At 38.2% G+C, this 72,089-nt stretch overlaps 2 protein-coding genes and 2 pseudogenes across 2 annotated transcripts; 3 read left to right on the top strand and 1 right to left on the bottom strand.

The window, feature by feature from the left end:
- The first annotated feature begins 20,220 nt into the window (after positions 1 to 20,220).
- Positions 20,221 to 21,366, top strand: LOC121443659 (melanoma-associated antigen B4-like). Its single transcript, XM_041645474.1, has 2 exons — positions 20,221 to 20,476; positions 20,570 to 21,366. Exons 1-2 carry the CDS (start codon positions 20,221 to 20,223, stop codon positions 21,364 to 21,366), a joined length of 1,053 nt encoding a protein of 350 aa, XP_041501408.1.
- Positions 21,367 to 43,687: 22,321 nt separating this feature from the next.
- Positions 43,688 to 44,686, bottom strand: LOC121443658 (melanoma-associated antigen B4-like). Its single transcript, XM_041645473.1, has one exon. It carries the CDS (start codon positions 44,684 to 44,686, stop codon positions 43,688 to 43,690), a length of 999 nt encoding a protein of 332 aa, XP_041501407.1.
- A 5,776-nt stretch (positions 44,687 to 50,462) lies between these two features.
- Positions 50,463 to 55,214, top strand: LOC121443657 (annotated as a pseudogene).
- A 7,821-nt stretch (positions 55,215 to 63,035) lies between these two features.
- On the top strand, positions 63,036 to 68,253 carry LOC121443655 (annotated as a pseudogene).
- The last annotated feature ends 3,836 nt before the right edge of the window (positions 68,254 to 72,089 follow it).

The following is a 72,089-nucleotide window of genomic DNA, read 5'->3' as shown; positions in this document are numbered from 1 at the left end:
AGTCCAAGGCCTTCCCCCTTTTATCCAGGTCTAGGAAGGTGAGCATCCAAACAGACTAGGCTCCCAAAAAGCCAGTACATGCAATAAAATCAAAACCCAGTGTTATTCTTAAATATATATATATATATATATATATATATATATATATATATATATATGGGGTGTTCCCAGCAGCAGCAGGAAGCCACGCGGCGGAACCTCCAATGCAGTGGGCACATGTGAGCAGACCCATGGAGCCATAAAAGCAGCTGTTAGCCCCAAAGAGACGGTTGCCAGTCCCCGGGGCGGGCTGGCAGAGTCGCCATGAGAAAAGCGGCTACAGCTTCCCACCAGCGGGAGGGCACGTGCCACGCTGGCGGTGGTGGCGGTAACAGACATATAAACACAGGAAATAGCCATACAAGAATTTATTAAAAAGGAGAGAGAGAAAGAAAGAAAGAAAGAAAGAAAGGGGGGGAGAGAGAGAGAGAGAGAGAGAGAGAGAGAGAGAAGAAAGAGAGGGAAAGAAGGAGGGAGAGAGAGGAGAAGAAAGGCAAAGCCCCGTGTGTACACCGGGAGAGGAAGCAGAAAGAGAGCGATGATGGGCGGAGGTCAGAAGTTAAAAGGAGTGGGCGTGGCTAGGGCAGGGACCGAAAAAATAACATTCCCACATCTTGCTTTTAATAAAAAGCAAATTATACACTCCAGTTTGAAGGAATTGGGGCTGCAAATTCTCGAGACTGCTTCCGGCTGATTGTGGGCATCATCTTTTGGGGGGGCGCGAGAGAAGGCTGGGTGCTGGGAACATCCTGGCATAGCTGGTCTCTTTGTTTCTGACCCATGTCTGTGGCATGGAAATGTCTGGTATCTCTTACCCTATTTAAGGTATTGGCAGAAAGAACAAAGTTAAATTAAGGGAAAAAAATTAGGACCAGGGGATTGAGGGGGTATCTGACCTGTTTAAGATGGATTCTTTAATTCGGCTCCCTGGAACTCACGAGAGCTCCTTGGGTTTGCGAAAACAGAAGTTTTAGACATATAATGACTGTAGCATAAGAGATAAATTTGGTTTGAAATTTGTTTGGTGAGGTCACCTTGCAAAACCTCTCAGCTGTCAAACTGTCAGAGATCTTTGAGAAGGATTAGATTTTACTTGAGTTACTGACTAAAAAAATGACAGAGAACTTACTTGGTTGGCACCCAGGGCTACTCTTTTTTGGGTCCTCCATGGACGTGGAAGGTTGCACGTGACCTTTGCTGTTTAGTGCAGGGCCTGCCAGGATGCAGAAGACCCTGTGGGCTAAGAAATCTGTAGGAAGACAGGCCTACCTTGACCTGAGCAGCTAGGCTGTCGATTCCAGCGATTCCGTCCATGTCTAGAGAGGTCTTTACTTTAGACGAAAGGCAGGTTTGCCCAATGGTCAGTGCTCTGCAGTAGAAGCTAAATGCAGAAGGACGTTGTTTTGCGCGTGTCTGTCTTCTGTCTTCTTTGGGGGGGGGGGAGCAGAGAGCTGCTGCTAGGAGCCAACCTGTCTCTTTTTTGTTGTTGTGAAAAGTTTTTAATAATTAAAAACTTTAATAATTTTTAATAATTAAAATACTTAAATATCACATTCCCCAGATCTCTGAGCAGTTGAGGGCTGTTTATCAGGTATAACTATAGTATAGAATTTGTTTGGAAAGTTGAGTCTGAGCTTGACCACATTGGCTCTCAACAGGTAAGATTTACATTTGTAAAAAGGCAGAGAGAGGGAAAGAACTGCTCGTAATATAGGTTAGTGGCAGAACTGACAATGATAGAGAACAGCTTAAGAGACTTAAAGTTACATAGCAGTTTAAAATATATGCATTATTATGTATAGAAAGTGTGAACAGGAATTGGGCAATGTGAACAACTCTGATGGGCCCTATCAGAGACATGCCATTGCTCAAAACACATGTAACAGAGTTAACAGGTAGATTTTAGTGAAAACCGGGTGAGAAGGCAAGGTAAAACTGGGAGTAAAACCGGGAGAGTGTGGTCACGTGACCTGGCCCTCAGCCAAGGTGGTGGAAAAAGTCACCTGACCCATCTGTCCCTCAGCCAAGATGGCAACCACCACATGTAGTCTGCTCTGTTGGAGAGCCTGCCATGCCACAACAAAAGCCACAGAGGGAAGGGGCAAAAGGCTAGAACCGAAAAACGGCTGTGTATAGTTTTAATAGGGCCATTTATTTGGACAGAGACGGATAAGTGTAAGGCATTAAAGCATGAGGCCGGAGTGATAGGTCTGGATGGCTTGGCTCCCATGGTCAAGGCCGTGCAAACACCTGCAAAAACTGTGGCACCTCAAGCCTACAACGAGAACGGCTCCCCGTTAAGGCAAGATGCAGATGGCATGAACCCCCGGGCCCTGTGAAAAGGCGTCCGATTCCATGGGCGGGGGGACTATAACCTAGCTGAATCGACTTGCGGGCAGGAGGGATCCAGCCTAGGTTAGGCCGCATCGTAGCGGCGTGCTGCACCGTAGCAGCAGTTATGACGAAAAGAAGGAAGAAAAAGAATGAAAAAAGAGAAAGAAGGAGGACTGGAGGCCCCTGGCCTCCAGGCGTGGGTGGGCTGAGGGAGCTGGCTTAAGGACATGCCATCCCAGGCACGGGCTTAGTACAGGAGACAAGCCGGATTGAATGCCAGCAAAGGGAACAACCAAGGCCCTGAAAGCCTGCAGTTGGAGGTCCCCCCATCCCTAAAAGCTGTGAAGGGTTGCCGGGAGCTCAACAGTCAATCCCTTGGGTTAAAAGAGATGGTTAAGCTGGCCAAGATGGGGACACTCATGATTAGTTGATTTGTTGTTTGGAGGAGCTGCATCCAGGCAGATGGAACACGTGGTCCTTATAGAGAAGGTACTCAGGTCCTGATTCTGCCCCAGGAGGGAGCTAAGAGTCCCGGCCAGTGCCTAAAGCCAGAACTCCGGCCCCAGGTAGAAGTCCAGGGCACACGAATCATCCGAGTCATGAGGCACCATTTGTTATTCTTAAAAAAATATATATGGGGGGGGGGGTTCCCAGCTGCAGCGGGAAACCACGTGGCGGAATCCCCAATGCAGCAGGCGCATGTGAGCAGACCAATGGAGTCATAAAAGCAGCTGCCAGCCCCAAAGAGAAGGTTGCCGGTCCCCGGGGTGGGCTGGAAGAGTCGCCATGAGAAAAGCGGCTACAGCTTCCCACCAGCACTGGCAATGGCGGTGGTAACAGACATATAAACACAGGAAATAGCCATATAAGAATTTATTAAAAAGGAGAGAAAGAAAGAAAGAAAGAAAGAAAGAAAGAAAGAAAGAAAGAAAGAAAGAAAGAAAGAAAGAAAGAAAGAAAGAAAGAAAGGGAGAGAGAGAGAGAGAGAGAGAGAGAGAGAGAGAGAGAGAGAGAGAGGAGGAGAGAGGCAAAGCCCCGTGTGTACACCGGGAGAGGAAGCAGAAAGAGAGTGATGGTGGGTGGAGGTCAGAAGTTAAAAGGAGTGGGCGTGGCAATGCATTGGCTTCTCAGTCAGCTCCCATTGTTAGTCATGTTCAGAGAGTCCAGTCTGATCACATTCTCATTCAGTCCCAGGTCAGCTGGCCTTGGTAAGCTCCCATTAGATCAGTCACATTGTCTCCATGGGTGGATGCACCCCTCGCTGTCCTGACTTCCTTGCTCATATTCTCCCTCCTTCTGCTATTCATCTGGACCTTGGGAGCTCAGTTCAATTCTCCAATGTGGGTCTCTGTCTCTATCTCCATCCATCGCTGGTTGAAGGTTCTATGGTGAAGTTTTTTTTCTTAACCATTACCAGTAACAATTTGCAACCAATCCCCTTAAACAATGACAAACATCCATAATCCATCAAATGATCAAAAGTCATCCACCCTGCCTCTTGGGAATGCGGGTGTCATGTTTCTTAACCTCATTTTTGTTGTCTGCAATGATGACATCGTTAGGAGGCCCTGAGAAAATTAAGAAAATGGTAAAGTCACTTGGGCCACTTGTTTTTATTGGTGTCTGGTTGCCTTGCTCTGAAAACACAAAACTTTTAAAGGTAACATACATATCTACATTAACACAAATACGGAATGTCTGGTGTTCATGTCAGTTAAAGAAGATTTTTTCTATGTTTAAGCAAGGCAGAGGCATCTATCACCAGTATAAGTCCATTTACACTGCATCACCAAATTTTAATATAAATCTATATCCATCCATATGAAAGGATGGCAGTAAGTTGTGAGTACTCTGTAACCAACAAGATTTACCATATCTCATCTTATCTCTGAGCTGTTCCCATGCAGAGTGATCAGCTTACATGTCACTTGTCTTTTAGTTTTTCTTGGCTTCCTCCCCCATGTCTATAGTCAAGATACTCAGGAGATCTTCACTGGTCAAATCTGATCTCTATTAACCTGGAAAAAAAAATCCATAGTCATTTGTTTCCTGTTGAAGCAAAAGCATAATCTCTTTCCCAATATCATACATTTTTTACTTTGATTTTAAATTTAAGGCATTATTAAAGTATATATGTTGGTTTATTTCAGAATTCTCATCCATGATTCAATGTCTTGCAGGCAGCTGTTGTCTGTTTGATAGCATTCAAAAGATTTAAAATTTACAGAGCACCATATAGGATCCAGATTCCCTGTGTTATAATATTTCCCATTCTTATGTGACTTACTATTTTTATTACTTTACTTTTCTCTTTAAAGACTTTATTATTTTTGAAACTGTTTATTTTTTATTACTGTCTATACCATTTTTCATTCTTAAGCCTATGCATATTGTTAAACACACTGTAACCTAGTTAGAGATTTTTTGCCTGTCTGTTTAAGCAAAACCTTAAATGGTCATGCAGCTTAGCTCATGGTGAGCTGACAGTTCAAGCCCAAAGGCAATGGCCAGGAGACACAGCCCCTGTCCTTTGGCCTGCATGACAGACTGTGAAACTATGAAGCTGCATTTGGCTCTGCATTTGTGTGTCTGGAACATTTCGAAAGATTTTTCAGTTTTTATGTGAAATACGTGCTCCAATATTGAATGCCATTTGTGTTCAGAATTTTTCTTTGGGACTGTCAACTTAAGTTGCCTAAGTTTATTTCTAATTCACAATCTCAATATCCTTCTGAACTTCTTGATGATGGCCATGCAGTAGTTCTTTAGGCTTTTTAAATTTTTTTAAATTTACATTTATTTTTGACACTTTCACACAATATGCAATGTGTTGCGATAATATTCACCTTTCATTATCCCATTTTAAATTCCTTCCATACATGCTGTTATGTTACTATTTCCCAGTGAGATCTCCTACTACTTTTATGTCAACTTTTTTATTGGCCTCTCAGTTTTCCTGGTGTTCCTTTCATGAATATAGGTAGGATGTTATTTATTGGTGTATTTGTATGGCACAGTAGTTACACCACTGAAGAAAATTACACCTCTTCCCATAGCAACCATTAATGGTCAAAAGTTCCTCAGATAGGGGATGGTACTCCATAAGCCTCTTCACCCTCATGACAGAATGTTGAAAAGCCCAGTTTAATGCAGCTCTTCATAATTGTTTCTCTGTTGATGTGTGCAATGGCCTTGTCATGTCCAGAAAATAGTGTTGCAACATACTGATCTTTGTTCTTTAATTGGCTTAGATTTAATCTATTGTTATTTTTTATTTCTTATATATTCCCCATTTCTGTTTATTGTTTGTCCATGGACTACATCCATTTTTATTTTATTAATTTGTCACTTAATATTTTTTCATTTATTCTATATAATTTCTGTCCCCTTCTTTGCTCTGATGCTTGGTGATACCGGTATTGTGTTCCATTATTTTTCATTTTATTTCTTTATGTGGTTTGTTTTGGCATTGTTGTGATTACTGTGGTTTGCTTTTTCTGGGTGGTACTGGAGTTCAAGTACACAAGAGAGGACTGTTCAATATAAAGCCACTTCTATATAAAAATGGAGGAGAAGCATTCATCTCCAAGCATACAAAAGCTTTAATATCAAAACAAAGCACACAAAGAATGAATGTAACAACATAAATTCTCCTAAAGTACATATGTCTTCAGTAAATGAATCAAAAGATACCCAAATAGATAAATTTCCAGGCAAAAAAAAAATCCCCAACACATGCTATCAAATATGGCTGGCTAGTGAATGTAGAGTAAATATAAATATATTCATATTAATGAAAGGATAAAAGTGTGAAAGAAAAATTCATGAAATAGTGATTATGATACTGGAAGCTATAGAAATCTTGAAAATTAAAACCTGCATGCTCCAAGTTTTAAAAATCTAAAAATCTCACCACAATTCTAAATGAAAAGAAAAGAAAGGCCATCATAGATTTAGTTTTGAATTAATGAAAAGAAACTACATATAAGATGGAAGAGGGGGGGGGTGGCAGTTCTGCCTCTCCGTGCATTACCTGAAAATGCCTTGTTTCTTGTTTTGTTCAGAGCTGGAGACATGGCTCAGTGGTTTAAGAGCACTTGCTGCTCTTCGAAAGGACCCAGGTTCTGCACTCAGAACCCACATAGCAGCTACAAACCATCTGTAACTCAAGTTCCAGAAGATCTAACACCCTCTTCTGGCCTCTGAGGGCCAGAAGACATACATATGCCTGCATAGACTTCCGAGTAGACAAAACACTGATACACGTAAAATAAAAATAAATCTTAAAAGAAGAAGAAGAAAAAAAGATCTTTGAGACACCATGGGGATATTAACCTCATTTCAGTTAATAGTCTCCCAACCAAACTTGGGCAAAAAACTAACTAAAATCAGAGGGCCACACATAAAGGGAAGACGTGAAAGGTTGTGTGTGTGGTGAGAAGAACTACCTTTAAGAAGAAGCAGACAGGAAGGGAAGAGGATAAGAAAATGAAATGGTATTGAAAGCAACTAACATTCATTATTATAAATGTATGAAACTGTCAAACATTAAAAAATTTAAAAAATACATTAAGATAAGGTACACACCCTTTATGCTAAAAGCTTAACAGGCATAGTTAGTGAAATAATAGCAGAAATTTTCTCAAATCTTGGGAAACATCAAAGTAGTAGAACTATTTAGAATGCCAAAGAGACATAAACATAATGGAACTTTATGTTACATTACAGTTAAACTGCCAAGAGTACAAAAAAATACAATGATGATAGTTGTCAGAAAGATGTGACAATTCAATTATGAATTGAAACCATTATGATAACTTTTGATTTCTAGGCAGAAACAATAAATTCTTAGAACTCTTGGAATGATATATTTCAGATATAGAAAAAAAAATAACTCCCGGCATACGTTACTATTTCCAGCAAATTTAACATTTAGAATTAAAAGAGAAAGGCCTTCTAGCTGGGCTGTGGTGGCAAATGCCTTTAATCCCAGCACTCAGGAGGCAGAGACTAGCGGATCTCTATGAGTTTGAAACCACCATGTTCTACAGAGCTATTTCCAGAACAAGCTCAAAAGCTACTCAGAGCAACACTGTCTCAAAAACAAACAAACAAAGGCAATTCACGGCACTAACTCATATCATAGAAAATCCTTAAAACAATCCTATATGCAGAAAAGAAAGAGAAATAAAATTGTGAATTTTTAGGACAGGGAGGGGCAGTGGGGGAAGTGGGAGGGAAATGGGAGGAGGGGAGGAGGTGGAAATATTAATAAACAAATTAAAAAAATAAAGATTACTTTGCAAGTGCTGTTTTCAAAATAATTTTAGTGACAAAACTGTGTAAAGACTAATGTCTGCTATAGTTTGAATATCTGTTTCCCCAAAACCTGACCTAGAGATTTAGTTCCTAAATTTATCAGTCCTAATGTGATAGGGGTAGACAATGTTGTGGGTTATTCACCAGAGAAGACTGCTCAGACATAGGTTTAAACAAATAAAGTCTTTATTAGCCAGCTGGCAACTACACTGCATGTTTGAAATCCCAGTGTGGCACTGAGACTTTCTCAGAGGGAACTTTAAAGCACAAAAACCATGTTCTGGGTTCACATTTCAGTTAAAAAGAACAGTTAACCAGAAGTAGAAATACAGAACCTAAAAAGCAAGGTTAGTACATATTGAACCTTTCTCAGAACTCTTTGGGCTTTGATGGATGAGGCTTTCATTTTAGGTTTGGCAGATGATGCTGTCTATATGCTGAATTTTACATTCTGAACTCATCTCACTGTCTCTACTTCACAGCAACTTATAATTCCTCTCATTTATTGTTCCACTGGTCTTTTTCTCTTTTAACTCCATCTCTGTCTGCTTCTCCCAATTCTCTTAATTCTCTCCCCTCCTCTTTCCATCCATCACTCTTTCCTTCTCCTCTCCTCTCCTCTCCTCTCCTCTCCTCTCCTCTCCTCTCCTCTCCTCTCCTCTCCTCTCCTCTCCTCTCCTCTCCTCTCCTCTCCTCTCCTCTCCTCTCCTCTCCTCTCCTCTCCTCTCCTCTCCTCTCCTCTCCTCTCCTCTCCTCTCCTCTCCTCTCCTCTCCTCTCCTCTCCTGATCTTTTCTCTTTCTCATCCTTCTTTTCTTCCTCCTCCTGCTTCACTTCCTACTTCCTACTTTCCTCTCTCTCTCTCTCTCTCTCTCTCTCTCTCTCTCTCTCTCTCTCTCTCTCTCTCTCTCTCTCTCTCTATGGGATAATACAACATGAATGACTCCACCTTAAATAAATCTTGCCATCATATATATATTTTTTTTCTCCAGGGGAGTCCTCCATACCAGGAACTCAACAAAATTTATCATTAGACTCTAAGCCTCCAGGCATAAAATTCATCTTGCCTTTTAATTCTTTTTATGTACAACAGAGACAGTTTTCTTATAAACCTGGACTACCATGGAACCCATGAATCTATTACTCTGCTGTTTTTTGGAAAAGAGGGATGCATTTTTAGAAATAATGCACTTCTCATGTGTGTCTTTCACTTTTTTTTTTTTTTGAAATCTAGGTGGAGGCTGTATGTTTCTTGCTTTCATATGTTGTCAGCACTCTGCAATGGATCCATTATAAAACTGAATTGCAGGGCCTCTCAGCAATTATAGGTTGTTGTACAAGCTGTGAAAGTATCCACACATCTAAAACATAAGATCTCAGGCAAGTTTGACAGAAATCTCAGTCACAGAAGTCTGGCAAGTGTCCAGTTAAGGCTATGAGGCATGTTTGATGAAGCCTAGGACTTTAGATAGATAGAAGGCAAGTGGTGAGCATTTCCAAAAACAACATTTTTTTTTCTGTTCAGTCTCTGGCATGGAAAGCTTTCCTAGACATAAGAATTTTCCCCAGTCTTTTCTCTATCTGCATTTGGGCAAGATAGAAGAAAAAGAAATTGAAAAGAGAAAATCAACAACAAACCTTTGGGCTATGTGGTGCCTGAGTCCAAAAAGAAGATGTGAGAATAGAAAATACTGGAATGGTTGCATCAAACCAACAGGTCAAAATGAATTCAAAATGAAGACCACAGGAAACAGTTTTCAGAGTACATATATAACAAGAGGTGATATTTTGGCTGAGGGTTATAAATTTAAGGTCAAGCAATGCATCATGACAGAGATATATGCTTGAATAAAGACAAACCCACAATGAAGGTCCCCAAATTTGGTCCAAGATTTAATAGAGGTAAGAAGTCTCTAGACGCTGGCTGCTTTCCTCTGACATTTCACCCTTGATAGCTGACTCTAGGTTTATACCGACTAAGACTAATTAGATTCCTGCTTCAGGATTATGTTAGTTAATTTCAAAATATTTAGAGATTTTCTTGTCATGCTATAGTTTGGCAATGTCTATTTTAGTTTCATTGTGCAATTGCAACTTAATTTATAAGATTTTATTTAAATTTGCTTATTATTAGATTTTAATTTCTGTTGCTTTGATAAAACACTCTAACAAAAAGATACTTAGGTTCATTTCAGGTTCCCTATCCTCAGCTGCCCAAGGAACTAACTGGGGACATCGCCTTGGGCTCCTGGGAGCCACTCTAGTTTCAAGTCTCTTGCCAACCCTAAGGTGGCTCCCTTAACTAAGAATTGTGCTTCCGTGCTCCCCTATTCAACCTTCCTTTATCCCAATCATCCTTTTTCCCCAAGTTCCCCCCATCCTCCCCTTCTCCCTTTTCTCTCCCCATCTCCCCTTACCCCCATCCCACCCCACCCCCAAGATCCCAATTTTCTCCCCGGCAATTTTGTCTACTTCCCATAGCCAAGAGGATAACTATATGTTTTTCCTTGGGTTCACCTTCTTACTTAGCTTCTTTAGGTTCACCAATTATAGACTCCGTGACCCTTATTTATGGCTAGAAACCAATTATGAGTGAGTACATCCCATGTTCATCTTTTTGGGTCTGGGTTACCTCACTCAGTATAGTGTTTTCTATTTCCATCCATTTGCATGCAAAATTTGAGAAGTCATTGTTTTTTACCGCAGCATAGTACTCTAAGGTGTATATATTCCACATTTTCTTCATCCATTCTTCCATTGAAGGGCATCTAGGTTGTTTGCAGGTTCTGGCTATTACAAATAATACTGCTATGAACATAGTTGGACAAATGCTCTTGTCATATGATAGGCCATCTCTTGGGTATATTCCCAGGAGTGGTATTGCTGGGTCCAGGGGTAGGTTGATCCCGAATTTCCTGAGAAACATAAACACTGATTTCCAAAGTGGTTGCACAAGATTGCATTCCCACCAGCAATGGATGAGGGTACCCTTTCCTCCACAGCCTCTCCAGCAAAGGCTATCATTGGTGTTTTTGATTTTAGCCATTCTGACAGGTGTAAGATGGTATCTCAAAGTTGTTTTGATTTGCATTTCCCTGATCGCTAAGGAGGTTGAGCATGACCTTAAGTGTCTTTTGGCCATTTGAAATTCCTATAGCAATACTGACGAATATCTTGCATATCACCATAGAACCTTCATCTGGTGATGGATGGAGATAGAGACAGAGACTCACACTGGAGCACTGGACTGAGCCAAGGTCCCAATGAGGAGCAGAAGGAGGGAGAACATGAGCAAAGAAGTCGGGACCACGAGGGGTGCACCCACCCACTGAGACAGTGGGGCTGATCTATTGGGAGCTCCCCAAGGCCAGCTGGACTGTGACTGAAAAAGCATGGGATAAAACCGGACTCTCTGAACATGGAGAAATATGAGGGCTGATGAGAAGCCAAGGACAATGGCATGGGGTTTTGACCCTACTTAATGTACTGGCTTTGTGGGAGCTTAGCCAGTTTGGATGTTCACCTTCCTAGATATGGACGGAGGGGGGAGGACCTTGGACTTTCCACAGAGCAGGGAACCCTGACTGCTCTTTGGACTGGAGAGGGAGGGGGAGAGGAGTAGGGGGAGGGGTAGAAGGGTGAGAGGAGGGGGAGAAGTGTGGGAGGAGGGGGAGGGAAATGGGAGGCTGGGAGGAGGCAGAAACTTGTTTTTTTCCTTTTCTCAATAAAAAAAAATATACTTAGGGGCAAAAGGTGTTTACTTCAGTTTACAGTCCATCATTCTAAAGAAGTCAAGGCAAAAATTTTGAATATCTAGTCACTTCACATTCATAGTCAAGAGCAGAAAGAAATGTATGCACATACATAGTCCCTTGATGACTTAAGTTTCATTTCTCCACTCTTACGTAGTTTAGGACATAGAGAATGTTTCTTCACATAGCAGGCTGAAACTTACCCATAAAGTAAGACAATCATCCAAGGACATATCTACAGAATAAACTTGTGTAGATAATCCTTTTCTGAGACTTTTGTCTCAGATGATTCTAGGTTGTATCAAATTAACAATTAAAGCTATGCATCTCCAATGGAGTCTGTTAAATAAGATGTAAAATGATCTATCTTTGTATATCTGTGCTCCCTGCGATTTTGAAAACATATATTTGATTTACGATACATATTTTATAAGTCACATACAACAAATTGATGATATTTTAAGTTTTACTACATGCTTATTAATTTGCCATAGTATGTAACAACTATTCATAGAAGGATAATGAATATTTCAACTGCAATTTCATTTGTCTCACAGGTATTTCATTATAACAATATTGACATTGCTTTTTAGTTTATAAGCAACAGGAGTATTGTATCGTCTTAGGATAATAAATCCCTTCCATGTTTTGCTCTTGTATCTGAATATTTTCCTTGACATGAATTTGCTGAAATAAATATGGCTACCTTTACTCCCTTTTATTATTGTGAGAAAGGTCTATTCTTCCCTACCACTTTATATTTAATTTTCATATTTACTTAGAGTTTTCTGCTGGTGGATGATATAGAATTTATATTTTTACTCTAAAATTTTTCATATTTTAAATGGTATATTTAGACCTCTGTTAGAGTCTATACAATACATTTTATATCTACTATAGTAATTATCACATTAAATATCTGTTTTTGTTTTTGAATCCTATTCCATTGCAGTAATACTTCACTGTTAGTTTTAACAAATTCCAAATTTCCTTAATTCAATCTTATGTTGACTTATCAATTCTTTTAAGATTTTAGATTTAGAGTGGTATTGATAGTTGCTGTTTTTTTTGTAGTAGCCTAGAATACATACAGCTTGTAAAGTTCTAACATAAAGTATATAGTGTAGTCGTCTCCAAAGAAGCCAAAGAGCCAGACATTTGTACCAGGGAATGTGAAATAGTGGCTAACTTTGACTGCTTTTGTAACCCAAGCACCTGTGGAATTTGCTGCAGAACAGCTGCAACAGAAAAATCCCAAACTTGCTCAGAGGGCTTGGGGAAAAAAACAGGAAGGAAAATCTTACTGGTAAGGCAGTGATTCCAGCATGTGCCCATGGCTGCAAAATCAAACAATAGGTTTATTTTTTCATTAATGTGTGCCCCATATTGGATGTCAGATAAAGTATGAGTCTAATTAGTCTTAATCAACAAAAACTGGGAGGCAAATATCAAGGGTGAAAGCTAAAAGATGAGAGAAAGAGAGCAGCCAGCCACTAGAGACTTTTTACCTCTACAAAGTCTCAGACTGAATGCGAGAGGAGGCTCCTTTCTCTATGAATCCTCAGACAGAATGGGGGCAATCCTGACTAAGAATCCTCACACTGAATAGGCAAAGTCCTATCTTCACCTACTTTATATTCCTGTCCCCACCTCCGTAGTGCTGGGATTAAAGGTATGAGCCACCACTGCCTGGCCTATGTAGTTAACTAGTGGCTAGCTCTACCCTCTGATCTCCATGCAAGCTTTATTTGTCAGAGCACAAGCAAATATCATACAACATACTTCTCAAGAACACAATGGCAAAGAATGGAGTTCGGAACAGAATTAAAATAAATATTACTTGAACTAAATGCAATGAAATTAAAGATAATAAAAATACTCACATTTTAGTAAAAACGGTGTTTAAAGGGAAAATTTAAGAACTGAATACATGTACCAGAAGTCGAAGTATATTTAACATTGCCATCTAAATTTCTTTATAACTTATGAAATTAGAAAATAATAAATTAACTTTAAAGCAAAAATAAATGAAATAATACATATTAGAATAGAAATTAATGAAATAAACAGCAAGATACACTAAGTTCTAAAGACAAATTCCATTATTTTAATGTGATTAAATTGATAAACTCACAGACATATTAGGAAGAAAGAACACATAATTTTTTGATCGCAAGTTTAATCATGAGACATCCATAATGTTTCTATATAAGCTAAATATATAATAGAATATTTTAAAGGAATGTATGCCCACAAGTTTGGTAACTTAGATGAAAAGAACCCATTTCTTGAAAGACACATAGATGAATATGTGAAGAGATAGAACACCTGGATAAGCATATTTTCATGAAAGAAATTAAAACAGCAATAGTATTTCAAATACTAACCCTAAGCAGCTACATAAACTAGTTCAGTTATCAGTTTGACTAAATAGTAAAAATGGGTTATACTCATTCTTTCCAATCAAGCACAGAAAAAAGATGCTTAATTTCATGTGCCATTAGGTATTACAGGTCACTAAAATGAGATATCACTTAATATCTATAAGAATGGACAAATTCCAAAAAAAAGATCAAATGCTGGAGATATCATGGTATTATATCACTCACAATTAATGATAACAGGAACACAAAATGCTACACTATCACAAAATTAAACATATATTAATGTGCCGGGCGGTGGTGGTGCACGCCTTTAATCCCAGCACTCGGGAGGCAGAGGCAGGTGGATATCTGGGAGTTCGAGGCCAGCCTGGTCTACAAGAGCTAGTTCTAGGACAGGAACCAAAAGCTATGGAGAAATCCTGTCTCGAAAAAATCCAAAAAAAAAATATTAATGCAACAGGTAAAAATTATAAAGGTAAATAGTAGAGATAACTATTTTAAGCCAGCTATCTGAAAAATTTATGTAAAATTTATAAGAGTATAAATAATTGATGCTAGAAAAAGTATGCTAATATTCAACATAGAAAAGATATAACATTAAGAATTATTTGAAATATTATAAATATATCAAAACAATAAATGATTGTCGATGTAAAGGCTGTACCTTCAAAATTTTTGGCAACTAACTGAGAAAATTTTTGGAATCAGAAAATTCTCACCTTGTATTGACTAAGGGACTGATGGGCAAAGGTGATGTTAATATTGAAGAACACAATCTCTTTTAAAAATTGTACAGGGGAACCCAGTAGTGGTGGCACACGCTTTTAATCCCAACACTTGGGAGGCAGAGGCAGGTGGATTTATGTGAGTTAGAAGCAAGTCTGGTCTATAAGAGCTAGTTCCAAGACAGGTTTCCAAGGAACAGAGAAACAGAGAAATCCTGTCTCAACACCCCCCCCAAAGGAGCAACCAATAAACCAAGCAAACAAACAAACAAAAACAAAAACAAAACAAAACAACAACAAAAAAAAAAGTTCCTGGGATATTCACAAGGAGAATAGTGAAATTAGATCCCTACTTTACACATTGCTCCAAAATCAATTTTAAAATGTCACATTGGTCAATGATTTTAAAGTAACACATTACATCTTGTAATTGCTGGAGACATTTTTAAGAGAAAACAAAGAACTAGGTATTAGAAACACATTTCTGGAGAGAAGTCTTAAAGCTGTGGAAATAATAGCATGCATCAACAAAGGAGGATTATAAAATATAAAAATGATTCTATCAAGGGAAAAAATAACCAGGCTGAAAAGAACACAAAATGGGAGAAAACATTTGCCAGTTATTTATATATCTGAAGGGGGACTAATATGTCAAATATATAAAAAGTTAGAAAAAGTACCTAAAGGACAAATAATAAATTCCCCCCTAATGGAAAAATAAAAAATAAATGATGCAATTAATTAATTAATTGGCTAAATTGGATAGACAATAAATAGGTGTCAAGGGAAATAAAATGCCCTATATTTCATGTCATTATGCAGAACAATATTAAATTTTGAGTTTATTTCACCATAGACAGAATATCTATCATGATAGAAATAAAATCAACAAATTCTGTTTAAAAAGTAAAAGTATCATGAATTGTGCTGATAATGTAAATCAGTCTAGTCACTATGGAAACCAGAATAGCCTTTTCTGTGAATTTTTCTACAGAGATAGAATATATTTCAGGTATACTAAGACCAGATATATATGCAAATCAATCCAAGTAATCTAAGAAAAATATCTTCTTACCATTACTTGATATTGCACTTCCCAGAATACCAGAAAATAAAGAAGCAACATGTGTGCCCATAAAGAAAGGAATGGAAAAATCAAAATATTCTACAGTGGACTTTTAAAGGAAATTTTACACTATTTTCCTAAAGGAGCACAGAATTTTTAGATTCATAGTGAGTACCATGTGAACAAATCTTAAAGCACTACAATAAGTGAAAAACTCACATATTGTATGACTCTTTTTTGCAAAGTGTCCAGAGTAGGCAAATCTATAAAAGGTAGAGACTACCGATTCCTAAGAAATAAAGTAGAGGAAAATTCCTGGCTGCTAAGGATTGCAGTTTTTGAAAGGGAATGGTTAAGTAGCTTAAAATTGATATTGGTATGTAAATATATATATATCTTTATGTTTAGTAAAAATATCTTTACATTTAGTAAAAACACTCATTTGTATACTTGTAATATTTGAATAATATACTATGACTTTTATGTAAATAAAGTGCTTAAAAATTTAAAATAAACTTATCTTTCTTACAGTTTTGTAAATGTATTTTGTTTCATTTACCCATCAACAAGAAGATTATAAAATCTTCCAGAAATTGTATGTAACTGGATATCAACATGTGAACCAAAATAAATTAGACTCAAAATACAAGTACAATATATTTTCTCTCCTGTAAAATTGCGAAAACAGCAAAGAAGTTGAAAGGAAAAGAATACTGTGAGAAATCCAAGGACAGTGCAAGATAGGGGAAGAATATAATGAAAATCCATTATACTCATGTATAAAAACATCAACATGAAACTTATTATGCAATTGACAATATAACTATTAACACATCAACAATATTCAAATTATACTTAATAGAAAGTCAAAAATAAAGGTACACATTTGTGAGATATCTATAAAAACTTACTGATAGACTATAAAATGAGTTGCTAATAGAAATATATAGTCCATTCATTATAGAAGAAACTGTTATAAAAATATTAATCACCTTAAATTCTTACTTTTTGAAAATTATTCTTTATCTATGAGTGCTTTTCATGCATGTGTCTTGGTGCACCATGTGTATACAGTGCCTTGCTAAAGCCAGAAAAGAATGTTAGATCCCCTGGTACTGGAAAAACACATGGTTATGAGCAGAAATGTGGGTGCTGCGAGCTGGTCAAACTCAGGTCTTCTGGAAGAGCAGTTAGTCCTCTTAACCACTGAGATATCTCTCCAGTCCTAATTACCTAAAATTAATTGCAAATCGGTTGCCTTATACATTGCTCTGATATTTAAAACCAAACTCAGTCTGTGGTTTTCCATGACTGAAATCTACTTGGAATAATGAGACAAATAAAAATAATATTAGCAGTAAGAGCAAGGACCCTATGTCTGTATAGACCTAGAACCTGTGTTTGAATACACCCTGAAAGGAGGCAGGTTGAAGAAAACATTGGCTGTAGGAAATTTTAAATTTGACTCATTTTCTTCAATGTGTAATATAGAGGACCAGGTAATTTTATTTTATTCTATTTTATTCTATTTTATTTTATTTTTGAGACAGGGTTTCTCTGTGTATCTTTGGTCCCTGTCCTGGAACTAGCTCTTGTAGACCAGTCTGGTCTCTAACCAGGCTGGTCTTGAACTCACAGAGATCCACCTGCCTCTGCCTCCCAAGTGCTGGGATTAATAGTATGTGCCACCACAGTCTGGCTGAGGACCGTATATTTTTAAGTTACATCTGAATCCAGTAGGAATCCACTGCTAAACGTTTTGAACATATTCTTATATCTGTCATCAGAGGATTAGATCTAACTATTAAGGAGTTCCCTCCACACCTTGAATTACATAGTACCTGATAGTCTCCTGTGCTTCCTACTGTGACTCAAGGATAGATAAACTAACAAGCAGAAAATGCACACCTGAACTTCTTGAAAACAGTCCCAAGGATTAAAATCATCAGTCTGAAAAAAAGGTACAAGCAAAAAAGCTCAAAAAGATACAAGCAAAGTATCTTCAAATAACAAGAATTAACTTACTTCTAGCAAGGTGGCACAGGCCTGTAATTCCAGTCTTCAAGAAACAGGCAGTTTGATTGTTAAAGCTAGGCCACTCTAAGCTACCTAAGGTTTCCAGGGCAGCCTGAGCAACACAGCGAGATTGGTTCACCACAAACATAAACAAAAGATGTAACCTTTAATCAGAAAAAAAGAAAGACACCAGGTATGAAGGTATGATGGCATATGGGGACAATGAGGCAGGAAAGTCACAAAAGCTCATTAAGTCTAGGGCAATTTCAGATACACAGAAAGAGAATAACCAAAGATAAAAGAGTAGAGGAAAAGAAAGTATAGAGGTGAGGGTTGAGAAAGGCTGTGGGGGAATGGGAGAGGAGGAAAAATGGAAGGAAAGGGGGAAGGCTAAGAAGAAAGGAGAATTGAGAGATGTTGCACGTGTTGTAATACATCTTAATAATAAAAGCCCAGAGTTATATATAGGAGAAAATGTCGGGAGATCAGATAGACGAAGCAGCAAACCACAGCAACCTTAACTACTCATCTTCCCAGCCAAAAAAGGTGGCTGTGGATTGCTGCTTTGTCTATCTGATCTCTCTACATTTTCTCCCATATATAACTCTGCACATTTATTATTAAGACCTAGCTCATGTTCTCCCTTCTTCTGCTCCTCATTCGGACCTTGGGAGCTCAGTCCAGTGCTCCAATGTGGGTCTCTGTCTCTATCTCCATCCATCACCAGATGAAGGTTCTATGATGATATGCAAGTTATTCGTCAGTATTGCTATAGGATAGGGTCATTTCAGGTTCCCTATCCTCAGCTGCCCAGGGAACTAACTGGGGACATTGCCTTGGGCTCCTGGGAGCCACTCTAGGTTCAAGTCTCTTGCCAACCCTAAGGTGGCTCCCTTAACTAAAAATTGTGCTTCCGTGCTCCCCTATCCACCTTTCCTTTATCCCAATCATCCTTTTCCCCCAAGTTCTCCCCATCCTCCCCTTCTCCCTTCTCTCTCCCCATCTCCCCTTACCCCCATCCCAACCCACCCCCAAGCTCCCAATTTTTGCCTGGCAATCTTGTCTACTTCCAATATCCAGGAGGATAACTACATGTTTTTCTTTGGGTTCACCTTAATGCAACAGATAGGAGGTAGTAAATAGCTGGCTAGGGGGTTGCAGAATGCAGAAGTGGGAGGGGATGATGAATCACAGTAAATATTCAGGGTTCCAAGTACAAAATAACAGGCATAATAGAGCCCTTTCAATGCTTTATGGTGAAGTTATGAACAAGAATCCTATGCTCCAAATTACTTTCTTCACAGTATTCTCGTGGACGTCAGAATTTTGTCTGGAATGCTTACTGACTCACAGCAAGACATTCCAGCCCCAGGCAAAGTCAACATGAACCTATTTATCTGGGGACTTCCCCTTTTCCCGGAACAAAAAATGACAAGAGCACTTCCTCCTATGGAGTTATTTTAATGAGAACAAGGAGCAGAGCGGGACAGAGAGAGGGAAGAGGAGGGCCTTAACTTCCGATTAATTGTCCTGTCGGTATAGGCCTTGGTCAACTTGGTGAAGGCATCTCCTGTCAGGTAAAAGAAACTCCCCTGGTGTTGTAGGGTGTTACAATTGGGGGCTCCTGAGTTAAAACTAAGACAGCCAGAATCTTTTTGTGAATCTCCTAAAAAAATAGTCCACCCTTGGCCATGAAAAGGAAGCCAGCCACACAGGCCTGCTTCTGCTCTGGTTTCCGAAGTTCCAGACATGGCCCTTAGGCCAAGATACCGGTAACTTTTTCTTGTGTCTCTCAGAGAAGGAAAGCTGCATTAAGATAATGGAGGACTAAGGGACAAAAGAGGAAATATAGAAGTTATAGATTTATAAGGAGGGAGGCCAGTTATGAAAATTAGTAAGATTGACCCATGCTGCATGGGGTATACATAGAGTATGTATGGTGGCTTAGGTGGGTCAGGCAGGCCTAAAGACTGTGATGCCATCTCACTTTGTCCTTCAGAGAACACGGAGATGGGAGAATTATGTAGCATGTTTTAGGATGTTCACGCTGAGGAGATCTGGGAAAGAAACGGGGGTGGGGCAGGCTTCGCAAAGGTATACGCATGTTACCCGTCAGCTGAATAGCATCAGGCATAAGTGGCAAAGCTTAACTTAATTTCTACCTGTGTGTTATTAGTGAAGGTTGTGGTGTTAAGTTTAGAGAGGCAGGGAAAAGTGGGGATCCAGACTTAATTAAAAATGCACACGAGGGTTCTGAATATAAAAAGGATCCTGAAATTTTTCAAATGGGGCTCTAACGAAAATGCTTTTCTCTCACTAATAAGATATAACCTGGGATGCAATGCAGTGCCCTAACACAATCTTATTTCCTCCACAGGTTTCTTAGGAAGTGGATTATAACCATAAAAATCCGAACACCGTGAGTACCCAAAAAGATGTACTGAGAAAAGGAGCGGAGGTGGCATTCACTTATTAAAGAGAAGTCTCTCAGTACCCAGTGATGGTATGGCATTCATAGTGTTATTCTATTCCCTCCAGATACCTGTCTTTACAGCACTCCTGCCTGCTGACTGTGAGACAACTCATCATGCCTAGGGGCAACAAAAGCAAGGGCCGCTCCCGGGCCAAAAGGCAGCAGACTCGGGGAGAGAGGCAGAATCTCCAGGGTGCTCAGTCCGCTGCAGAGGAGGAAGCAACATCGCCCCCTCTTGGTCAGGGGGATGACCCCAGCTCCCCTGAAGGCTGCACTCCTCAGGGGTCTCAGGAGGCCATGCCCCACGGCTCTCCTGAGTTAGATGTGTCCTGCTCAATCTATGATGTTGGTGCTGAGGGTTCTGATGTTGGTGCTGAGGGTTCTGTTGCAAGTGCTGATGAGACAAGTGCTGTCAGTGCTGAGGGTTCTGGTGCTGGTGCTGGTACCGAGGATTCTGTTGCAGATGATGACAGACATGCTCATACCTCCAAGATAGCAGCTGCCATTCTGTCTGCACGCAGAGATCCTCTGACCAGGAAGGCCAATGTATTGATAGAGTTTATGCTGGAGAAATTTAAGGTGAAAAAGGCCTTCACACAGGCAGATATGCTTAGGAAGATCAGCAGGAAGTACAAGGTGCACTTCACTGAGATCCTCAGGAGAATCTCTGTGCGCCTGGAGTTGGTCTTTGGCCTTGAGTTGAAAGAAGTAGATCCCAGTTCTCAGTCATATATGCTTGTGAGCAAGCTGGGTCTCTCCACCGAGGGAAGTCTGAGTAACAGTACTGGGTTGCCCAAGACAGGGCTCCTGATGACCCTCCTGGGTGTGATCTTCATGAAGGGGAACCGTGCCACTGAGGAAGATGTTTCGGAATTCCTGAAAGTAGTGGGGATTTATCCTGGGAAGAGTCATGTAATTTTTGGGGAGCCCTGGGAGTTCATCACCAAAGATTTGGTGAAGGAAAATTATGTGATATACCGCCAAGTTCTTGGCAGTGACCCCCCACGCTATGAGTTCAGGTGGGGTCCCAGAGCCTATGCTGAAACCACCAAGATGAAAGTCCTGGAAGTGTTAGCTAAGATCAATAATACTTTCCCCAGTTTCTTCCCTAGTATGTATGAGGAGGCTATGCTTGATGAGGCTAATAGAGCTGCACGGCGATTTACAGCTGTGCCTGGCAATGCTGTTGATATCAGTGATATCAGGGAAGTTAGGGCTCATCATCGCAAGTGCATGGCTCACAGCTCCTCCCACATTTAGTTGGATTTGAGATATAGTTTTTATTGTGCTGAAGAGTAGTCAGTCTTCTAAATAATGAAATGTAATTTGGGCTAGAAATAATAAAGTTTGTATCTTATCTTTCTGCAATACATGAGAAAATATATGTATTTTTTCTTTGCTATTTTGTAAATGTTCCTTGAATCAAGGATTAGCTTGCTTCATAATCTGCTTCTTAACATTGTGCCTGACATACGTATTGGTGTTTCTCATGTTTAAGACCAAGAGTTTGGCTATTAATGGCGATTAAAAAAACTGGTATATCTTTAAAATGTTAATGTGGCATTGGAACAATAACTTTCATGAAAATATAGAATTGGTTGATGGTGAAACAGACATGACAAGGCTAATTCAAATTGGTTGTATTTTGCTTTTTCTTGTAATGCTTGTAACTGAAATAAACTTGGATTTCATTACTCAAAATGTGTTAGACAATAAATTATAATAAATACCACAGAAAAATAAAAGGGGTCAAGGACATCACAAGACAAACCACATAAAAACTAACTTGGGCTCATAGGACCTCACAAATTCTGAAACAACATCAGGGAAACTGCATGGGACTGACTTAGGCCCTCTACATATTTGTGACAGTTGTGTAGCTTGGTCTACTTGTGTGACTCCTAACAATGGGAACAGGGGATGTCCCTCAGGCTTTGAATAGCTCTTGGGAACCTATTCCTCATACTGGATTGCCTTGCCCAGCCTTAATAGAAGGGGAGGTGCATAGTCTGAAGGCAACATGATATGCCATGCTTTGTTGATAACCATGGTAGGCCTGCCTGTTTCTGAACAGAAACAGAGGAGGAGTGGATGGGGAAATTGCTGTGGAGGCTCAGTGGATAGATAAAATGGGAAGAAAGGAGGAAAGGAAATGAGGTTCCGATGTGAAGTAAATCCCCCCAACCCTTTACTACTCGTGACAGGCAAGAAAGCAGTTCCTGGGATTAAGAGAGATGAAGAACTATCTCTGTCCCTCACTGGACGTAGCACAAGGGAGAACAGAAACTGCATCCCTTGTGGACAGTACACTAGGGCTGACCCTATTGGCTGTGATGCAGGTGAACCCACTGAGGCCATTAGAGTACGAGAAATGGCCCTGCCCTCCACCCCCGTCATGTGGTAGCATGGGTGAGGGAAAGATGCTTCCCCCTGCTCCCGGTGTTAGGTGATAGAGCCCCAGAATCACTAGAGTAGGGGAACTATTCATGCCCCTCATCACCTGCAGCACACAGGAGAGCAGTGGATCCTGCAATTCGCCAAGGTACCAAACTTGTCCTTGTATGCTGTTGTAAGGGATGCAGGTGAGCCAGCCCTAATGGTGTAAGAACAGGAGAGCTGCCTCTGCCTACACCCCTCCTATGACTCCTACAACCTTGCCTGTGAGAAAAACAGTGGAGTTAGTCCTTGTGGTGTGAGATTGATTGAGTGGACCTGAAGACCTGAGAGCAGGAGAATAGGCTACAATTGGATGGGCAGAATGAGACAGTACTGTAGAGCATGTGAGGGTGGGTGTGACAATAAGGAGAAAGCAGGCAGGCTGACCAATCCAGCTGATAGCCAGGCCCTGGACTGTGAGCTGTTAGAGCTTGAGAAGGGACGGATCCAAAACTGCAGGATCCCCATGACACAGGACAAAGGTAGGGAGTCCAGGTGGGGGTAGACCCACTGAGAGCCCATTGTCCATGCAGAGGTCCCTAACCAGACTGATGACTTGTGGCAATAATAATTGCAAATGAAGGTGAAAAGAGGTAACCCAGACCCAGAATGCCAAACACTGTATGTTCTCTCTCAGATGTGGTCACTAGCTTTGAATCTTAAGTATGTTTGTTTACATTGGCACCTCCATAGAAGTCAGGAAACTAGTAAGGGACTATGTAGGGGATATCAAAAGAGGTGGCTACGACACAGGTGGTATAAAAGGAGAAAAGGGAATAATGGAGCAGGAAAAGCTGAATGGGGTAGAGAAGAGAGTGGAGCGTAGAGGAGTGAGTGTGGAAAGGGATAACAAACATTAGACCTTTGGAAAAAAAAACATATGGAAAGCTACTACAATAGGAACTTCTTTAAATAAATTATATTCATCTATAAATATATTTTTCCTGAAGTTACCAGCAAAAGAGCTACAGTGCCTTTCCTAGACAACAAGTAAAAGCCTAGTGAAATTCATAGGGTACTATATTGCTACCCAATGAGGTCATAAAAACCTCGGCAAACACAACAGACTACTGTGATTATTCTTGGTTGCCTCTCAGAAACTTGATGATAAGACCATGAAGACACCACATACTTAAATCACAGCACAAGGAGAAATCAAGCTAACAATGACTTAAAAGGTTCATTTCTATTTGCTAGATTTCAGAGTACTAGAAGGTGGTATGTGTGCAACTGGGGGAAAAAAAAAACATTAACAATCTTTCCAAGCTGTAAATCCTGTGAGTTAAAATAGTGACTGGCTGGGAAAGATATGCCCACTTGTTCAATAGTGGCATGAATGTTACGGTACTAACCCACCACTTTCTATGTATAGTTAAGGCTCAGTTTACAAGACTGAACTCATACTAGGTTCTCTTAATCAGAACTAGAACCCTTGGCTGGGTAGGTGATAAGTCCCACGGAAGAATTACTATTATTTCACTAAATAGACACAGCACTAAACTGCCTCCCAAGGACTTATCCATATTACCTGTGAATGAATGTGTCTCTCAACACTCATTAGAGAAACATTTTTTTGCAGTAGATAGCAATTAATACAGAGATTCTGATTGATCAATATGCGGAGAAGAGGAGAATGTAAATGCTTGATTTTAAATGAGATATGTTGGTGGAGGCTGCTTGTTCATTCTCAGCCACCCTGACCTAAAATAATTACACAGAAACTGTATTAATAACTGCTTGTCCAATAGCTTATGTGTATTTCTAGATACCTCTTACATCTTAAATTAACTCATTTCTTTTAATCTGTGTATTTCCACAATGCTGTGTCTAACCGGGTAAAGTTCCAGGCGTCTGTCTCCTCTCATGGCTACATGGCATCTATCTGACCCTGCCTATGCTCTCTCTATATTTTTTTTTCAGTCTGGCTATACTCTGCCCTGCTATAGGCCAAGGCAGCTTTATCATTAACCAATAAATGCAACATATATACAGAAGGACATCCCATATCACTTCCCTTTTTCTGTATAAAGAAAAAGGAAGGATTTAAATTTAACATAGTAAAATTATATATACTAAAACAGGTATCAAGCAAAAATTACAGTTATAATATTTATATCTACTTTATCTTTCATCATACTTAAGCAAAATTATAATTATACGTATTCTTCAAGTCCATCAAAGACTCCATACAGAAGGATATAATATTACCTAGGTAAATAGGAAGTACATTGTAAGCAACTTCCAAAACTCTAGAATTGACAGAGATGTCTCACTGCCTAGACAGTAATCCAAAGTTCTTCTGTAACATTATGGCATCTATCTTCAATCTACAGGCCCATAGTACCTGGCAGATTTTTCATGAAGCAGAAAATTTGAAGATCTCTTATGATTTGTCCTGGCAAAGTTAATCAGTTGCTTTCTGCTGTGTCCTGGAACATGTCTCATGAAGCAGGAACTCCAGAGGGCCATCTAACATTTAGACAAGTTCGGCAGTCATTTTTCTGTGGGTGGGTCCTTTCATGTCTGGTTCATTTTGTAGTAGGAGGCTTCTTTTATATTCCTGGCCGCCCAGACCCAAAATAATCCCACAGAAACTATGTATTAATTGTAATACTGTTTGGCCAATAGCTTAAGCATATTTCTAGATAGCTCTTACACCTTTAATGAACATATTTCTATTATTTTATATTTTACCACAAGGCTCATGGTTTACTGGTAAGGTTTCAACATCTGTCTCCTTTCGCAGCTACATGGCGTCTCTCTCGACTTAGCCTACTCTCTATATATCTTTTCCAGCTTGGCTATATTCTCTTAATCCAATGGCCAAAAGGAACTTTTTTATTAACCAATGGCAATAAGACATATTCATAGCATGCAGAGGGAAATTCCACATCACCTCCTCTTTTATGTCTAAATAAAAAGACATATTTTAACTTTAACATAGTAAAATTACATATAGTAAAACAGGTATCAAGCAAGAATTGCAGTTACAATATTTATATCTAATTTATCTTTTATCATAAACTAAGAAAAAGTATAATTATAACTATCTATTTTTCAACTCCATCAAAGACTCCAGAAGGATATAATATTACCTAAGTTAACAGGAAGTGCATTGTAAACAACTTCCAAAACTCTAAAATTGACAGAGACATCTTACTGCCTGGACAGTCACCCAAAGTTCTTTTGTAACATTGGGGCATCCATCTTCAGCCTATTGGCCCATAGTATCTGGCAGACTCTCTCTCTCTCTCTCTCTCTATATATATATATATATATATATATATATATATATATATATATATATCAGATTATGTTGACAGATTTTGTATGTTGAACCATCCCTGCATTCTGGGATGAAGCCGACTTGATCATGGTGGATGATGGTTCTGATGTTTTCTTGAATTTGACTTGCCAGTATTTTTTTAGTACTTTTGCATCAATGTTCATGACTGAGATTAGTCTGTAATTCTCTTTCTTAATAATGTCTTTGTAGCCTCATAAAAAGAGTTTGGCAATGTTTCTTCTGTTTCTAAATGCCCTTCAACTGAAGAATGGATAAGGAAAATGTGGTACATTTACACAATGGAGTTCTACACAGCAGAAAAAAATGGATGGAACTAGAAAACATTATTTTGGGTCAGGTGACCCAGACACAGAAATACAATTATCACATGTACTCACTCATAAGTGGTTTTAAAACATAAAGCAAAGGAAACCAGTACAGAAATCACAATCTCAGAGAACCTAGACAACAATGAGGCCCCTAAGAGAGAAATACATAGATCTATTCCACATGGGTAGTATAAAAAGACAAGATCTCCTGAGTAAATTGGGAACATGGGGACCTTGGGGGAGGGTTGAAGGGGAGGGGAGAGGCAGGAAAGGGAGTAGAGAAAAATGTAGAGCTCAACAAAAGCCAATGAAAAAGAAAAAGAAAGAAAAAGTGCTAAGTGGCATGGCTAGGACTAGGGCTGCTTTGCCTTTTGGCTCTGCCCAGTCCAACAACGGTAGTCTGTTCACTGTCAGTTCTGTGAGCCATTCTTTCTGCCCCAGCTCCAGGGACACAGTGGGTACACTTCAGCATCAATTAACCTGTAGCACTCTGTTCACAAACCCCATTCAAGTGTTTGGCCTCCTAAAAGATCCAGAGTTCCTGCTGGTGCTGCTGGAACCAGGAAATGATCATTTCTTACGCTGAGTCAATAAGCCTTTTCTTAAAGGAGCCGCAGCACTCCTGCTCATTGCCAACAAACAAAGCCCATCTGAAACAATGAGGCTACCAAGAGACTGTGTTTGGCTCTGGTTTTGGTGGGTCTAGAAGCCATCTATTTTTAAAGATTTTTTTTTTTTTAGGTCTTATGTGGATCCATGCCCAACCAATCTGTTGGAGGAGGCTACTTGTTCATTCCTGGCTGCCCAGACGCAAAATAATTAGTATAGAAACTATACTAATTAAACAACTGCTTGGTCAACAGTTTTTAAATATTTCTCACTACCTCTTACATATTAAATTAACCCATTTCTATTAATCTGTGTATCACCACAATGCTGTGGCTTACCGGATAAGTCTGTCTGACTCTCTGATTCTGCCCCCCACCTCTCTCTCTCTCTCTCTCTCTCTCTCTCTCTCTCTATATATATATATATATATATATATATATATATATATATATTTCAGTCTGGCTATACTTTGTCCTGCTATAGGCTAAGACAGCTTTATTTATTAACCAATAAAAGCAACAAATATAAAGAAGGACATCCCATATCAGAGACATGTATCTCATAACCCTTCCCCTCATTGCTTAGGGCTTATAAGACCCAGAGGAAGTATATAACTGCAGCAAAGCAGTGTTTGTAGAACACAACAGAAATATTGTACACTTGAACTCATACTGGCAGGGTGTGCATACACAAGATGTGTATGAGATCAAGTCATCAAAAACCCCAGCACAAATATGAGGGGGCCTCATGAAGTTCCACACCAAGCTAAAAATCAACTGACAATTGATGCCTGCTGGGAGAGGGGAAGTCAGTTTTCATCTGGGAAGTAGCCCCTGAGAGGCTAGCCATGATAAAATAGATGAACCTATACAAATACATTGGCTTAGTGATTGGATGTAGCATGAATTCTAACATTTCTTAATAATAAAAACTCGGAGTCAGCTATCAGGGGGAGAAAACAGAATATTAGAGAAGCAGAGGGACCAGTAGCTAGAGTTCTTACCTCTACAAATTCCCAGACCTCAAGGAAGATCCTGTCCTCAGACAGCCTCCTCAGACTAACTGCCTAGACTACAGCCTCAGTCTTCAGACTGCTGTGTCATACTGTACTGAGCTCCTGTCTTATCCTGCCTTATATTCCTCTTTCTGTGTATCCATATCACTCCTCTTCCACCTTCCTAGTGCTTAAATTAAAGGCATGTGATCTTAAGTGCTGGGATCTCCTTTGTTTGAGCTCTGTTTATCTTTTAGACTGGATGAATTTCATGTAGCCCAGAGTAGCTTTGAACTAACAGAGATCTGCCTCAGTCTCTTGAGTCCTGGGATTAAAGGTGTGTGCTACCACTGCCTGGCCTCTAGTGACTTAGCTCTGCACTCTGATCTTCAGTCAAGCTTTATTTGTTAATAAAACAAAAACAAAATATCACCACAACTGGGGGAAGGGAGAGGGCCTATGACATTGGGAAAGAAAAAATGTTTGGAGGGTTAAGGGTATAATTGCACAGCAGGAAATGATGAGAAGATTTGGTAAAACTTTGTCTTAAGGTTTCCATTGCTATGAAGAAACACCATGATCTTCACAACTCACAAATGAAAATATTAATTAGTGCTGGCTTAAAGTTCAGAGGTTAATCCATTATCATCATGGTGGGAAGCATGGTAGCACACAGGCAGACATGGTGCTGGAGAGGTAGCTGTGAGTTCTATATCTGGGTCTGAAGGCAACAGGATAAAAATGTGAGCTATTTGGTCTACCTTGAGCTTCTGAAACTTCAAAGCCTACCCTAGTACATACTTCCTCCAACAAGTAAACTCCTAATAATGCCACTCCCTATGAGTGTGTGAGGGCTGTTTTCATTCAAGCCATTATATTATATGCATGCTAAAAATCCTGAAATAGTAGAAAAGGCGTTGGAAAGATGGCTCAGTGGTTAAGAGCACTGGCTGCTCTTCCAGAGGTCCTGAGTTCAATTCCAAACAATCATCAATAATGAGAAATGGTGCCCTCTTCTGGCCTGCAGGCATACATGCAGGCAAAACTGCTATATATTACTATATATAGTAAATAAATCAAGTCTTAAATAAAAAAGTACTCTATCTGCCTGGTGGTGGTAGTGCACACCTTTAATCCCAGCACTTAGAAGGCAGAGACAGGCAAATCTCTGTGAGTTCGAGGACAGCCTGGTCTACAGAGGTAGTGTCAGAATAGGCTCCAAAGATACACAGACAAACCCTGTCTCAAGAAACAAAACAAAATAAAACAAAAACAAGAAAGAAAAAGCATAAAGCAATAAAACAAACTAAAATAAAAATAATTATAAGAGGATAACATAAAGTTAGAATTTGAATTGGGGTTCTGGGTGGAGTTTGAGGAACATGAGATGTGAATACAATAAAGATATATTGTATACATATATGAAATTTTTAAAGAATAAATAATAACAAACTTAAAAATCCAGATTGTGTTCTTTACAAGAATATTTCCATCTGGTTAATTAGAGTGTAGTTTGTCAAACAATAACAGAGTGCTTGTTACTGGAGTAATGATAAAAAGAATGGAAAAGAATGATTTGAACTCAGAGCACTAAGGAGAGATGATGTTGGTCTTTGTTTCAAAACATCAACAGTGACTTGCCTATAGCCAAAGAATAAAGTAATTAAATATAATTACCTAATTTATAAACACTAGTTTTTTTGATGAAGAGCATTTTGCCTGCTTTATGCCCTCAGATTTATTCTTTAATATATTTGTCAGTTAAATTCTGAAAGGAAAGGTGGTTACTATGTTAGGTAAAAATTATCTCAGTATTAACTGAACTTGTCAGGTGATTTACATCCATTCTGTATTGAAATCCTACATGCAACGGATTTTCAGAAATTTATTCCCTTTTTACATAAACAACTTGAAATTTTCTCAAGTTCATAAAACTGTTACATGAGAGAGATTGGCTCAGAATTTCTTTCAAATTGATACCTTTGCGTTTTTCCAAGCCTGAAGCAAAATCTGTGTCATTCATTTTCTGCTCATTACATCAAAATGTATTTCTGGTAAAAATATGCATGCCTTTAAACTCAAAATACTGCTTTGAAAAACAGGGCCCAAGAAATAAGCAGTAAAATATTAAGTGTAAATAAACATAGAGACCAGGGGAGGAAGATGTTTTCACATAAGTTTTTAATTTTTTACTTGGTTTATGTGGTAATACAATTAAAATTTGGATTCACCCTATCCACATGTGCCTCCTGTAGTTTCTCCTCAACAAATGTCAATTCCTTTTCTGCTTCATCTGTTAATTCTCTGGGACTATTCATGTCTTTATCACCATCAAAGGTTTTGTTTAAATGAATTATTAGATCAGGTGTTATCCCAATAGCCGGTCATTGACTGGAAATGTCTCCTAACAGTCTTTGAAAGTCATTAAGAGTCTGCAACTGGTCTCTCATAATTTGTGTCTTTTGTGCTCTAATTTTCTGTAAACCTATTTTATAACCCTGGTAATTGACAGAATCTCCTCTCTGTATTTTTTCAGGAGCAATTTGTAATCCCCATTTTAGCAAAACTTTTTTTACTTCTTCAAACATTTTTTTCTAAGGTATCTTTACTCAGCAAAATGCCATCCATGTAATAGTAATTTGTAGATTAAGAAAAATTTTTAAATATTATTTCCAGTGGCTGACTTACAAAGTATTGGCAAAGGGTGGGGCTTGAATCCTGTTCCAAGCATTTAAGGCTACTTTGTAACAAAGGGACTAGATTTGTTCATTGTAAAGAGCTTGAACCTGTGGGTCAGCATAAGTGCCCTCACCAAGAATTTGATTTTGGGAAGTTTTTAGTACTCTTGTTTTCCCCTACTGTTCTAAAATTTTAGCCTCTTCCCTGAAATAATGTTTAAACATCAATTGAGGCCCTTCATCCAGGACTACTGAAACTAACTGAAGCCCATGTCTTTATCATTTCCCTAACAAATGCCAAATGTAAGCCATAAGTTACAACAGCTTGCTTAAATTCTTTTAGATCATTCATTCCTATAGGTATCCATCTACCTTCCTTGAATCCTTTTGGGTCTTTAGAACTTGACACTTTGTCAGAGTAGATTACAGGGTAGGAAGCTAAAACCCTGGGTAAGCCATCTCTGATAGCTACTGGTGATGTTGAATTTTGTCCTTGTGCCTTCTTTCCCTGTTCATCATTGCCTCAATAATTTCAAATCTTTTTACTACTGTCTTTTGTAAAGCCTGGATTTCCTGGCCTGTATATATTTCTAGTGATTTCATTGAGGCACCTAGACTCTGATCCTCATTCTGCACATGTGATTCCAACGTCTAAAGTTTTTCCTTTAAAGATAACACTTCAACCCTGGACATTATTTGGATAGCGTGCAGATTGCCATCCTGGAGAGATACTCTATCTGCTAGCCTATCATAACTTTTTAACAAATTTTGATTGTCAAATTCAAAAGAATGAAATTTTTAGATAATTTCTCAGTACTCTTAGACATGTATTCAATTTTGTCTGTCAAATTAATGTTACTCTTTTCAATGGTATTTTTTCAGGTATCTTTGATTTTTGATGACATTAATCCTGTCAGCTAGCTGTTCATTATTAGTCTGTAAGGACTGTATCATTTCTAAAAGTGCCCCATTCTTGGCTTTGTTAACAAACCATTTTCTTAAGGATTTAATATGTAGAAAAAAACTGAGTTCCAATATCCTATAAATGGATGTATCACAATAATCACATAAGCCTTACAGAATACAATTCATAGTATTAGCAAAAAAGTTACTAAAAGTTTCAATGATAATGTAGCCTGCCATTATATAACTTTCAAGTTTATTGATTTTACCAGTTACCTGTTATGCGATCCAGTAATTTGTTTTAGGTGTAATAATCTTTATTGTCCAGCAGGTGTCGTGGTTGCCAAGTCGTGACTAGCAGCGATGCAACTGGTGGTGACATGAACAGTCCTGAGGTGCTTTAGTTTCCTGGCTTAGAGCTGGTTAAATACGGAAAATTATGCTTTACTTGACAAATTAAAAGCAATTAAATCAACTCCATACACGGAGAAAGAAGCTTAGAACTCATGAGCACAAACAGGAAGCTGCACAAATCGCCATGCGGCAAGGAACATGGCAGTAAAGGAGGTGATCTTCAAGAGTTTGGGAAATTTCCAAGTTGTCTCACACAGTTAGCTCTGCTGTGGCAAAGGTTTTACAAAAAATAAAAATAAATAAAAAAATTAAAAATTAAAAAAAAACCCACTTAGGTAAAAGCAACTTTCAGGGCTGTGGATAGGTTATCCACCCAGTAGGTATGGAGTCTGAATCCACTTGGGGTGCCGGATGAAGAAGGATGCTTAAAAGAAATCCCACACTAGCTCAGACTTGAGTATAATAGAGGGTTATTTATTTAAGGGTAGATTCACAGGTCACAATCCTCTGCTGGAACAGGGAACAGCAACAGAATCCCACAGCTGGAAGAGACCAAACACCCAAGTGGGCACATAACTTAAAAGCTACTGGCCGTAGGAATTTCTACAGCATCCTCTGGCATGACACAAGACAAGGAACCTCTAAATCTCTAAATATGCCATCAAGTTCATTTTCTCTTGGCCATCTACTCCTGGGCATGTGGCTTACCCATAAGACTAGTTTGTTTCACCAATACAACTTTTTTGCAGGAAACTAGATTTTCATTTGTAGTTGGTTATCAACTGGACATAGCTTCTGGGTTAGGGTACAGATATGTGTCCACTTCTTTTAGGTCTTGAACCCCATCTGTTGCAGACCCCTGTGGGCCTCGTGCATACTGCCTCAGTCTCTGTGATCCCATTGATTTAGAGGGACTTATTTCCTTGGTGTCCTTTATTCTTTCTGACTCTTACGCAATTCGTGCCTCATCTTCTGTGGGGTTGTTGTACTACTGCAAATTGGCACCAAGCGTGGTCAAATAAATCCACGTAAAACCTGAGAAAGCTTAAAACAGAATTCTAGACACACACACACACACAAAAAAAAAAAAGTTAAGCAATTTCTTGGGTGGGCTCTGTTTGCTAGAAGCAAGCAGAGACACGATTCTTTTAAGAGAATGGAGAATGTTTCCTGACTCAGCAGTAGCAGCAAAAACCAGGCAGTTTCAAAATGGTGGCTTCCTGGTTTACCAGCATAAATGGCTATGAATCTTTTGGGAGGTTGGACTATGGAGCACTTGAATGGGGTTTGTGGGCCCAGGTGCTTGTATGCCCGCTTGGGGTCAGGAAGAAAGTAGCTGAAAACATGCCTGCAACTCAGCACTCCCCTCCAATCTGGGCAGGAAGCAGAATCATGTCTGCTAGGAGTGTACAGGCAGGAAAGCATGGTGGATTCTCAATATCATACACAGAGATATTTTCAGGCCAGGCATTGTGCTGCATGGCAGATTAGGTTTTACACAAATAAAAATGATTTATATGCTGCACAATGCTTCCCAGAGTTGAGGCAATCTCCCACTGGGCAGTCTCAGAGGCAGTATACATGCTTCCTCCATGTTGAACTGGACTGAGTGAACAGGCAAGGCCCTGTTGGCCCTATCCATGCCTGCTTAGTATTTAAAAAAGAAAAAAAAAGCGGTTTTGGTCAGAAAAGGATTGCAGATATGCAATAAAGACTAATCCAGATAAAAAGACCTCTAAATGGGTCACAGTGTGGGATAAATGTATGTAGGCTTGGGAAAGAGAAGAAAAAGAGTACAGGTAGTCATAAAAAGAAGTAAATGGTTTTTTAAAAAGTAAAACAAAGTCGTTAAAAAGATGAACTTGTAGAAAAAGTAATAGGAATAATGAAAAATAAGCCATATAAAGATGGAATATACACAGAGATTCTGGATTATGTTTATTACTGTGTTTTCTTTGAATTGTTTGACTGCAGAGAGACATTTGATTCTGGCAACTTCTAAGCTAAACCAACATCTATGTTTTAAAGGTTTCTTTACTTCAAAATTTGAGTCTAAGGATATGTTGCTTTGGAAATGAAGTTCTTCTTTTGTTTCCACAGAAGATGAGAACCTTTGGAATTCTTTCAAACTAATGTGGATTGATGAACCAAAAGACCCTAGAAGGTCACTGTGAACACCCCAAAAAATATTTCAGCCAGCAACAAGCAGGGAAGTTTGGAGAGAACTATGACCAAATTCCCCAAATGATTGTTTGTAAATATTAGTTTACATTTAAAGAGAATATGCTATAGAGATTTGCGTTGGTGTGGATCTTGGTTTATTGATAAAAATTTAAGATCGATTTTGTTATATGTATATTTCTGCTCTTGATTAAGGTATTGTGTTTGTGCAGCTCATTTAAATGTATGATTAAGAAATATAGGTTAACAGATAATTATCTACAATAGTCAAGTGTATGGTCATGTTAGGTTTTCTAGATAGATGGAGATATATTTCAGTTATATAGGTATTCTTCAAGTCTTTCAGAGACCGTCAGAATATGGCACTTAAAGTATTTAACAACTTAGGACTTTTCATGACACATCTGCCTGGAAGCACTAATCTACTACATGAGGATGATGAGCAACAAAGAGGCTCCGTATGGAGTTGGTTAGCCATTTGGGCAAGAAACTGCTCTTACCTGGACTGCTTGGTGTTATGCTGTATGAACTGGAATGCAGGACTCACAGAGAAATGACTGCTGAACTTGCCTAAAGAAGGTAAGATGGTCCTCTGGGGTTCCAGCTACATGAAAGTGTCTGCCAAGCTTTCTACAGGACACATAAGAAAGTAACTGACAAATTGCCAATATAGGTGAACATGTCTTTGAAATGTCCTGCTTCCTGGAAAAGTCTGCTGGATATTATGGGTCTGTAGGCTGAAGATGGATGCCTCAACATTACAGAAGAACTTTGAGTGACTATCCAGGCAGCAAAATGTCTCTGTCAATTCTAGAATTTTGAAAGCTGCTTACAATGCACTTCCTATTTACTTAGGTAATATTATATCATTCTGGAGTTTTTTATGGAGTTGAAGAATAGATACAGTCATAGTTTTCCTTGTTTATGATATAAGATAAAGTAGATATAATATTGTAACTGTAATTCTTGATTGATACCTGTTTTGTTATATATAACTTTACTATGTTAAAGTTAAAACCTTCCTTCTTATTTAAACAGAAAAGGGGGAGGAGATGTGGGATTCCCCTCTGTATGCTGTGAATACCATTGATTAATAACATTCTTCCAGAATGTTGGCCACCAGTATCAACTCATAGCCCTGCAATCTGAAGCAAGTGGCATTGATGTCTTTACCCCCATGGCCAAAAACATGTTCTTCTATATGTAGTTATCTCTGATATTAGACTTAGTTACAATGAGCCATCATTAAATAAGCATGCAGAAAAACTCAATCAATAAAGAATATTGTTAAAGTTCTTATTTGCCCAAGAAAATAAATAAATATTATATTCATTTCTAGGAATCTTGATGCTACATGTTGTCTATTTTCTGCAATGTTCAATACAACCTTATTCTGCTTCTAGAAGCAGAGGACTGTAGTGAATGATTTCCATATTCTTGGTTGGCCATCTGCTATGCCTAGGTGACTGATTTTTATTCCAACCTTATCCGAGAGACTCTATGGCCAATTATGAGAAATTTACTTTGGCAGTTCATAGTGCTTACTATGTTGGTAACAGGCACTACTACTAAGTTCCCTGATGAATACATAGTTGTGGTTCATTATTGAAGTTATACCTTGCTTTTCAAAGGGCTAAACATCATTTCTGGTAAATCCATTATTTCCAGAATTTTTGCCAGGCGGTTTTCCATGACTCATCATTTGTTTTCCTGTCTCTTTATCCACTTTGTTTTTTATTGCAAATTTTCCTTAACATTTTTCTTATTAATTATCTCACAGAATATATTTTTATTATTATGCTTCACTTCCCCAGTTCCTCCCAGATCCCTTCCACTTCCCTATCTACCCTACTTCATGATTTTTATCTCTCTAAAACATCAAACATTAAACAGCAAAATATACAAATAAAACAAGACAAAAAAAATGCCAAAAGAAAATAAAAAATCCCTACCAGAACAAACAAAACATGGAGTTCATTTTGTTGTTGTTTCTGTTGACCAGCTACTCCTGGCCATGAGATTTGCCATAAGTGTGGTTGATATGCCCAGTGACACTCCATTGGTGAAAACTGATTTCCCCTTTCCAAGCATGTATCAAGTATGAATAGCTTCTTGTTTAGGGGGCCTCGTTTCTACTTCCCTCCCTCAGTGTTGAGAACCTGTCTGGCTTTTATCTATGAAGGTTTTATACATGCTGCCAAAGTCTCTGAGAGCTCATACGTTCATTAGACTTGATGTGTCTGAAAAATGCTGTTTCCTTGTAGTTGTCTACCACCTCTGTTAGTAAGATTTAACACCTTTCTCATCTCAGTTTTAGAGGAAACAATTTCAGTTTTCTAATCATCAGTATGTTTGCTATTAATTTGTCATATTTAGCTTTTATTTTGTTTAGGCATGCTTTTTCTATTCTTAATTACTTCAGGGCTTTTATTATGAAGGGTTCTTGCATTTTCTCAGGTTTTCTTTGCAGATATTGAAATAATCATATGCTTCTCATTGTTTCTTCTGCTTATGTGCTGTAATATGTTCACAGATTTGCAAACACTGTGAATTATTGTAACCCTGTAATGAAACCAACTTGTATGCTCTTTCCAAAGCATTGCTGGATTCAGTTTGCAATAAGTTTATTAAGGATGTTTGCATTAATAATCATCAATAATACTGGTGAATAGTTTTCTCTTTCCCCATGTATGTAGCCAGTTTGGTAATCCAGGTAAGTTCTGGCATCATGGAATGATTTCTGTAGTTTTTCTTCCCTTTCTGTTGTATAGCACAGTTTCTGGTAAAAACTCAATGGAGTATTCATTCATTTTCCTAGGATTTTCTTTGTTTGGGCTCACTACAGCTTCAATCTCAGAGTTTGTTATAGAACTGATTAGATTTATATGTCCTTTAAGTTAAATTTTGTCAAGTCATATATAGTTAGAAACTTTTCCAATTAGATTTTCTTACAATAAACTGGAATATGAGTTTAATATTATGTGTATGACAGATTATATATAATATATTCTGGAGAGTAACTTGGATTTAGTGGTATTTGTGGGATTTTTGTTTATCCAGATATTTATTTATTTTTATTTTATGTGTATGGGTATTTGGCCTGTATGTATCTCTATTTACCACTTAAGTGCCACAGAGTCCAGAAGAAAGCATCAGATCCCATAGAACTGGAATCAGAGATAGTTGTAAGCTTCCTGTGGATGTTGGGAATCAAACTCAGGTTCTATGGAAAAGCAGACTGTGGAACCATGACTCCAGTCCTGGTTTTATTTTGATGCATCTAATTTTATTAATTTGCCTATTTTGTTTATTTCTTTCTTTTTCACTTTCTTTTTGTGATTTTAATTCATAGTTTGCCAATATTACCTACCATTTCAGATAACCAATATTGTTTTGTTGATATTTTAATTTATTTTATTAACTCTATTTACTGTTAACTCTAGTATTTATTTATTTCATTCCATTACCTGTATTTCCTTATCTAACTTTCTGAAATGAATCATTTGATCCCATGATTTTTCCTCAGACCCACTGGTTCAAAGTATCAATCACTATATGTTCATGTAGTTTCTGTAAATTCTCTTACAATTGTTTTCTGGTTTCAGTCAGTTATGATCCAGAATGATATGGAAATCATTTTTGTTGCTTTGTCTTGTTAAATATACTCCACTGTTTACACCTGTAAGAATGGCCAAGATCAAAAACACTGATGACAACTTATGCTAGAGAGGTTATGGGGTAAAGGGAACACTCCTGCATTGCTAGTGGGAGTGCAAGCTGGTACAACCCCTTTGGATGTCAGTGTGGCGATTTCTTAGAAAATTAGGAAAAAAACCTTCCTCAAGGCCCAGGAATACCACTTTTGTGTATATGTCCAAAGTATACTCATTCATGACACAAGGACATGTGCTCAACTATGTTCATAGCAGCATTGTTTGTTATAGTCAGAACCTAGAGACAACCTAAATGCCCCTTGACCGAAGAATGGATAAGGAAAATGTGGTACATTTACACAATAAAGTCCTACCAGGAGAAAAAAATAACAACATCTTGAAATTTGCAGGAAATGAATGGAACTAGAAGACATCATATTGAGTGAGGTAACCTAGACCCAGAAAGACAATTACTATAGGTAATTGTACAACAATTATCATAGCTGTACAGCCAGCACATTAAGTAATCAAAAATAGAAATAGAATGAACACTCCCAAACTTCTATGAAACTAGTATCCAGTCTAAGACCCAAATCACACATAAGTGATTTTTAAACATAAAGCAAAGAGAATCAGCCTACAAATCACAATCCCAGAGAACCTAGACAAAAATGATGACCTTAAGAAAGACATACATGGATCCAATCTACATGGGAAGTATAAAAATACAAGATCTTCTGAGTAAACTGGGAGCATGGGGACCATGAGAGAGGGTTGAATAGGAGGGGTGAGGCAGGGAGTGGAGCAGAGGAAAATATATAGCTCAATAAAATAAAATAAAAAAAGAATATTGAAGAGGAATATTTTTTAAACCTGCATTCCATTAAACTGGGAAACATAAAAGAAATGGATTCTTTTTCTAAATTCAGACAAACTATAAAAATTTACCCAAAAAATCAACTACCTAGACAGACCCATAACAAAAATGAAAATGAAATAGTAATAAAAAATTTATGTTAAAATAAAAAGGTCCAGGACCAGATGTATTCACAGCATATTAGCTATTTTAAAAAGTTGTACAACCAGCACATTAAGTAATCAAAAAATAGAAATAGAATGAACACTCCCAAACTTCTATGAAACCAGTATCCAGTCTAAGACCCAAATCAGATAAAAAATCACATCAAAAACAAAAGAGAAAATATAAGTCAGTATCTATAATCAACATAAACTTTAAAAAATCAATATAAGACTTGCAAACAGAATGTAGACATGCATTAAAAAGATTATTCATCATAACTGAGATTACTCCATCCCTAAAATACAGGAACATGGAACACCAGTGAATAAATGCATCAAACTACATAAATAGACTTTTAAAAAGACAAAAATATCATGATTAGCTCAATAGACACAAAAAAGCCATTGACAAAATCCAACATATCTTTATGAACGAAGTCCTAAAGAATGTAGGGTTAGAAACACATACCTCAACATATTAAAAGTCATATGTCAGATACCCATAGACAACATCACCGTAAATGGAAAAAATCTTGACTCAGTCCCTCAAGTCAAAAATGAGAAAGGGTTGTCCTTTGTTCCCACTTATTTTCAATATTATATTTAAGGTAGTAGCTGGAGCAATTGAACTAATGCAGGAAATTAAAGGGATACAAATAAAAAAGTACAAATATCCCTATTTTCAGATCCAAAAATTGCTAGAAGACACAATTTAAAAATCAGCTGTGGTAAGACACAGAATCACCTACAAAAATTAAATTCTTTTATTTTTTTGTATACACCAACAAAAACATACTGAGAAGAAGGTCAGGGACACAGTACCATTCAATGGTAGCATCAAAATAAATAAAACACCTAGGAACAAATATTACCAGGGAAAAGAAGGATCTCTACAGTGAACCTTAAATCAGTTAAAGAAATAAAGGTACTAATAAGTGGAAAGACATCCAATGCTTACAGATTGGTAGAATTAATAGTGTAAAATGACATTTCTAACAAAAGCTATTTTCAAAATCAATGCAATCACACTTAGAAACCAATTACATATAGAGGAAATAGAAAAATAATCATAAAATTCGTATGCAAACCACAAGAGACAAAACAATTCTAAACAAAAAGAACAAGACTAGAAGGCTTGGCATTCCAGATCTTAATTTATATTGCATAGCCATAGTAATAAGAACATCATGGTATTGGCAACAACAGACATGGAGTTAAATGGACCAAAATCAAAGATTCACATTTGAATGAATGTAGGTTCAGCTTCTTGCTATCTGCCAAAGAAACCAGAAACATAATGTGAAGAAAAGAAAGCATCTTCAACAAATTGTTGAAGGGAACTAGATGTCCACATGCAGATGAATGAAAATAGGCCCATATCTATCAATAATTTAACAAAAAATGAATTAAAGACCTATATCTAAAACCTCAAGCACTGAAATGGCTAGAAGTACATATGGACATTACCCTGTATGATATCGGTATAGGAAAGAGATTCCTGGCTAGGATTCCAATTGCTCAAGCATTAAGGCTAACTGTTGTCAAGTGGGACCTCATGAACTTAGAAGCTACTGCAGAGCGAAAAAAAGGAAAAAAAAAAACAAGCAATTGAGTCACAAGAAAGCCCACATAAAGGGAGATAATCTTGATAATTATACATCTGACAGAGACTTTTTATCCAGAATATTCAAAGAACTAAAAAAAGCCGTCAAAATTGAAAAATTAACCATTTGAAAAATGAGCCTGGGATCTGAATAGAGGATTCTCAACAGAAGGAAAAATGAGTAGGAAATACCTCAAAACGATAATGATGTCTGAAAACACCATAAGGAATCATACTATTAACTATATACAGAAAAATGCAATACGATGTAATTACATGTAAATCATTTTAATGAATATTTTCTTTCTGGGCTGATGGTGCTGCCTCAAAGATTCAAATACTAACAAAAACCCCAGTATCAAACATGAGGAGCCCTCCTTGAGTTGTTGGCCAAGGCTGTTCAAGAAACTCTTAAAGCATACAGCCTATTGCTGCTGCCCTTGGTTACACCACAGAGCTGGAAGGTAAGTCCCTATTGTGAAAGACACGAGGCATTTCAGAAACAGAGCCCATTGGAGCCGCCCCCCACAGAACTTATATGAAAGCCCCCTTCCTGAGTACTAGTTTTTGTGGTACTAGAAGGTGCCATGCAAGCTTCCAAAGGAAGGAGACAACATGTAGTACTACAAAGCTATCATGCCTATGAACCATTATCAGTGAACAGCATGGCACAATAACCCTAAGAAGGCAGTAATGATATGTGTACCTTGGCAGTAACTAATAGCTCTCTAAGTGAGAGACCATGTCTGGTACTAAAAACCTAGCTAACTACTCCGTGTTAATGAAGTCATGACAACTGGAGGATAATGTAAAAACCACTATTATTCTAACCTAGCATAATTCCTAACAACAATCTATAAATATTTGTCCGTATACTCACATATAAGTGTAGTCTTTGCCCCTCATTAAGTTAACTATTCTTTGTAACAGGTAGAGATCATTACAGAAAACGACCACCAATTAAAATACAGAGTTGTGGAGCCCAGTCCCAAAGGATACAATCACCAAGCATTCACAGAGTGTTAGTATCTAAAATTCATTTAGTAGTTTTTAAAAACTGAAATAAAAACACTATTAAAAATGGAATACAGAAATAAGCAGAAAGTTCTCAAATGATGAAACACATATACTAAGAAACACTGAATGTTCAACATCCTTAAATATCAGGTAAATGAAAATCAAACTACTTTGATATTTCTTCTTATCGCGGTCAGAGTAAGCACGATTAATAAATCATGGTAGCACATGCTAGCAATGATGCAGAGAAAGGGGAACAGTAATTCATTGTTGGTAGAAGTACAAACTTGTCCAGGCACTTCAGAAATCACTGTGCTTATTCCTTACCAAGCTAAAATAGATCTACCATAAGACTAATCTATACCACTCTTGGGATAATACTCAAAGGCTACTACATCCTACTACAGAGACACTTGATTATCTATCATCCTTAATGCCATATTCATAATATTCAGATATTGAAAAAATCGCAGATGTCCCTTAAATGATTAATGTATAATGAAAATGTGGTATATTTTCAGAATGGAATATTATTCAGCTGTTAAGAAAAATGAAATTATTAAGTTCACAGAAAAAATGGATAATGCAAAAAACAATCAACATAAGTGAGGCAATATAGACTCCCCCAAACAAATACTGCATGTTTTCTTCTAAGTATGGGTGTTATCTTTTATGCTTTCAACATTTGTGCTGTAACCTGAATAACCATAGAGGTTAGGTACCTAGTATGGTCCTACAGGGAAGAGAGAATCTTGCAAGGAGGGGGAAATAGAATATATTACTATGTAAAGAAAAAAGAATTAGAATATATAAATGAAATTGGGAGAAGTTGGGGGAGAAAATACAAGGAGTATGGGGAGGAACAATTAACACTGAAGGATATTTGATAACTTATCTCTATAAGTTTTTAAAAGTATGTACATAATATGTAAGTATTATAGGGTCACCAAAAAAATAGGAAATAATCCTCCAATTAGACACCGTAGGCTACCAAGTAAGGCATCTAGTGCCAGGAATGGATAAAATCTTGTTAAGTCATTGACCAAAGAGTCTCTATGTAAACTACCAAACATCATAAGCTATTGACAAGACAATATGCTGCAGGAGGGTTTACAGCTAGTAACTACTCGCCTACCGGGGCGTGACCTCATAGACTACCCGGATGCAGAAGTGCCTCCTCCCCTTTTCTCCCCACCATGGGATCAATTTTGCTTGCTCGGTATGTTTTGGATCTCATCCTCCTTCATCGTTCAACAGAGAATCCTGATTTGTAAGTTTTACCCTTTATTAAATGCCTATTTCTTAGTTCTGAGCTAGTATGGGATTTCGTTTTAAGCATCCAATCTCTCAACCATCAACATTACGTGACTTTCCACAATATATAGTAAGGCCTTACTACTAAAGACAACACTTACTTATGTCATGGAACACGGAGAAAGCGAGCTGATTCCTAATTAAAAGCGTCACCTCTACTGATTTGCACTCATGGTACTGGAAGTTACTTTGCATAGTTCTGGAAGGTACTCTGCTGCCAGAGGAGAAAGGCAACCATCAATATCACCCAGCTACAAACACTGAGACTGACAGCAATGACATGTTTGCATAAATACTGCAGGTAATCACTCAGTTTTGGTACTTTTAAAGTTCCAAACAATTGTTTAATATGTATTCTCTGTTCCAGAGTTAGCCTCTCTGTTTGAAGATATGCTACCAGAGGGTTTGGGCCTTGTTCACAACCCCCACATTTTCTACTGTGCAACTTCACCGAAACTTCTGTACACTGAAAATGGAAATTTCTAATGCTCCAAACTAACTTCACCAAATAATTTACAATTGTCTTGTGTCTGAAATCTCTAGTACTTAATATTAACTTTTTTACTTGTCTTCATGTCATTTCTCAACCTCTTATTTGTAGTCATTACTAGGCTCTAAAGCTCTCTTGGGGGCTGATTGAATTGGGCTTGGGGGGTCCAAAGAACAGATTCTAAACTCAGCTTTGGAGAAAATAATGACACAATGGGAGAGTGAATAAGTTTCTTATAATTTATTCGTTCATACATTGAGTGATCAAGTTTGTGTCAATTGATGTTAAAACAACAAATAAAACAATACATTTAATTAGGAATTTATCACTGTGTTTGTTTCACCAGAATGTGACATTACATTTCCCTAAGAATCACTTTTACAATTTCATGTTACCTTATGCAACAGTAAACAGAAATTTGTGGAATATTTTCAATTGGTTTTTAAAGTTACAGAACTCTTTAGTTGTAAAATTGAAATGCAACAATGAATGTGTCAAGCATAATATCAAGAAACGAAGATTGTGAAACAAATCAACTTTCCATTAATGGAACATTTGCAATTCACCAAAGCAATTATACATATCATTTACTCATTGTATGACGGAAAAAAAAGATAATATATGCTTTATTCCTGCGACCCATAAACCCTCTACTACATAGAAGACTGATTTTTTTTTTTCAAACAGGAAATGAAAGCTCAACCTTGGTTGCAGCTATGTGTGAGAGGAGCTGCAGCATATGCACTTGGGATAATCGCTGGCTGGGTCCAAGGCTGGAGATGTCTGCTCTTCTCGCTCCATTTGATCTTTAAGAGCTTCTTCATATGGAGTAGGAAAGAAGCTAGGAACAGTGTCATTGATGGTAGCCCAAACTTCTAGCACTTTCATTTTGCTGGTTTCTACATGGGACCGGGAACCCCAGAGGAAATCATATCTTGGGGATTTACCCCCAGACACCTTACGGATCTCAAGGTAATTTTGCTCAACCAGATCTTTGGTGATGAGTTTTCGGGGCTCCCCAAAGATCAAGTGCTTCTTCTCTGCATATACTCCTAACACACTCAGGAATTGCCAGACCTCTTCCTCAGTGGCACGATGGCCTTTTGTGAATATCAGTCCCAAGATGGTCATCAGGAGACCCATCTTTGGCAGCCCTCTCTTGCCACTTAAAATTTCAGCAGTGGAGAGACCTAGCTTGCTGACAATGGCATAGAACTGACTATCTGGATTGATTTTCTTCAATCGCATTGCAAAGAGCATTTCCATGCGAGAAGAAGATTTCCTGAGGATGTCAGAAAACTGCTTTTTGTATTTCTTGCTGATCACTTTCAGCATATCATCTTCTGTAAACTGCCCACTCTTCTGAAACTTCTCCAGCAGGAACTCTACCAACATATTAACCTTCTTGGTAAGAGGATCTATGCATATCGGCTGAGTGAGGGCATGTGGACTTCCCCCAACAACATGGACATCAGAAGCCCCACTATCTAGATCAGAGCCTGTGCAGGATACACCTGCCACAGGAGAGGCAGGAAACGCAGCTCCCTGAGAAGTGCATGCCTTAGAAGAGCTTGGGGAATTAGCTTGGCCAACAGGAGGAGATGCTGATTCTTTCACTACAGTTGGTTGAGCACCCTTGGGACGTGGGCTAGCACCATGTGCTTGATGACCTTTGCCATGAGAGTGGCCTTTACTCCTGTTGCTCCTAGGCATGATAACAGGAGTCAAAGACCACAGTCAGGACTGTAGTCAGGAGAACTGCTAAAGCAGGAACCTGTAGAAATAGAAAGAAAAAGGGTGAGCATCATATCACAAAGTGTACTTTTGCTTTTAGGACGTCCTCCTTCACTGCTTCCCTGGGGGGGCAACATACTGTGTTCCTTTTCTCTTGTTAGCTTCGTCAGGTCTCCTGTCTTCCTGGTCAGCTTGTTTCCAGAGAACCCTGCAAAAGAAATTAGAGTTTGTTAGACTGCTCTATGAAGGCCCAGTTCAGGGATTCCTAGAGTGAGACCAAAGGCTGTTCCCCATGAGTAAGAATCAAATGTTCATTCTTGACATTCCATTTACATGGATACAAAATGTACCCATAGTTGGTAAAGTATGAATACCCACTTCTTTCTGTTACTCTGAAGTTCACACTACATTCATTCCCTGAGAGACCAGTTCAGAATGATAATGGCCTAGGGTCCTAACTTCAGTGTTCCAGAACCCTGAAGACAAATGAAGGGTGGGGCCTGTGTAATCTCCTTTCTAGGAGGATGACTGATAGTTTAAGGGGATTAACAATGGTTAAGAATTGCCACTGGTTTAATTCAGGTCATCCCCCAAGACATACAACAGCTCTTAGATACCTCCCTTACTTGATCAGAGACCTTACCTTTCAGAGGAGGGCCTTGCCTCTGTAGGTTGGAGAAACAGAAGTAAGAGTCATCTTCTTCCTGTTCCCCTCCCCCACCCTTTTCTAGTTCTTGGAATAGAGCCCCAAGAGTGGTCAGTTCCATTGTTCCAAGGAGGGGTGGGGGACAGTTCCCTGGGGAAAAATGATTTTTTTTTTCTTGGTGATTTTTCAAGGGGCTAGGATACCATTTAAGTGAGACTATTGGGGAATTAAAGATCCCATTTCCACCAGAGTCCTCAATACTGAAGGAAAATGAAAGATTTATAAGCCTAAGATTCATGCCTACCATCTACCATAAATTATGGATTGGTTTGGCTCTAGGTGCTGCTTTCCTGCAGCTGCCTCCTGCCATTGATTATCCTTTTTCTCTCCCTTCTGGGAGAGAGGGAGGGAGCACAGTCTGAGTGGACTTCGGAATAAAGAAAAGTAACAACAAAAGAAAAAAAATAAAAAAATAAAGAAAAAAAAAATTAAAAAATAGACAAAAATAAAATTTTATAAGAAGTTAAAAATATTATGGATTGGGCTCTAGGAGTTCAATTTTCTTTTGGGGATGGAGCCCCAAGTCATTGAAAATTTTTCTTTCCATTCCTTTAAGGAATGGCTACATAGCTCAGGCTGGCCTGGAACTCCTGATCATCATTCCTCAGCTTCTAGAAACAAGATTTAACACTAATGCATCATAATGCTTGCTTGTTACAAATTTTATAATTAGATATTATTTTTATTTTAATTTTGAGGCAGTTTCCAGCTATGCAGCCCAATATAGCCTCAGACTTGCTGTATAACTCATATAACTCAGAGTAACCTCAACCTGACAACCTCCCTCTGCTTCTTGAGTGCTGGAACTGCAGGCCGGTACATCTAAGCTCTTATCTTGATTATATATATATATAGGTATTCAACTGCTTCCCTACTGAAATCCCTAAGGATTTAAAGCCAACCACCCAGACTAAAGGTCTAATCCTTAAGAGTGCTGATATGAAATACTGTATGCTTAATTTGACCACTTCTGCCTCAACTGCTTGTTGTAGGTAAGTCAACATGAGAAGAAGATAGGCACCTGTTGAGTCCTTTGTTATTTGAGGCGTGGTGTCCCTCTGTCCTTATGTGGCATCTCTGTAATGACTGCTGGCAGGGCCTGGAAGTATAATCTTTTCTGATATGAAATCATTTCTATCCTCCAAACATGGTGTTCAGCAATACTACCAAATGGAAAGGTGAAGGTTCTTCTAGACCTGGCATCCATGGTTGGGTCTTATGTTATTTGGCATTAAGTTATGTTCAAAATTTGAGTCATGAGTTTCCACTCATATCAGGTGTAGTTAGAATAATTGGTATTCTCGATTCATACTTGTCGGTATATTTTATTAAAATGAGAATAAATGAACAACGAGTAAACATCCTTTAAACACCCTTTATGTGTTTGGTAGCATAATCTCTCAACTCTCAAGGCATGAAAAGTTTTCTTGTTGTCAGTTCTGTCATTTGCTTCTGTAGGCTTCAGACCTGCTACGGCTATAGGTCCATCCATACTCAGGATCTAGTTCTATATAGATTTAATGGCACTGCTCTTAGTTGTTAATATTTCTTTTATTTACTCCACAATATTTTCATGGTTGATTTCAGTCATGGAAGTATCCTCATAAGGGAGCATATCATCATTATAGTCAATAATGTGAAACAGTGAATATGTGAAAAATTAAGACTTGTTGACATCTTTATAATATTCTCAAATATAGCAAATGAGAAATATACATGCCTAAGGTAGCTGTATTTCTCTCCTGTTATATCAATGTGATTTTATATCTGCTGCAATAAGAAATTTTACATTTCTATTTAGTTTTATCTTTTATATATTTCTAATATTATTGATATTTTGAAAGGTGTATATTCCATCAGATGTTTTAAGTAGTTACTGTCATTAATTGATTTACTAACACTCTAAAAGTTATTTTTGATTTCTATTTACTCCTGCATATGATCACATTTGTTTTTAACCTCTAAGGGAGCACTGGCTTCCAATGTGTAGTATTCTCTTATGTGAATTCACCTACTTGCTCTTATTTTGAACATCTACAAAACAACTCAATGCAAATTATTTTCTCATGTTACTGTTAAACACTTGAACTTATAGAAGATATTTTATTCTCTGTGAATAAGATATCTTAAATACAGTTATTAGTGTATTGTCATCTTCTCTTTGAATAAAGGGAAACTGACCTACTAAAACGGTTGAGTGATTATAATTACATAATTTCCCTTCCCTTCCTCCCTCCAAACCCTCCAATAATCCTTTCCTTCTTTTTCTTCAAATTCATGGCTATATATATATTTTGCCTAAGTCCTAAGTGCAGCCTTCTCAGTCTGTATAATGGTATTAGTGTGTATGTTTTCAGGGCTGACCATTTGATATGGGATAACCAAGTAGTATGCTCTTCTCTGGACAAGACTAATTCCCCTGCTATCAACATTCCTCATTTTCCTGTAGTTCTTTAATGTAAGTTTGGGAACTCATACACTTTCCTTACTCCACTTAAGCATGTGTGTTGGTGTTGTACTTTTTTCACTCATGTTTAGGAAGTCATGTCACTGACATTTTATGTTTATGATGTCAAAAATTAAAATAATTAAAAAATAGTTAAATTTTTCAATATTTACATATGATATGGAAGTAGATAAATGAAATGGCAATTTTTTCATATCTTCATATTTGATGTGATAGGCCTGTAAACCAGGCTTGTCTGGAACATTTTTCAATGTTTGTCAGATGACTTATTAATTATACAAACTACAGTTCATTGGATTTCTGTTCCTCTAGACACTCTCTTATTTCCCCTGATTTTGACTTTATCACATAGATAACATTATAACATTCTGAAAATATGTGAAACCTTCTGGCATTTCAGAATGTCTTTATAGTTAGAAATTTATTTTGAAATAATGTTTCATGGTATATTTTTAATTTAACTTTTTACAATTTCATATATGAGTACTTTTTTACATTATTTTCTCCCCTCTTTTCATATCTAAAATTTATTACTTATTTTTCATTGGCACACATATGTACACACATTTTTATGTATTTTGTGTTAGGACTACAGTTTGAGATTCTCTTTATGTTGAAGTTTTTATTTTTCTATAGAATTTTATACTCATTTATATTGGTCATTTAACTTCTATTTATGTATTTAGAGTAATTAAATATTTCAATGAAAATATTCCTAAATGTTTAGAGTTATACAGAGGATGGAATAATAAGTCCAGTTATCTGACATTCCTCATCATGTAGCCATATTCTTATGAGAACAATAATGTTCATGTAAAAGTTTCTTAAAAGTAGTTGCACTTTACAGGCTATTGCTGTCTGAGTTTTTGTCTTGCCCAGTTTCCATAGTCATTAAGCCCCAAAGAAATCACACATAGGTCTACATTAATCATAAACTGATTTGCCCATTAGCTCTGGCTTCTTAATAACTCTTATAACTTACATTAGCTTACTATTCTTATCTGTGTTAACCACAAGACTCAGTACCTTTTTCAGTGGGTCACGTCTCGCTTCTTCTTTGTCTGGACAGGACTGCAGAGGGAACTCTTCTCAGAGTTATCCTGTTCTCACTGATCCACCTCTACTTCCTGGCTGGTTGTCCCACCTATACTTCCTGCCTGAACACCTGTCAATCAGTGTTTATTTAAAACATAATTGACAGAATATAGACAATTGTCCCACATCAGACAATCTTTTGTAAAGTACTTAATATGTGTTATTTTTGTCATAATGTCATAAATTACTTTTATTTATTTATATCTTGAGGAGTACAAGATATTAATTTCTTAATTATAAAATTCCTTTCAGTTTGTTACTGGAAATTCTTTGGGAAGACTCTTCATGTCTGTTCATTTATCACCTTGCCATACTGATAATATGTTGTTACAGCATTCCATTATTGATATTAAATCATTTATACAAACAAGATTCATGCCTTTTTAGTTTAGTGATGTACTTTTATCAATATTTATTTATATTTCTTTTTATCATAACTCTGCTTATTTCTGTGCCCCAAACTTATTAAGTTGCTTGGTTTTGGTTTATTGTTGTTGTTGTTTTGTTTTGTTTTTTGGCGTTCAGTTTTTTTGAATTTTTTTGTATATCCTAGAGACAAGCCCTCTGTCAAATGTATAATAGTAAAGTTTTTTTTCTATTCTGTGGATTGCATTTTCACTCAAGTGAAGGTGTCCTTTGCTGTACAGAATATGTATGCATGAAATTCTGAAACAATAAAATATAAAAAATGTTTTGTATTCTGCTTTGGAGAAAGCTCCATGAGCTGTTAAGAAAGTATATTATTTTTTTAGCTTTACAATGTAATTTTTTTAGTTTAATTGATCTATAGCACAGCTAAACTTTGTTTCTTTTCTGAGTGTATATATGGATGGACTGTCTATTGATGAAAATTACATCTTGACATGAGCCAGAACATTTGTATTGGAATATATATGTCCCTTTATGAAGAATAGTGTTACTTTCATGAAATTGAAGAGACCAACATTCATTCCTGATATATTTAAATCCATTGTGCCCTTTTAGTAAATTGTCACCTTTTTATAAACAACTTTAGTTATTCTGACTACATTTTTTTACTAGGTTTGATTTGAAGTCTTCTTTTTCAGGTAAGACCATCACTAATTTGACTTTCATTCTGATTCCTTTTGTTTGAATATTTGTTTCCAGTTTTCCATTTTTGGTTTTTATACAACTTTGTAGATAAGTTGAGTTTCACGCAGAAACCACGGTTTTATTTCTTATCAGTCAGTATGTGTCCTTGGATGAGAGAATTAATGCCATTTACCCTCAAGGTTATTTCAATCCATCTACTAATTTTTGTTTCCTCCACCCCTATGTTTTCCTTTTCTCTTATTTATTTATGTATGTATGTATTTAATTATTTAGTTTGTTTATTTTATATCCTGACTGCAGTTTCCAATGCCTCCTCTCCCCCCAGTTCTTCCACTTCTATTCACACCCTTTAATCCACTACTCCTCCATTTCTGTTCAGGAAAGGGCAGAACTGCCATGGACATCAACAAAACATGGTATATCAAGTTGCACTAAGAGTAAGCATATATTAAGGCTCAGTAGGTGACTCAGTATGAGGACTAGGGTCCCAAAACCAATAAAAGAGTTGGAAACAACTCCTGATCCCACTGTTAGGAGTCCCACAAGAAGACCAATCTACACAGCTGTAACATATGCAAAGGGTTTAGGTTCGTCCCTTATAGGCACTCTAGTTGTTGCTTCAGACTCTGCGAGCCCGTGTGAGTCCAGGTTAGTTGATTCTGTGGGTTTTCTTATGGTGTCCTTGACCCCTCTGGCTCCTACAATCCTTTATCCCTCCCCCCTCTTCAGAATATCCTGAGTTCCTTGTAATGTTTGATTGTGGGTCTGCATCTGTTTTCCTAAGTTGCTAGATGAAGTCTCTCTGATGACTTTTGGGTTAGGCACTAATCTGGTCACAGGAGCTGGCTAGTTCAGGCTATTTATCAGTTATTGCTAGTTGTCTAAGCTAGGCTCTTCTTTGTAGATTCCTGAGAGATTCCCTTGCACCTGACCATGAGTTGACCACCCCTCACTTCCAGTAGTCATTTTCAGTATTCTCGCCCTCCATACCTCTACCCCTTCAACCTGATCCTTCATGTTCCTATCACCACCTGCCTTCAGTCCACTCATGAAATCTTTTTAATTTGCACTTCACAGTGAGATTCATGCATCCCCCCTTGAGCCCTCTTGTTATTTACATTCTCTGGATCTGTAGATTTGTAACATGGTTATCCTCTACTTTATAGCTAATATCTACTTTTAACTGAGTACATACTTGGCTTTCTTTGTCTGTGTTACCTAACTCAGAAATCTCTTGTCTAGTTCCATCCATTTGCCTGTAAATTTCATGATGACATTGCTTTTAACAGCTGAGTGACACTCCATTGTGTAAATGTACCACATTTCTTTATCCATTATTCTGTTGAGGGACATCTAAGTTGTTTCCAGGTTCTGGGTTTTACAAAGAAAGCTACTATAAACATAGTTATACAAGTGTCCTTGTGGTATGATTGCGCATCCTTTCTGCATATGCCCAAGAGTGGTATAGCTGAGTCCTGTAGATTGAGTCCCAGTTTTCTGAAAAAGCCACCATATTGATTTTAAATATACAGTATTATTTCATTCTTATTAAAGTTTGAAAACTATTAAATAATGTTTGAATGTTTCTTAATTCGCCTTCTCTATCTAATATTCACATAAGATTGATATTTTCCTTATCAATCTGTCCATGAAGTTCCTCTAAGTGTTTTTTGTAATATTGTCCTACTGGTTATGAATTGCTTTAGTTTATGCTTATCTTGGGAGATTGTTATTTTTCATTTGATTTTTGGGTGCTAACTTTGGAGGAAATAATAAATCAGGGTAGCAGCTGTATTCTTTCAATACATAGACATACCACTATAAAATTTCCCAAGATTTTATACTTTCTGTCTAGAAATCAAAAGTTATTACAGTTTGTGTTCATAACTGAAATTACATGTCACTCTGACAGCTATCAACATTCTGTTTTTCTCTATTTGGGCAGTTTAAATGAAATATGATGTAGAGAAATTCTTTCTGGGTACTGTCTATTTGGCATTGTAAATGGTTCCAGTACCTTGATGTTCATAGTTTTCTCAGAAATTATTGTTTCCAATTATTTCTCTTAATAATTTTTCTATACTTATAATGCATGAAACAATCCCACACCAGTTTGGAATTATTATTGATAAAAGGGTTATTTATTTGAGGCAGAAAAACTTACAGAACGCTGTCCTAGACAACAGCCAGGAACGGAGTCTAGTCGCTGGAACCAGAGTCCGGAGTCCAAAGCAAGAGAGCAAGAGGAGGGCTGCTTCTGCTTTTTAAAAGCAAAAGAGACCATGCCCCAGTGAGTGGGCTGGTATCTCAAAGGATATTGGCTGAAGGAGCAAAAGGAGCTCCGGCATCATACTTTCAGTATAATTAATGTGCACATTCAACTAACTACTTTGTTCTTAAGCTTGATCTCTTAATGTTATCTCAAGGTAATCCTTGTTCTAGGCATAATTCATTTGTATTTTCAGACTAACTGTTTGATGATAATAATTTGTCAGCATTATGTTAAATGCTGGTAGTCTTACTTCTGCTTGATTTATAATTCTTTTTGAACTTTGCAGCTTAATATTTTCCTTGAATTATTGAAGTTTTAATCTAAGAAATATTGTTTGTAATCTGAGAAGATCAAAAGCAGAGGCAGGTGAATCGTGAATAAAGGCCAACCTGGCTTATGTAATAGTTTGTCAAAGAGAAACAAAAATTAATTAGTTAATTAATAAGTAAGTAAATAAATAAACATACAAATAAGTAAGTGAACAAAGAAAACTTAGATAATAAAACAAGAAATAAATTATCAGTCAGGCATAGTGGCACACATCATTAATCTCAACACTGGATAGGCAGAGGCAGGCACATTTCAAAGCCAGCCTGGTTTACAAAGTAAGTTCCAGGACAGTCAAGGCTACACAAAGAAATTCTTCCTAGGAAAAACAAACAAGAAAAAGAAACTAAGGAAGGAATAAGAAAGAGAGAGAGATAGACAGAGAAAGAGAGACAGAGAGAGACAGAAAGACAGAGAGAGAGAGAGAATCATCATCATCAGAATATAAACCTCTTCTTCTTTTTTTTTTTTTTTTTGGTTTGTGAGACAGGGTTTCTTCGTGTTGCATTGGAGCCTCTCCTAGAACTAGCTCTCATAGACTAGGCTGGCCTCAAACTCACAGACATTCACCTGCCTCTGCTTCCTGAGTGCTGGGATAAAAGGCATGAGCCACCACTACCCAGCTCGAATTTTTTTTCCACCCTCTTTGCTTTGTTTGTTTCTTTCTACTGCAGTACTGCAGATCTAAAATGGAGGCAGGGTAATTGTGAATTAGAGGTCAACCTGGTTTGTATAACAATCACTGTATCAAAAATAATCTACTGACGCCCTCACTAACAAGCCACAGCCTGCATCTTCGAGTTTACACTCCCACCACTCACCCACAACCCTCAAAATTCTTTAATTACCAAATAGTCTTTTCAACATAAGACCAGTGCCCTAGGCACTGGATCCTCATCTCACTTGAATCTATGCCAAAGATGTAAAATTTGGCATGGACACCTAAGCCTTAATACTTCGAGGAGCAGACCTGTAAATGGATGTTGTAGCTGTTACAATGGGACCAAAAGAACAACAGATTAATGAACAGAGTTGGGGAAGCCCCAAAGTAACAAAAGATGAAGTGACTGTTACAAAATCAATTGATTTAATGAGTAAATATAAAAATCTGAGAATGAAACCTGTTAAAGCTGTTGCCAGTAACACAAATGTAGAGGCTATGCATGGCAACATCACTGCTACTGTTTTTGTTATGTTCTATTGCCAAGGACAGCTTTGAGGAGAGCAGCAAATTACTAGCCTAGCAGGAATGGGAGAAGTGTGATGCTGACTGTAGTTACTGTGATTGCTGAACTTACAAAAGAGTCTAAACCCATAGCAACCCCTGAAGAAACCATTCAGGTTGCTAAGAGTTTTGTAAATGAAGACAAAGACATTGTGTGTCTGATGCAGTGAATAAGGTTGGAAGAAAAGGTATCATCACAATGAAGAAAGGAAAACCCTTGGATGATGAATTATAAATTATTGAAGGAATGAGGTTTGGGAGAGGATACATTTCCCCATATTTTATTAACATGTCAAAAGTTTAAAAATGTGATTCCTATGTTCTGTAGAGTGAAAAGAAAAATTCTAGTGCTCACTCCATTGTACCTACTTTTGAAATTGCCAGACCTCACTGAAAGACCTAGGTTATAATCTCTGAAGCTGTTAATAGAGAAACTCTAAGTACACTGGTTTCAAATAGGCTAAAAGTCGGTCTTTAGGTGGTGGCAACCAAAGATCTAGGGAGTGGGGAGAATAAGAAGAACCTATTGATAGTGCTCTACTTGGAGAAGAGGGGTTGAATCTAACTCTTGAAGATGTTCAATCTCATGACTTAGCAAAAGTAGAAGATGTCATTAGCATGAACAAAGATAATGTCATGCTTTTGAAAGGAAATTGAAATTGATAAACATATTCAAGCAATCACTGAGCAGGTATACATGACAACTAGTGAACAAGAAAAAGAAAAGCTGAATGAGAAACAACCAGGTTTAACCAACCTTCAGATGGAGAAGCTGTGCTTAAGACTGGAGCAAAAAGTGATGCTGACATTAAAGAGAAGACAGAGTCATAAATGTCCTCAATTCTACAAAGAATCTCTTGAAAAAGGCATTGTTCTAGGAGGGGAGTGTTTGATTTGGTGAATCCCAGTCTTGGATTCATTAAAACCTTCTAATGAAGGTAATAAAGTAGGTATAGAAATTATTGAAACTGTACTCAATTTTTTGCTGCTACTATTGCCAAGAATGTAGGATCTTTGATAGTTGAGAAAATTCTGCAGAATTCTTCAGAAGTTGGTTATGATGATGTGCTTGGAGATTGTGTGCACATGGTGGAAACAGGAATCATTGATTTCACAGTGTTTGGAAGAACTACTTTAGTGGATGTTGCTAGGACAGCCAGACTGATATGTATAGTGGAAGTGAGAGTGACAGAAATATCTGCAGAAGAGAAGGTTCCTGGAATTTTAGCAATGTGTGAAATGGAAGAGGGTATAAGGGTGGCATTTTTAACTCCTAAAATATTATTTTGCCCTTATCATTTAGTTATGACTGGAAGCTCATGCCAGATTCCTCACCAATAATTTCAGAGAAGTCACTCAAAGAAAATTGCTGAAGTAAAGGTTCACTGATCACTGTAATAATCAGTTACTGGTTTCAATTGAAAATAACAATTGTTTACTGCCATCAATGTCCATACCTAAAAATAATTTGCTTTGTGTTTTTGAATAAAAATATTTTTAAATCCCTAAAAATGAAAAACTAATGAAATAAAAACTAAACTCAGCAAATGTAGGCTATAAAGCAAGCAAAAGAAAGGAAAGAAGAACATGAAATTGCAAAATTCTGCCTCCTGGAGTTTTTTGATTTAGAAATTTTTTTCCAGGTCCTATTATACAAGAACAGGTCAGGGGTGCAATAATAATAATAATGAAAGATAACAGGACATAACATGAATCTAGTATGATTTCTGTCTGTTCCCACTAAACAAGTATGCAAGCTAAGACTCATGCTCAAGCAAAATTATGATGTTAGGGACAAGTCAGCATTCATTAAAAATTCTTAACTGCCCTGAACACTAGTAACTACAGTTTCTGCCAATGAGCTTTGTACTTTTGAGTTAAACATGGTTGTACTAGTTGTAGAGAGTCTCAGTCTGTGCACCCTTAGCAAACCAAATGTCCTTCCCAAGACTTATTCTTAAATGTTTTGTAGAGTTATGAAAGTAAAAGAATCACTTTTTTTACTCTTCCAAGTGAGAATTTCAGTAAAATAAATAGTTAAATACATGAATCAAAACAAACAGACAAAATCAATCTACTGAACTTTGGCTCTAGGTTATCAAGCCTTATCCCAACTAAATCTAAAAGTGTGAAGTCCCTTTACCACAGATGATATAGGTCAGAAATACCAGTGTACTTTACAAAAAAAAATTACCCACGGTGTAAATCCTTCATTGGGCTTATACCAGAGCCTTCCAATCTCAATGAATGAATTTTATGTCGTCTTCCACACAGATATCTTGACAAGAGTATTCTCAAATTCTCTGACTAGTACTTTTTATGATTATTTTATATATCCTAAGGTACCCAGAGTGACTTATAGTCAAAGATTAAGCTCTCTTTCAAGCTTTCCACTATTTATAATGCTCTCCAGATGTGGGAAATATCCATGTGGTATTTTCCAATGTAAACATTCAGTGCAAGAAGAATTCCCACCATGCTAATTAATTGCATGTGCTAAATGTAAGGCCTGGAAAAGCCATGGGTTTATATGGTGGCTAGGACAACCAATATTTTGTCACTGGGTTTTCCTGATGCCCTGCAGGATTTTGTACATGATGTCTTGTAGTCCCCTTCTTCACAGGGAGCTTGCATTCTACTAATGGCCTGCTTTCTGCTTCTCTCTAGCCTGCCTTTCTGCTTTTCCATGTTTCTGAGATTTTCTGTCTCCTTTGCCTTGGTTCCTATTGCTATTTATCTTTATCATTATTTAGAATGCAGTTTCTTTGACTGTGCTCATTGGTAGACTCAAATAGAAAAATCATTTCATTTTCCATCTTACCCGAGATTTCAATGACTAATGATTTATATATTTATTTTTAAATTATATATTTTGCATTTTGTATTATTCCATTCAAAAATTTATACTTCCTCTCCTCCTCCCAATCCCGTCCCACTCCTCTACTCACCCTCTTCCCTCCCCCTCCCTGCTTGAGAGAGGGCAGGGAACCCTACATCCAGGCCTAGGAAGCTCTGCATCCATATAGACTAGGATCCCAAAAAGCCAGAACAAGCCATAAAAACAAGTCCCGGTGCCTTTATCAATGCCTTCTCAATCAGCCTTCATTGTCAGCCACATTCAGAGAGTCCGGTTTGATCACATACTCATTCAGTCCCAGTCCAGCTGGATTTGGTGAGCCCCCATTAGAACAGGCACACTGTCTCAGTTGGTGGACCAACCCATCACGGTCCTGACTTCCTTGCTCGTCTTCTCCCTCCTCTTCCCCTCAACTGAACCTTGGGAACTCAGTCCTTTGCTTTGATGAGGGTCTCTGTCTCTATCCCCATCTGTTGCTGGACGAAGACTCTATGGTGATATTTGAGATAATCATCAGTGTGATAGTGGGGCAAGGCCAGTTCAGGCACCCTCTTCTCTGCTTCTCAAGGACCCAGCTGGGGACATCTCCGTGGACAACTGGGTTCCCCTCAAGAGCCAAGTCTCTTGTCACCCCTAAAATGGCTCCCTTAATGTAGATATCTTCTTCCCTGCTCCTATATCCGCCCTTCCTCCATCTCCCACTTCCTCAAGCTCTCACCAGGCTTACCCTTCTCCCTTCCCTCTTCCCCTCTCCTCTTCCCACAACCTCACCCCCATCCTTACCCCCACCCCCATGCTCCCAGCTTTCCCCCAATATTCTTGTTGACTTCCAATTTCCAGGAGGATCTATATATGTTTTTCTTCGGTTTCACCTTGTTTTTTGGCTTCTCTAGGCTTGTGAACTATAGGCTTAAAGAAACTCTGTGATCTCTGATTATCTCTTATGATCATTGCAATGAAGTCAAAAGTGGCTGATACTTAACATCCTTTGAATGTATCTGGACAAAATGATTGTATTTTCTGATCTGAACTAAATGAGCTATTTAAGGCTATGGAAGTAGATAAGCCTTAATTTCTTTAAATTGTCTTAATCCTCACTGGGAAATATGCCTGCATTTGTGCACACAATATGGTTAAATAATTTGTGTGCATAGAAGTTATCCATTACTGATCCTCCTTCCCCAAGCCTTTAGATCTCTTTAAATAAAAAGTTTTACAAGAATGTAAATTTTCATGGTCATATAAAGATTTTTCCTACCAGCATTTCAACAATTGCACTCCTTGAAATGGAAATATGTATCACTTCACCCTTAAATACAGATCTTTATTCCATGGCTTTTATTTAATATAACAGAAAATTTTGTTCTATGAGAGATTACAGTTTAGTCTTATATGGGCATGCTGTAAAAAACTATTTGTGCTACCTGAAAAATACCAGGGAACCAGAAAATTTACAATATTTGGTATGTTGTGTGTTTGTTTATGGATTCTGAGACAAGATATATGTGGACATTTTTCTAGTGGGAAAAGATGAGTCATTTGATCCCCTGCCATAACGAACTGATATCAAGGGAAACAAAATTTAAAAAAAAAATCTCCCTTGGTTTTTCAGCTATTCTCTCACAATAAGGAGAAAAGTGACTAATAAAGTGTGGATGTCATCATGAACACTGGCCAAATCACCAGCCCTTTTTCATTCATGCTAATTTCACCAAATTTCTTGAAACTCTTAGACCTTCATACTATGGATGATCATTGGTAGGCACCTACAAATACAACAGGGATTTCTGTGCTCCAAATGTATATTGTCAAGTTCTGACTCTTCATATATGAAATCCTTGTCACAGCAGATAACTATATATTTACTTTTATTTAATGTATGTGTGTGTTTGTGTGTACATGTGCATACCATAGCACATATATAGAAGTCAGAAGACAACTTTCAGGAGTCTTACTCTCCTTATACCATGTGCGTCTCAGCGATTCAACCCACATACCTCATTAGGCTTTATAGCAAAAATCTTCACCCATTGAGCTCTCTCACAAGCACACATGCTATGATCTTTGTTTGTTAGTTTTCTATATAGTCTCTTTTAGATAAGTTTTGTTTTGTGAGGCAAGTTCTTGCTATGAACCTTGTTAGCCAAAAACTCATCCTGTATCCCGGGCTATCCATGAACATATAGAAATACATTTGCTTCTGTCTCTTGGATCCTGGGGTGTAAGGTATGTACCACCACATGTGAATTCATATACCCATATCTTATTCCACAATGCTACTTATGTAATGAGCTCTTTAACTTCAGAAATCTCAAGCAGAAATTAAAGAGTCTCTACATGAGAAGTGAGTGGAAGATGCTGCCTGTGAGGTCCTTGATCTTTCCTCATTTTGAGTATATTCTATTTTATCAAATTGTGCAACTGAAATGCCTCCCAAGAAATAGTGATTGCCAGATCTTAGAGATACATGTCAGCAGTAAGACATCTGGTAAATATCTCTACAAAAATATATAATGAATTTAGATATTCTTGACCTTTAGTAGAAGCCTGAATATCCTACAGACCATGTGGCATTTCTTTTGGACACATAATTAACTTTCTCTGAGGCATATCTTGGGTAAGGGACTGCAGGACTGGGTTGGTTATGTAACTCAGATGCATAGCATAAGCAGAGTGAGATAGTATGAGCAAGCAGTATCTGCCCTGACTTTTACTTAGACTGCAAGTACATATTTCTTCGATATACTATCCTAAGAAACTAAATGGTACCTTACTGAGCATAGCTCCTGTGTGGGAAATAGAAGGAATATAAAGCTACATCCTGCTACACTTGTCTGAAGCACACTCAGGATACTCTATTACATTCCAGTTAGGATCCATACATTTGGTAGTGGGGGATCCTTCTAGGCTAAATTCAGGAACATCATGTAGCAGCACTCAAAACTTTCCAATGAATATAACTTGAAGTAAATAACAGGAGCCTCATTACATCAGTAGTACCAGAGGTGATGTAATTCTAAGTAATGACAATGCTAGGAAATCCATTCTGACCTGGGATCATTTATCCATAGTCTTTTGTCATGCATCTAATCTTTACCCCTGGTAATAGATAGGATGCAGTCTTGTTTGTTTTTGTTTTGATTTTTGTTTTTGTTGTTTTTGCTATCATCATTTGATTTTTTTAAATTACTGGTCTTTTTGTCATTTATTGAAAATAGACTTATTCTCATAGAATATATCCTAATTATGGTTTCCCCTCTTTCTATTTCTCCCAGTTCCTCCCAACCTCCTCTGAAGTCCACATCTACTCACTTTCTCCCTCTAATTAGAAAATAAATGTGCTTCTAAGTTACAATAATAAAATAAAATTAATTATAATAAGGTAAAACGAAAACTAACACACTGAATTGGACAAACTAAGAACAGATGGGAAAGAGCCAAAGAAAAGGCACAAGAATCAAAGATCCACTAGTTCTCACTCTCAGGAATCCCATGAAAGCAAGAAACTGGAAATATATATGCACAGGAATTAGAACAGGCCCTGTTCATGATGCCTTAATTTCTGTAAGTTCAAAAGAGGTTTGATCATTTTAATTTAGAGGACCTTGTTTTCCTGGTGTCTTTCTATCCTCTTTGGTTCTAACCATCTTTCCCAATTTTCTTCCAAAAGTTACCTGATTCCTGAGGAAAGATTTGATAGAGACATTGCATTTAGGTTGGAGTGTTTCAAGATGTCTCATTCTCTACAAATATTAGCTGTAGGTCTCTGTATTAGTTCCCAACAAGATAAAACTTCTCTGATGCTTGAGCAGTGCACTGACCTATGAATGAAACAGGATGTCATTTGGTGTCATATTGTAAATACTATTATTGGATAAAAGATTTTAGTTTTTACCCTAGATCTATGAGTTATCTATTCTCTGGTTCTTGGTCAGCCACATAATGATGGGAATGGTCTCTTTCTTGTGGAATGGGCCTTAAGTCAAATTGTTGCAGAAAAGAAGGTTCCTTGTTTGTTCTGGCTGCCTGGCTAGTTTACACCGGAAATAACCACACAGAAACTGTATTCATTAAAATACTGCTTGGCCCATTAGCTCTAGTTTCTTATTGCCTAATTCTTACATCTTAATTTAACCCATTTCTATTAATTTTTGTATCACCACGTGACTGTGGATTACTGGCAAGATTCTAACCAGTGTCTGCCTCAGGCAGAAGATCGATCCATGGCATCTCTCACTCTGCCCTTCTTCCCAGCATTCAGTTCTGTCTTCTCTGCCTACCTAAGTTCTGCCCTATCAGGCCCAAAGCAGTTTCTTTATTCATTAACCAATGAATGCAACACATGAACAGAAGAACCTCCTATACGATTTCCCCTTTTCTGTTTAAACAAAAAAGAAGGCTTTAAATTTAAAATAAAATTACATATAAAAAAACAGGTATCAAATAAGAATTACAGTTATAATACTTATATTTACTTTATCTTTTATCATAACTAAGGAAAACTATAACTATATCTATCTATTCTTCAACTCCATCAAAGACTCCAGAAGGTTATAATATTACCTAAGTAAACAGGAAGTGCATTATAAACGACTCCCAAAACTCTAGAATTGACAGAGACATCACTCTGCCTGGACATTTACCCAAAGTTTTTCTGTATCATTGGGGCATCCTTCTTGAGTCTACAGGCCCATAATTCCAGCAGACTTTTCCATAAAGCTAGAAATTTCAAAGACAGTTTAGCTCAGTCAGTTTCTTCTGTGTCCTGCTGAATGTCTCACAGACTCTTTCCTGAAACAGGAACTCCAAAGGGCCATCTCACCTTTTGGCAAGTTTAGCAGTCATCTTTGTGGGTACTGCATGTCCAGTGAAGCAGTCCAGGCAAGAGCAGTTTCTTGCCCAAATGGCTAAGGAGCCTCTTCGATGCCCATCTTCCTCTCGAAGTAGCTTGGTGCTGCCAGGAACAGATATGTCTCACTGTCATGAAAAGTCCTAAGTTATTAAAACTTTTTAAATGCCATATTCTATAGTCTTTTAAAGATATGAATAATGCCTCTCCATTTGAAATATATCTATGCACATCTAGAAAATTTAACTAACATAACTACAAACTTGAGTATTATAGATGATTATCTATTAGCCTATATTTGTTAATTATACATTACATTTTTAAATGAGCTACACAATCACAATACCTTAAACAAGATAAGAAATAAATATACACATAACAAAATTGATCTTAAATTTGCATCAATAAAGCAAGGTTCATACCAATGCAAAATTATTTATATCTATATCATATTTCCCTTTAAATGTAAAAGAATATTTATAAACACTATTTGGGAATATGGGCATAGATTTATCCATACTTCTTCGTGCTAATTGGAGGTGCTGTTAATCAGGTCTTGGGTTCATCTCAGTCAGCAGTTGAATGAAGTAAGCTTTTGAAGGTGTCCATGGCAATGTTTCAGAAGGCCTTGGTCCATGAAATCATATTGGTGTAGAAGCAATCCACAGGATCTTATTCTTCTGTGAAAACAAAAGAAGAACCTCATTTCCCAAGCAACATATCCTTAGACTCAAATTTTGAAATCAAGATACCTATATAATATACATGCTGGTTTAACATAGCAGCCCATATAATGAGATGATTCTCTGTACTTAGCTCTTTCACAGTCAAAAAATTCAAAGAAAACACATTAATGTACAGAATCCAGACTCTCTGTGAATTTTCCACTTTTATGTGGCTTATTTTTCTTTATTCCTTTTAATCTATGATTATCTGTCCTCTGTCTCTTTAAATACTTTACCCTTTCTTATTTAAATCATTAACTTTATTTTATGACTATATATATACTCTTTTTTCTCTCTCCCAAGCCTATGTATATTTATCCAACACTGTGAACCATTTAGAGGTCTTTTATGTCTGAATCTGTCCTATTGTATTGTATTGTGTGTAATTCTCTACTGTCTTGAAGAGATTTTAAAATGCTAAGCAGCTTGGTTGCAGCTGCTCTGGATGTTGTCTCTGGCTTTCTCCAATTTTAAAATGGTGGAAGCATCACCAGTGTTAGCTCTAGGGCTACTAGGCAGGAGCCACACTCAGCAGTCCAATGCCGAGAATGAGCGTGCAGCACATAAACCCTTGTTATCTGAGTTATAGCCAAATATGCCACACAGAGCACTCTACAGACTGGAAACATCTCTGTGTATGACATCAGAAATCTGCCATGCTCTCCTGCTTGTGCATGCCTAGTAGACCTGATCCCACTCCCTGCCCAGTAAGGGAGTGCTGAGCCACAGGCATGGTCTCAGCCACGTTCCTCCCAACCCTAGTAGGCACAGAAACACCTGGGCCCACAAATGTCATTGAAATGCTTTATAGCCAGAGTTCGTGCTGCATTTTAAAACTGCACTGCTTTTTTCCTGCTGCGGAAAATTTCTCTGTGGTATGCCACAAGCAAACAGCAAGCTGTGTTAAACTCTATTTTTATTTCTAGAATTCCTTTTCAATCCCTCTCAGGTTTTATGTGGAGTAAGTTGACCATGTTGAAGCCCCAATTATTTCAAGGAGCAGGGCCCTTTGTTGTTCCCAGCCACCCTTCTAGCTTAGCCCCTGAAATAAACACAGAAACTGTATCCATTAAAACACTGCTTGGGCCATTAGCTCTAGTTTCTTATTGTCTAATTCTTGCATCTTAATTTAACACATTTTTATTAATCTGTGTATCGCCATGTGACTGTGGATTACCAGCAAGATTCTAACTAGCGTCCACCTCAGGCAGAAGATCGATGGCATCTCTCACTCTGCCCTTCTTCCCAGCATTCAGTTCTGTCTTCTCTGCCTACCTAAGTTCTGCCCTATCAGGCCCAAAGCAGTTTCTTTATTCATTAACCAGTTAAAGCAACACATGAACAGAAGAACTTCCTACACCATCAAATCAGATATTGGTTGAATACTCTCACAAGCTGTATGAGTCCATTGCCCTCAGATATTTGGCAGGCATGACACCATTATAGATGAAAAAATTTGTGTCTCTTTGTGTTTGTGTTTATGTTCATATTTAGGTAGCCTGAATGGTATCTTCTCATACCCAAGATGCTAGAAGAATCTATATGTACCTACTTGACTTCTCCATGTTCAATGGGTTATATAGGTGTTTTCTTCAGTAATGAGGCCTTGCTGTAAGTTTGTGGAGAACAATTCAGATTCATGATATCTCATGATCTTAGTGTTTTTGCTATTGTTGTTCTGTTCAGGAAGTTGTCCTGTGCCAATGAATTTAAGGCTATTCTACACTTTCTCTTTCATCAGGTTCAATGTATCTGCTTTTATGTTGTGGTCTTTGATCCTTTGGACTTGAGTTTTGTGCAAGGTAATAAATATGGGTCTTTTTGGATTCTTCTATATGCAAACATTCAGTTTTGCCAGCACTGTTTATTGATGATACTGGCTTTTTCCAGTGTATATTTGTGGTATCTTTATCAAAATCTAGGCTTCTATAGGTGTATAGATTTGTGTCTGTGTCTTCAGCTCAATTCTGTGCCTCTGAGGTTCCAGATTTCCCTAAGGTTTTTTTTTTATTGATTTTATTTATACCTTTAGGTCCCGAGCTGTTTCTTTACACTGTTTTTTTTTTATTTAAAAAGATTTCTTTAAAGGATTTCTTTATTTCATCTTTAATGACCTCTTAAATTCTCTAAAACTACTTTAAGATCTTTTTTCATGTGATTCAGCTTTGTTGCAATTTGCAAGGTCTACTGTGGTAGGCCTGCTAGGCTCTAGTGGAGACATATTGTCCTGCATATTTATTATTGGTTGTGTTTTCCCACTGGCACCTACATATCTGCAATTGGGAAGAATGTAATTATAGTTGCTGATATTAGATCTTGTTTTCTTTGCATGGGTGTTTTTTTCCTTGATTTTTATTACCCTTTCCAGTTCTTAGGAGGTTGGGGTACATGTGCAGTACCTGGTAGGAAATTCTTCTGAGATGCTAATAGGTGTGGTCACTGGGGAGTTCTGGATTGAATCTGTCTGGGCATTGAGCACTGACATTTAGAAATATGGATTGGCAGGGGGAGGCTAAGGGTATCCACAGGAATTAGGAAAGCAGGGATTCTGTTGTAAGGAAGAGGCCACTTGTTGGGTCCCAGCTGCTCAGGCCCAAAATAATTACTCAGAAACTATATTAATTAAATAACTGCTTGGCCCATTAGCTCTAACTTCTTATTGGCTAACTCTTACATCTTAATTTAACCCATCTCCATTAATCTGTGCATGACCACGAGGTCGTGGCCTACCAGCAAAGTTTCAGTACATCTGTCTCCAGTGGCCACTCCATGGCTTTTCTCAGTTTCCACCACCTTTCTCCCAACATTCAGTTTAATTATCCCCAGCTAGCTCTGTTCCCCTATAGCTGTGCTATAGATCCAAATCAGTTCCTTTATTAAACAAGCAAGCAGCATACCAACAAAAAGTGATGCCCAACGTGGCTAACTAAAACCCACTTAAAACCTGAGAGAGCTTAAAAAGGAATCCTAGACACAAGAGAACAGAGTTAAGCATGGTTTGGTAGCAGCATTTTTTGGGGTAGGCTCTGTTTGCTAGAAGCAAGCAGAAGCATGGCTCCTTTAAGAGAAATCTTACTGATTCAGCAGTAGCAGAAAAAAAAAAAAGGTGTGCCTCTAGGAAATGCTGGTTTTCTGGGCTGTGCTGCCAGCTTGATCTCTGGCTCTTTAAGATTCAACATTTAAATGGGGTTTGTAAGCAGTGTGTTACAAACCACTTAATGGCTTGACATAAACAGCTGCATACTTGGGGCAACGTATATGGCTCTCAGAGGCAGCAAACAGCTCTGGCATGCTGGGCTGGATGGGGCAAGCAGGCAGAGCTGTATTTCCCCTAACAATGGTGCTGCTTAAGTTTTTAAGAAGCACTTAGCATTTTAAAAAGCTGTCCTGGTCAGAAAATAATTACAGACACACAATTCGACAGACATAAAAGACCTCTAAATGGGACACAGTATGTTGAAAAAATTTATATAGACTTGGGAGAGAGAAGAAAAAGATTATAGAGACTTGGAAAAGAAGTAAGCTATTTAAAAAATAAGACAAATTCTTTATAGAGACAGAGTATAGACAGTCATAGATTAAAAGGAGTAAAGAAAAATAAGCCATGTAAAAATGGAATATAAAAAAAAGAGTGTCTGGATTATGTATGTGATTGTGTTTTCTTTGACTTTTTTTTTTATTTTGAAGAAGCTAAGTACAGAGAGACATTTCATTGCATGGACTGCTAAGCTAAACCAGCATAGATATTTTAAAGGTTTCTTGACTTCAAAATTTGAGTCTAAGGGTAAGCTGCTTTGGAAAAGAGGTTCTTTTGCTTCCACAAAGAATGAGAACCTGTGGATTCATTCTAGGCTAATGTGGTTTGATGGAACAAGATCCCCAAAAGTTTGCTGTGAACACCTCCTAAAATTACTTTGCCCAATAAAGAGTAGGAAGCAATTTGGAGAAGAGTTATGCCCATATTTCCAAATATTGTTTATAAATGTTTGCTTATATTTAAAGAGGATAATGCTGTATAGATTTGCATTTGTATGGATACTGCTCTATTGATACAAGTTTTAGGTCAATTTTATTATATGTATATTTCTGCTCTTGATTAAGGTATTATATTTGTATAGCTCATTTAAAAATGCAATGTATATAGACCAGTTGTCAAGAATATTATTTGTTAATAGAGAAACTGCTTGTCCTGCTGATATTTCAGATGGATAGGCATTCTTCAAATCTTTCAGAGACCTTCAGAATATGATATTTAAATGTTTCAAGAAATTAGAACTTTTCATGATGGTGAGACACATCTGCTCCTGGCAGCACCAATTACTTCAAGAAGAAGATGGGCATTGAAGAGGCTCCTTATGGAGTTGGTTAGCCTTTTGGGCAAGAAACTGCTCTTACCTGGACTACTTGATGAACTGAACATGCAGGATCCACAGAGAAATGACTGCTGAACTTGCCTAAAGGTGAGACGATAGAAATAGATAGAAATAGATATAGTTCTGCCAATTATGATAAAAGATAAAGTAGATATAAATATTGTAACTGCAGTTCTTGCTTGATACCTGTTTTGTTATATGTAATTTTACTATGTTAAAGTTAAAGCCTTCCTTTTTATTTAAACAGAAAAGAAAAGGTGAGGTTGAATTTCACTCTTTAGGCTGTGGTTATCATTAATATGTAAAGAAACTGATTTGAGGGGTTCTTGGCTTGAGCCAGTGCACTCTGATGGAGGGGTCGTGCACACGACCCTGGCCGCCAATCTCAGTGCAGAGGTGGGCCAGCTTCACCAGAGCAGCGGCAGGGAGCCCAGGCCCTGTGGTTGCTGGCGGCGGGGGCACTAGCCCTGGGCGGCGCACTGGGGCTGTACCACACCATGCGGTGGCGCCTGTGCTCCCAGGACCTCTGTGCCGAGCGCTGGGCTGCACAGCTGTCCCTTTCCAGCCACCTGCAGTTGACCCTGTACTAGTACAAGACATGTCCCTTCTGCAGCAAAGTCCTTGCCTTCCTCGACTTCACTCCCTGCCCTATCAGGTAGAGGAGGTGAACCCTGTCAGAAGATCAAGTTCTCCTCCTACAGGAAGGTTCCCATCCTGATGGCCCAGGAAGGAGACAGCTCGCAAGAGCTGAACGACTCCTCCGTCATCATCAGCGCTATCAAGACCCACCTGGTTTCAGGTCCCTGGAAGAGGTGGTCACCTATTACCAACCCATGAAGGCCATGTATGACCAGGGCAAGGAGGTGACAAGTTCTGCAACAAGTACTGGCTCATGATGGATGAGAAGGAGGCCCAGCGGATGTATGGCGGGAAGGAAGCTAGGACGGAGGAGATGAAATGGCGGCAGTGGGCAGATGACTGGCTGGTGCACCTCATCTCCCCTAATGTCTACCGGACGCCCACCGAAGCCCTGGCTTCCTTCGACTACATTGTCCGTGAGGGAAAGTTTAGGGTTGTGGAGGCCACCATGGCCAAGTATGTGGGTGCAGCGGCCATGTACCTCATCAGCAAGCGCCTCAAAAGCAGGCACCACCTGCAGGATGATATACGCACAGACCTCTATGAGGCAGGCACCAATTGGGTGACAGCGGTGGGCAAAGATCGGCCATTCATGGGGGGCCAGAAGCCTAATCCCGCTGACCTGGCAGTGTATGGTGTGCTGCGAGTGATGGAGGGTCTGTAGGCCTTCAATGACCTGATGCAACACTCATGCATCCAACCTTGGTACCTGCAGATGGAGTGGGCCATTGAGGAAGCCCCATCAATGCACAGAGCCCCCTCCCCCCAGCTGCAGAGACTAGTGCTGAGGAATCAAGACCTCCTGACCAGCCCCTGGCCATGCCGTAGGGAGCAGAGTCATTTTGTCTCTGGTCCACCCAGCCCCCTGGCACTCTACTGGATATTACTAGGAACCTTGCCTCTGGAGACAAGGTCCGGGCTCACAGCTTTTCTGAGGGTAAGGAGGTCAGGGGTTGCAGAGGACTGACTGCCTTCCAGCCCCAGTTCCAGGGGCCTGCTCTCTCAGCAGGGATTCCTTTTCAGCTCTTCCAGGGCTCCTTGACTCCCTGTTAGCAAGGATCAGACTGGCTCCCACCCTGGACCAGGGGATGGCAGTCTGCATTAGGGAAAGCCCCGTTTCCTAGCTCCAGTTCTTCCCAAGTACCCCTGGGACTATTGTATTTCCAATAAAGGAGATGTCTGCTGCTCAAAAAAAAAAAAAACTGCTTTGGACATATAGCAAGGCAAAACTTAGTTAGGAGGGAAAACTGAATGCTGGGTGAAAGAAAGATGGAGTCAAAAAGAAGCAAGGAGCCAGACAGATGTACTGAAATTTTGTTGGTAGCCCACAACCTTGTGGTGATACCGGATTAATAGAGATGGGATAAATGTAACATGAAGCCCTGCTTATGGGGTTTCTGTCCTGCCCAGTTCCCACAGCTGTTTAGCCCCAAAGAATCACAGAGAAATCTACATTAGATATGAACTGATTGGCCCGTTAGCTCAGGCTTTGTATTAGCTCTTATAACATATACCAGCCCATTATTCTAGTATATGTTAGCCACATGTCTCAGTACCTTTTGCAGCGGGGCAGGTCACATCTTGCTTCTTTCATGATCTGGGAAGGACTGGGGGAAGAGCTTCCTTCTCAGAATACTCTTGTTCTCATTGCCCCACCTCTACTTCCTGTCTGGTTTTCCCGCCTATATTTCCTGCCTGGCTACTGACCAATCAGCGTTTATAACATAAATTATTACATAATTAACAGAATATAGACAATTCTCCCGCAACAGTTAAATTAAGTTGTAAGAGTTAGCAAATAAGAATCTAGAGCTAATGAGTCAAGCAGTGTTTTAAATAATACAGTTTCTGTGTGGTTATTTCAGTTCTAGACGGCGGGGATGAACAAGCAGCTCCTTTTTCAACAGTATTCTATCTGATTAATCCCCTAGTAGAGAGCAAGAAGAGGGCACAGCAAAAGAGTTGGGGTTGAGTCTAGGCAATTGGACATGGAATAGTAAGTTGGAGAATAAAGATTTTCAGTTAGGTGTATATGGAAGCCTCTCTGCCACTTGTTTCCACAGAGGTTGAGTTCCAAAGAAACATGCAAAGGTTATAATTATAAACTGGCCTGTTAGTTTAGATGAACTAGCTCTTACAACTTAAATTAACCTGTAATTATTATCTATGTTTAGTCACATGGCTTGGTACCTTTTCTTAGTAAGGCATTCTCATCCTGCTTCCTCTGCATCTAGCCTTTCTCCTTCCCAGAATACTCTTGGTCTGGACATTCCACCTATGCTTGCCTCCTGGACAATTAGCATTTTAGTAAACTAATATGAGTGACAAATCTTTACAGTATAGAAAAGCATTATCGCACAGCATTTTCCCTTTTTTATTTTCAAAACAAGAATTCTGAATCTAATTTCCTTTGTTTAGCATTTTTTCTTGATCATTATCCATAACTACTTTTAACCATCCATCTAAACAACGAAAAACATCCATAATCAATATTTAGGGAATGAGGGCATATATTTCAAGGCTAATTCCTGCTGATTAGGGGTGCTGATAATCTTATAGGGACCAATAGAAAGTTTAGAATTATGGTCAAGTCCTGACTGGAGTATTCTATGAGGCTAGATCATCTCAGCCAGCAGTCTTGAGGTTGTTCTGGATATAGAACTCAGATAAAACTGCAACAGAAGTGCTCTAAAATGTTGGATGATCTGGGCCATACATGCCCATTGGAGATATTTCAAGGGGTCTTCCTTGATCAAACATTTTTCTTAACCCAGAATGAATCCACAGCCTCTCATTTCCCATGGAAACAAAAGCAAAACTTCTCCAAAGTAACATAATTTTGTCTAAAATTTTTTATGTCAAGGCATTTTTAAAATATGTAGGTTGGGTTAATCCAGCAGCATTCTTAATCAAATGTCTTTTAGCAGCTAATGCTCCTTAATCAGTAGTTAAACAATTTAAAGACAACAGAATAACATCCAGACTCTCTGTATCCTCCAACGTTATTCAGCTTTTTAAAAACTTTATTTCTTTTTTATTTTTAATTTTTTTTGAGACAGGGATTCTTTGTGTATCTTTGTCTGTCCTGGATATGACTCTGTAGACCTGGCTGGCCTCAAACTCACAGAGATCTACCTGCCACTGCCTACCAAGTGCTGGGATTTAAGGTGTATACCACCATGCCTGGCTACTCTATTTCTTTTCATAAGGACTTTCTCTATCCTTTTTCTTTTCTTTCCCAAGCCTACATATATTTTTTAATACACTGTAAACTGTTTGGAGGTTGTTGTTTTTCCATCTGAATCTCTCTTTACTGTATATATTTATCATTTTCTGACCATGAGTCTTTAATCTGTAAGCAGCATGGCCTGGAGAAAAGTGACACTTTTGGCAGCTGGCTTTGCCTCATTCCTTAGTTTTCTGATTATAAGGGGGTACAGTCAGGAGTTACATTCATTACCACGACTCTGTGGACATTATAGTTTCATGCCACCACCTAGAAGCATGTTTCTGACTGTTCATAAACACTATTTAAGTGTTTGGTGGCAGGGCCTCTTAAAACAGCCACCATGCAGTTTTTGCTACTAATGCTGAGTCATGAAGCTTTTCTTAAAGGAGAAGCAAACAGAGCCTAGTGAAGTAAAGATGGTGACCAAGAAGCTGTGCTTGCCTCCATTCTTGTCTGTCTAGAATTCTTAAAAAAATATATTTCTTAGGTTTTATATAAAATTTCTTTCCAAACTTTTGGGAACCATTTGCAGATGGAAATTTTTGTCTTATCTGATCCTAGAACTGTTCAGTCCCAAAGAAACACAAAGAGGCTTATAGTAAATATAAACTGTTTGACCTATAAGCTCAGGGTTGTTATTAACTAGCTTTTACAACTTAAATTAACCCATAATTCTTGTCTAGGTTTAGCCACATGGCTTGGTAACTTTTCTCAGTAAGACATTCTCATCTTGCTTCCTCTGTGTCTGGCATGTGACTGACTCTCTGTATTTCCTTTTACCAGAAATTGAAGTAATAAGGGTGGCGGCGGGGCTGCATCCCCAGCACCCCAGCCGCCTGCACGGCTAGCTTATGCCCCGAAATAATTACACGGACACTGTATCCTTTTAATCACTGCTTGGCCCATTCTCTTCTAGGCTAATTCTCACATATTAATTTAGCCCATTCTAATCATCTGTGTGTAGCACCCCAAGGTGCGCTTACCGGGAAGATTCTAGCCTATGTCCATCCTGGGTCGGAGCTTCATCCCGGGAGCGGGGCATGGCGTCTCTCTCAGGCGTCTGCTCCCGAGAGGAAAGCTGTTGAGACTCTGACCTCACTTCCTCTTCCTCCCAGCGTTCTGTTCTGCCTACTCCTCCCACCTATCTTTCAACCAATAAAATGGGCCAAGGCAGTTCCTTTATTAGCCAATGACCTTCCTCCATCAAGAAATCTCTTGGTCTTGTTTCCCCACCTATAATTCTTGCTTAGCTACTGAGAAATCAGCATTTTATTAATATAATATGAGTGACAAATCTTTACAGTGTACAAGAGCAGTGTCTCACAGCAATAATTTACTTGTTTCCTTGGTAAGAGTGCCTTGTATATTCCCAAGAAAAGCCTTCTAATGTTGGAGCCTGGAATAATTCAATGAATGAGAAGATGGAGTTTAGCGGGGGATGATCTGTGTGTTCCACTGGAAATATGATTGAGGGTGGCAGCAGCTTGTAATGTTATGAAGAACAAGGCATGACACTGGGAGATTGGATTTGTGGGAGCTGAAGG

The sequence above is a fragment of the Microtus oregoni genome, unplaced genomic scaffold (assembly GCF_018167655.1).
Source record: "Microtus oregoni isolate MIOR12 unplaced genomic scaffold, Mior012 000111F_ref0000342, whole genome shotgun sequence".
Classification (NCBI taxonomy): Eukaryota; Metazoa; Chordata; class Mammalia; order Rodentia; family Cricetidae; genus Microtus; species Microtus oregoni.
The sequence above is the reverse complement of the archived record's forward strand: the minus strand, read 5'-3'. Positions and strand labels throughout refer to the sequence as shown.

Coding starts and splice junctions, on each gene's coding strand:
- LOC121443658 (XM_041645473.1), bottom strand. CDS start 44,686: ATGCCTAGGAGCAACAGGAGTAAAGGCCACTCTCATGGCAAAGGTCAT.
- LOC121443659 (XM_041645474.1), top strand. CDS start 20,221: ATGCCTAGGGGCAACAAAAGCAAGGGCCGCTCCCGGGCCAAAAGGCAG. Junction 20,477..20,569: donor TGCTGAGGGTTCTGATGTTG/GTGCTGAGGGTT, acceptor ATTCTGTTGCAG/ATGATGACAGACATGCTCAT.